General features: G+C 39.8%; 3 protein-coding genes across 3 annotated transcripts in view; 1 reads left to right on the forward strand and 2 right to left on the reverse strand.

The window, feature by feature from the left end:
• Positions 1–20934: 20934 nt before the first annotated feature.
• LOC139131550 (breast cancer type 2 susceptibility protein-like) lies at positions 20935–48144 on the reverse strand. Its single transcript, XM_070697644.1, has 18 exons — positions 46757–48144; positions 41338–45900; positions 40700–40777; positions 39898–40436; positions 39433–39549; positions 37547–37734; positions 36629–36757; positions 33718–33931; positions 32915–33088; positions 31473–31652; positions 30661–30817; positions 30279–30400; positions 29598–29717; positions 27989–28164; positions 27211–27417; positions 25800–25875; positions 25166–25348; positions 20935–23188 (listed from the first exon to the last, which is right to left on the reverse strand). The coding sequence occupies exons 1-18, from the start codon at positions 47595–47597 to the stop codon at positions 22463–22465; spliced, it is 8790 nt and encodes a 2929-aa protein (XP_070553745.1). The 5' UTR covers positions 47598–48144; the 3' UTR covers positions 20935–22462.
• On the reverse strand, positions 48144–56215 carry LOC139131551 (uncharacterized). Its single transcript, XM_070697645.1, has 5 exons — positions 56111–56215; positions 52192–52721; positions 51640–51878; positions 49718–49894; positions 48144–48786 (listed from the first exon to the last, which is right to left on the reverse strand). The coding sequence occupies exons 2-5, from the start codon at positions 52523–52525 to the stop codon at positions 48145–48147; spliced, it is 1392 nt and encodes a 463-aa protein (XP_070553746.1). The 5' UTR covers positions 52526–52721; positions 56111–56215; the 3' UTR covers position 48144.
• A 3927-nt stretch (positions 56216–60142) lies between these two features.
• Positions 60143–72089, forward strand: part of LOC139131552 (acid-sensing ion channel 5-like) — a 14509-nt gene continuing 2562 nt past the window's right edge. Inside the window, exons 1-7 of the mRNA XM_070697646.1 lie at positions 60143–60616; positions 67058–67322; positions 68063–68312; positions 69050–69172; positions 69633–69779; positions 70320–70524; positions 71742–71895. Coding sequence (XP_070553747.1) covers positions 67069–67322; positions 68063–68312; positions 69050–69172; positions 69633–69779; positions 70320–70524; positions 71742–71895 — 1133 coding nt within the window. The 5' untranslated portion in view covers positions 60143–60616; positions 67058–67068. The remainder of the gene's footprint in view (positions 60617–67057; positions 67323–68062; positions 68313–69049; positions 69173–69632; positions 69780–70319; positions 70525–71741; positions 71896–72089) is intronic.

Genomic DNA, 72089 nt, shown 5'->3' on the forward strand with positions numbered 1-72089 from the left:
TTGTAAACATACGCTAAAAAATTCGTTTAGTCATACCATTAACCTGGAAATTCGCCGGCTACTGACTGGAATCGGTGTCGTTGGATTTTCTGATTTCCCACGCTCCTAAATAGACAATTCTGTGTCATAAATTTTTATACGCTACATTGTCTGCGGGCGTCTTTGTAAGATTCCCCTTTAAAGAGTTGGGGGGTCCTCTATGACTGGTGTTCAAAGTCATAGTCGCCAATTAACTAGCCAATGAATGCTCTTCAATTTGTATCCCAATTATGTGCCCTCTCAACTGTACAATTATCGCCCCTCATAATTTGCATCGAATGTTTATTAATTAGCGCTTTCAAAACATTTCCCCAGGGGCCGTGAAATCTCTGCGCCCCTACCTCCATAACTGTTGCTTTCAGATGGCTTCGCAGGGACAACCGACTTCCGACGTTCTGCCCTATTATCCCGTATCGTTTTCATTCATTAATGTGCAAGATTTTTTTTTGATGATTATTTTTTTCAGATTAAATAAAAAAACGGGAGAGACAAATATTCAGAGGTGGAGAGATAAAACTCCTATCGTTTTATTCTTAAGTTTGACAGAAAACTAATGAAATATGAAAAAAGGATCTCTGTATTGATTCATGAAAGCATAACATTCTTCTTTCACACAAAGGACCTGCAAAGCCATTTACGGATAATTGTAAAAAATAATGAGTTATTATTGATGATACAGCCTGGGATCATCTCTCCTACGGTAATATCCAATATTATCAAATATTTTCCAACTCTATCGCGTGTACTGCGGGTGGTGTTATGGTGGTGTCATTGTCCCTTCCAGAGTTCACAGTCATATTTTTTGACTTTTTTGCACAATAACGGGCCTTCTCTTGCCCCCCCCTCTCTCTCTCTCTCTCTCTCTCTCTCTCTCTCTCTCTCTCTCTCTCTCTCTCTCTCTCTCTCTCTCTCTGAGAAAATAGTTTGAGTCTTTCTGTATTCGAGATGTCCAAAGTGCAAGCATGGAAGTTGACGACACTCTACGCTTGTAGAGGTACATATCAAGTATTTAAAGTATTTAAAAAGAGAGCCTCATTCCTATTTTTTCAAACTTGCATGCATTAGAGACTTGGTTTTCGTCCTCGATACTTTCGCGAAGGGAGCTGCTTTACTCATGTAGAAACCCAGTCGCATTACGTTTTCCGAAACAAATTGATGGAGAAAGGGCTCGGGGTATTCCAAAGATAAGGGACGGACCATTAGATCTTGGGAGGGGGGTGGTCAAAAACAGAAAAAAAAAATTTTCAGAGCAGAAAGTTAGGAAAAAAAAAATCTTCAAACTAGTTTGCAAAATAAAAAAAAAATAAATAAGAAGACAAAGGCGTAAAAAAAAAATCTGCAAAAGTCTTTAAAATTTTGAATTTTTTTTAGATTTTACCGACAGTAAGCAACTTTCTGTATTTTTAATACATCCTCCCGGCACATTTTTAATTTTAATTTATACATTTAGAGTGACTGTATCCCTTATACTGGAAGTTGTGATTATCTTATCTTTTCAGGACTTTTGTATTCTGATCACTTGAAAATTATGAAATTATAGAGCCTGTTTTCTACTTGTTTCCTGCGTACAAACCAAGCAGGTACACTAGGTAAAACATTGAAACTATGGTATGGTTGTCAAGACAGAAAGTTGTATTTGCCTTTTAAGATCAAGGTAAACAGATGCAGGCCACATCAGTTTCATTTTTTTCACAGCATTTTATTACAATGATGAATGCAAGAATGGGTGAACAAGTAGAAACACGTCAATAATGATAAAACAACATATCAAGTCATTATGTATTATTTTGCTTTTAAAAAAGGCATTTTCAATTCTTTTTTCTCAAAAAACAGCCTCAAATAACAACAGCAACACATGTTTTAACATTCAACAATACACTACGTAGAATGCCATCTATCCAACAAATCCCAACACAAAAACACATAAAAGGGTTGAACTTTGAAAGTTTCTCAATAGCAAATACTGAATAAATCTGCATGGTTAATCGTTTTTGTGTAGCAAATTTCAAAGAAATTGGACAAGCCCTTTCAGAGAATACAGATTTTTTGACCATGAATGGCATAAATTGCCCAAAAAGACAAATATTGAAATTTCAACACATCTATACACATCCAATCAATTTGGACATGCTGCTACAGAGAAATAGATGTTTTGATCAAAAAAGGGAACAATTGCTCTAAAACACCAAATATGCAAATTTCACTATATTATTTAGCTTATTTTAGCTTCTCAGCTTGTCAAAATCAATTGTAAATCATGAGATATGCATGATGTTTGGTGGGGTGAATGTAGGCATTTCACCACGCAGTAGAAAGGGAAGCCAGGAAACCAAAATAGTCAATTTTCAAAACTATAGGAAGCTACTGAGGAGCAAGAAGACCATGTTTCAGAGGAAGATGTGTAATCCGAAAAAAATGCTCCCCAAGTGCCACCAAATAACACCATTTTTATCTCTATTTTTCAAAAGCTCCAACAGCAGGAGGGGGGACACCCCCCTCCTGACCTCCCCCGCAAAAATACTCCCCAAGTGCCACCAAATAACACCATTTTAATCTCTATTTTCAAAAGCTCCAACGGCAGGAGGGGGACACCCCCTCCTGACAACCCCCCGCAAAAACACTCCCAAGTGCCACCAAATAACACCATTTTAATCTCTATTTTTCAAAAGCTCCAACAGCAGGAGGGGGGACACCCCCCTCCTGACCTCCCCGGCAAAAATACTCCCCAAGTGCCACCAAATAACACCATTTTAATCTCTATTTTTCAAAAGCTCCAACGGCAGGAGGGGGACACCCCCTCCTGACCACCCCCCCCCCGCAAAAATACTCCCCAAGTGCCACCAAATAACACCATTTTAATCTCTATTTTTCAAAAGCTCCAACAGCAGCAGGGGGACACCCCTCTCCTGACCTCTTCCCAGTGACCGCTTGTGGTGCTTGGCACCACATGTTTGCCCTCTTTATCTTCAGACAGCGACGAACGAAAAAAAAATTATAAATCTGAAAATTTACTCTGAAAAAAAAAATCTGCACAGCTAATCTCAATTGGAAAAAAAAAGTTTCAGAAATTTACAATAGTAAAAAAAAAATTTTCACAATTTCATTGTGACCACCCCCCCCCTCCCAAGGTCTAATGGTCCATCCCTAAGTGTTGTGTCATCTAAAGTCGGTCAGGGGTCAAGGTCAACAAGTGTGCGACATGAACCTGTTTCCTGGGTCCATTATTTTACCTCTAGCAGGTGCGATCTGTCGGCTGAAGTGCTCTTGCAGAAATTAGTTTCCGTTATAATCTGTTTGCCGGACGCAATAACACAGAATCCTGCTCCTCGTTTTGGATTGACAATGACACGAAATCACTCACAAATAAGCCCTCCTACAGTAAAACCTGCAATGTTTCAATTGTTTGACATACTTTAGTGCTTTTCTTTTCCATCCTTTTTTATGTTTGGGAGTCCTTATAAAGTATTGATGTGTATAACTTTACGACTCCACGCCCTAATGGCCACGACTGCAGGGTTTCGAGAGCATTAAGCCATGAACATTGTCTGCGAACAAGAATTTGAAGTTTACCGGCTGATGCACGCCCAGCTCCGCTGCATTCATGATCCCGACCGAGCCTATTACAAAAAAGGAGAGAAAACAAAGAGACTCGCCAAATGAGAATAAGCAATAAACATTTATGATGTGCTGAGTTTTCCAGCGCAGTGGGCGCGTAAAGACGTGCGCGCTGAATGACCCTAGCAAAACATAAAACACGTGCGCAAGTCTAAAGTGACGGGGCTGATCCATGGGCCAGTACAGGCGCTTGCACTTTTTAGTACAGTTCTGTCAAGTTAGACGAAATGGGAATATGAAGATGCTGCATTCTTTAAGGTAGTCGACGATTGGAAGCTGAAAGGTTTTAACTTTTGCTCGAACTTAAGAAGAAGTGTAAGCCACTCTAACTATCAGGGCGAAAGTCAGGGGTCAGCTTGCAGATTTTTGGTATCAGAGAAATAAATTATTGAAATTTCCTGAAGTTCAAAATGATCGGAAAATTACGTCATTCTGAAAAACTAAATATGTCAAAACTGTATCAAATTTTCGAGTTTTACAGGTGCAAAATTCACTTATTCTACAGCCTTCAGAACGAGTCCGCACAAACAGTCGCAAAGAGACTGTTGTCAAAATTTGAGAGTCCCGATATCTGTCTCCAGGATGTATTTTATCTGACGCATGGACAGTACTGTTCTCTGAGCAAGTACAAATTTATCAGATTTGTAAACCTTAAAAGGAGGAAAGTCTCTGTAGTTGGGTGTTATTTTTCTGGGTCAAATTTGTATCGTCTGACGAACGGGTCAGACATCTTTGTCTCACGGTGTATCGTGAAACTTGCTGAAAGCATGGTAGAAGAAAGTTTGCATAAATTCATCCTCGCTTACAGAAAGAACTTGAGTAAATGAAAGCGGTGACATATTTTCCAAGTCCCCATAAGCAACACCATGTTAATGACATAAAGGTTTCTATTGAAAGATCCAATCCTTAGCGTACAGTAAAGCGAGCTTCCGTCTAACTTTCGCCGTATCATAAATCGACAAGATTTCAGTTCACGGTCGACTACACCGTTTCCATCATTCTTCTGGAAACGAGTGGAGGTCTTCTTCTTATCCCTGACGTAAGTTGAAACATGGAGTTCTAGCATTGCCAACACAATACTTCGTGCGCTTCATTCGATGTTGCCATTTGCGAACGAACTCTAACCCAGACTTGATTACTTCGGTTGTCCACCTCAGCTTTGAACATGACAATAATACAGTCTACGTTTACTTGTTGAAAATTTGGGATTTCGATGCAACTGTGGAAGTAGGAAGAGAGATTGTATTAACAAACAAAACGAGATGAAAATAATTGGAAATGCATCGAAAGGTAATCCATCTTTCTCTAGACAAACACGAACAACAGCAGAAAAGAGAAGCCTTTTGCAAGCGGTGGAAGTATTTGTACTGGGATCTAAACCTTTAGAATCTAATACCTAATGTAATCGGTCAGTGATTATATTGTCGGTCATAGTAATGTCAAATGGATGTTATGTATGCGGAACGTTTTCCTTTTTCTGCCGAATCCTTGTTCTCCAAAATGAAGTAGGCACCGTCATGTATTATTGAGTCACGAAGCGAGCAGAGAAGGGGAAAAGTGGGGATTGCAAACTTTGCGGTTTTCCACTCGCCCGACTTACATCCGCTCGCAACGCGCGGCGGTGTCACACAGGTGAGAAGGAGTTTCTGATGTAGAATGGCGTGCGATAGATTAGTTGCCAGGAAACGCAAATGACGGAAATATTTGGCAAAGAGAAGTAGCCCCGGCAGCTGTCCAGACAATGTGATGTCGGTAATTTGCACAAAGTGCGTTCTCCATCTACAACAGTGTCGGCGATTGCCCAGGATGCGCGATAAAGTGTTGGACGGGCGAGTATTTGTACAGGGCAAGAGACGGGGGTTTGACTTATCTAAGTGCTTCCATCATCAGATTAGCGGTCCTAACGTCCAGAAAGAGTGATATTTCCAGTTTTGCGGTCGACATACCATCCGCATGATGGACGAAATTCTCTCTCATGTCATACAGTGAGATTTGTTTTCCCCAACTATTTCTAGTCAGTCGATTTATGCCCAAACTTCGACAGAGAGGAATTCAAACACAGTGTTCCATTGTCAATGAACTCACAATTTCACAGGGCGACCATATAAATTGTTTTCCACACCACTTTGGAGTGAGGATTGAAGGCCTACCATAAGTGTTGATAAAGAAAAGTAAGACTAAAAAATCACAATGCAAAGGCGAATGATGCGGCAATGATAAAACATGATATGAAACCAATCAGATAGACGGACAAAGACGGGCCGTTTGTAAGTGTAGCTTCAGAACTTAAGGCCAATTTGAATATATTTGGAAACTGATGGTGAAAGCAGAAACAAAATTGTACACAACGTGAGCATTGGCACAGAGTAGGATTATACTACATGCATGAAAGTGACGAAATCCGTTGTTTTGGGCGTCCTGCATGTACAGGTCACAGTTAAAGCAGTTTATCATGAAAACTTTAGGGCATCAAAGTAATTAACTAATGGTGGCGCTATTCGATTTCCTATTCGTTCTCAGGTTTCCGAACATTGCGCATAAGTGTCAGTTTTGACAAGTACTTGTCTGAAGTTCGATACGACATTGGCATTGTTCCAGATTATTTGGCCTGTTTTAACGTTCCATAGGAAGCTAACAATCCAACAGTTCTCACGATAGTGTCGTTGGTCACCTCCGCCCCCACCAACGATAAGTGCCTTGGGCACCTCTGCTGCCTTCCTGATGGGGTACACATCTATGCGCATACTATCCCCAGAGGAAGACATACACATTACCGAACAGGGACGGTCATCGAGTGTGGTACTGGCCAGTGGATGTGCCATGCTGAGCTCGCTATGTCTGCGTCGAAGAATTTCAAAATTAGAGATTTGTTTTGCTAAATCAGCGACTTGTATCAGCATGATGTACTGGAGTAAACGACGTTGGCGCGACTCGTTTATGCTGCTGGTAACGACCAACAATAAGGGAAAAGAAATTTAAAGTAAATACAATGCAATAAAATGAAACCAGAAAATAAAATAACATAATACAAGAAAATATATACATCTTTGGCTTCATGTGATTTGCCTATGTTATTTTGTCAGAATACTGGACTCCCCCCCAACACACACACAAAAATAAACTTTTACAAACACCGAAGGCTCATTTACAGTGACTTTCAAAAGTGAATCGCTGAAACAAAGTTAGATGTATTATTTTTCAAAATCAAACGCAACGTTTTCAAAGTTTCAACCGAGCTTCTGTTATCTTGTCGTGTAAATGTCGTGCTATGCAGGCTGTATACTGTTACAGTGAATTTTATTGTTTATTGTTCACCAAACATTAATTTGCAGTTTGATATCACTTTTCACCCGGTGTGTGGCAGAGAGAGAGAGAGAGAGAGAGAGAGAGAGAGAGAGAGAGAGAGAGAGAGAGAGAGAGAGAGAGAGAGAGAGAGAGAGAGAGAGAGAGAGAGAATGAATGTGTGTGTGTTTCGGGTAAGATAGCCTTTGCATCAACGTATGGTGAACGAAATACGATAAGAATTGAATATAAACTTTCATAGATTAATTCTCTTTGTTGACACGTGGCAAAAATGACCATACAAACCGTTTTAATGGTGAAATTATACGGGGGCAGAGTATCCGTTTATCACTGCACCCGTCATTCTCTGGCAAGGGCGCGCGTACACGTGGGGTGTGTGTGTATGGACGTGACACCTGGACCCACTTACAGATAGCGTGACAAATGATGAGACATTTACAAGATGTTAGACATGGGTGAATTTGAACTTGCATTTTCTGTCTTATCATTTCCCCCGCCCGCCCGAAAAATAGTCAGGGAAGCATTTTTTTTTCATTAAAATAAGCAAAAGTAACATGTTCTACACCGGAAAATGGACATCGATAGTCGGGAGAATTGGAAAGTGTCCGTAGTGTGTGGAGGATGCAGTGAAGCGCTGGTCAGACGTCAATGTACTTTTGCGTTGATTTTATGAAGGAGTGGTCTCTACCGTGCATATCGTAATAGGCCAATCCATCAAAATAAAAGTAGGTACCAGAGAACGGCAGAGTTTACCATTAAAGTAATGGCAATATTACAGTACCTTAGATTTGAATACAAAGGGAAGAAAACCATATTTTCTTTGTCATTTCTTGTTTAAAAAAAAATAGAACGAGAATATGAACAGACAAGACTTTTACTCTGCGAAGCTATAACTCCTTTCGACAAACTGAATGTCAAAGAAGATTGGTTCAATCCAGGCAACTTCTTATCTCCAGGTTTCCCGGCGAGGAGGAAACCCTGGTCCCAGCGTTGCAATTTAGGATACATTATCGCCAAGTCTGTCGCTAATAATGTCTACCGGGGCTTTGTGAGCGTAACAATGAAGTTGGCTGAACGGCACATAATGACCGCCTAATTGTGATTGATGTACGTATCCCAAATTTTGGAGAAAAAAAAAAGTTAGTTGGCCATAGGTTGACTTAGGCGCACCGATGACAGCAAAGTGGAATAAAAAGTAGTTATAATTGAGACACCTTTTATACCTCTTATCTATTTACTTTTTTCAATTCCCAACGTCGAATGTAAACCCCATCGTGATTGGATGGCCATTGTACGCTGATTTGAAACGGGCTAAAGCAGTTTACTCTTCGTCATCTCTTTGCAAGCAGGTCGCTAAGTGTGACGTGGTATATTAAAATCCATTAAGATATGTTCAATGGCGAGCAAATGAGGAAAAAAAGTTTCAATTGAGGTTTAGGGGGCCTGCGAATGGGAATCAAAATCTGTTACAAGCCGCACATAGTTGACAGTGGCGGAAAAAAAGCGTGGAATCGAGATTGGGTTTTGACATCAAGTTGACAGTGCGAAGCAGTTGTAGCAGGAATCCAAAGTGCCAATATTAAAGCTAAGACCACTTGTGGTCTGAGAAATAAGCACAGCGAAAATGTTACGCATTAACTCAACAAAAGATACTTGTCGCCGCTGTCGCTTTCGGGTGTGACTGTCACTTTAATTTGGCGTGATTTTGTCATTTCTGGTAAGTTTCTTCACGGGTTTGACAAAAGGAGGTGATTTACTCAATATCGTGGTCCAACTTTAAATACACGTTTCGGGTAAACGTAAACCGTCATATTGCGATCAGTCATTTTAATCTGGGCAGAAGAGTAGCGACATCATGACCAATAATTGGCCCCCATATATTATAAAAAATTTTAGTCATTTTCTCATATGGCATTTCACAAAAACCATAGAAGAGATAATACTAACATAGAAATCCCCAAAGTAATGACGTCACAAAATACACAGAAAGGCAGGAAATGGTAGGAAATGTTCACACATATGAATATGTCGTTTTCAGCCGAGGATTTTTTCCGGAAACTCTTGTGTAGCTCTCCCACAGAATCACTTGTCATTCTGTACAAACCTATGTACACAAGAGACCTGCAGAGGCGCTGTGCAGTAGTGGTGCTACTGGTCAAAAGCGTAAGGCTTTGTATTGAAACTTATTCCTTTTGATGAGTCGCTGCATGAACCCTGAAACTCAACTGTCCAGTAACAAGTAATAGTTTTGGAGGGGTCAGTCCTACTTCAACACGTATGCACTTTTTTGGCGAACAATCAGCCGACGTCAAGATCCTTATCGTCAGTATTGGAGATCAGTCGAAATCACACTACCAAATCGGCAGCATTCTAAATAATTTAGGCCAAAATTTGCCAAACGGTGATTTAGCTGAAATGGTCGGCCAAGAGTAAAAAGCAGATTTGCTCTAGTTTGAGAACTCATCGAAACTGCCTGTATATAATTTTGCTCTTATCATTTCATATATATATATATATATATATATATATATATATATATATATATATATATATATATATATATATATATATATATATATATATATTATTGCCTGAGTACATGGGTTTATGTGCCCGAGAGCAGGTGACAATTTGCCCGACGCCAGGAGGGCAAATTGTCTCCTGCTGCGAAGGCACATAAACCCATGTATTCAGGCAACAATATTTTTATTACCTGCCTCTTCACAGTTAATGCTATATAACATTTAATTACATGCAGGGCATTTTCAACAATTTTACCATTATCGACCTGCATCAAACATATATTAACGAAAATTAAAATAGCTTGCGCGAATGGATATTTTACATCTAGCGTTCAGCGTCAACATTGACGTCGATAACGTCGAAGGGCTGCACTGGACTGGGTAACCATGGAAACCGGTCAGTACATCGTTCACCGGCCCGCTAACTTCCCGGATGTTCCTATTCAAATCAATGCACTGATTCGCACTCATATTGAGGCATGTAATTAATATATATATATATATATATATATATATATATATATATATATATATATATATATATATATATATATATAGTATATGCGGAGATATATATATATATATATAGTATATGCGGATCGATCGATTGACAGGCAAACAGACAGGCATAATGTAGATAGATAGATAGATAGATAGATACACAGATAGATAGATAGATTGATAGATTGATAGATAGATAATATTTTCACTTTGATAAATGAGACCTTTTCGCGTGGGATCCAGCACCGACCAAAAGACAGTAGCGAGGCATAGACCGTGTGCTAATTTAAGGGCAGTATAGTGCATATTGCGCACCCTAAATAATAGAATGTGCTGATTAAAAAGGCAGTAATTGAGTATATTGCCCTATAAAATGCATTTGCGTAATCAAGAGATGTAATTAATGGCAAATCTGTGAATTTGTACAACAGCATCCTTGAAGTGTTGCAACTCACCCCAAGGCAAAACGGAGCGAATTTAAGGCATATACCTTGCGACCTATAGTAAAAAATTACTGCTATAAATCAGAATTATATATAATTCTGGTTTACCGAAGTTTTGTCACACTATGTATGGGACCGATACGACCGATAGTCAAAAGACGTAAGTCATGGCATGGCAGTCCTGACTCTGGTCAAGCATGCATTGCAGACAAATACCACAAAATGACTAAGCATACACTGAAATAAGTTAGACTGTTTGTTTGGGTAATACATGTGTCTTTAATAGGCTGGTTTTGAAGTGGACTCTCATCCAATTCAATAATTCATGCATTTATTTGTCTTGGACACATTGATAAACGTGCATACAAAAAGAAACTGGACTCACTGCCAAGGAATACTTTTAAATATCGGACATACCAAGACGTCTTAACTTTTCCCGGAAATCGAAATAGATGGGTTTCATTGTATTGTTTCATTGCTCACCAGTGACACCATGGCCTATTGCAACATTCACCTTCAGCATGGGGCATGATAGACTTGGTTCAAGTCTGTGATTTGTGAATTGTTTGAGTGGGGTGAACGCCATTATTTGTGTTCTGTTTTCATGCGAAACGCGTGAGTGGGGTGAAAGCTATGCAGGGTAGTTTCTTACTGAGTCACGGCAGAAACTAAATCACTACAGTGCGCAGACTCAAATGTAACGGGTTCATTCGCTAGGAAAACCTGGCCTGGGCTGAATTCCAAATAGGTTTGTATGAAATAATAGAGACACAAGAGAAACTAGTACAAATGAGCTTATTTTTTAGAAATTCACCGACTTGAACCAAGTCTAAGGGCATAAAAGATTTTTCTATTTGCATCTTCGAGTTAGCATCCTAGGATTACAGTGTACATTATTTATCTTTGGATTCTGAAAAGTTCAAACTATGGCCAAAGACAGACAGACAGATAGACAGACATACAGACAGACAGACAGACAGACAGACATACAGACAGACAGACAGACATACAGACAGACAGATAGATAGATAGATAAATAGATAGATAAATAGATAGATAGATAGACAGACAGACAGACAGACAGACAGACAGACAGACGGACGGACACACATAAAATACATACACTCAAACACACACATAGATAAATAGATAGATAGATAGATAGATAGATAGATAGATAGATAGATAGATACATGCACGCACGCACGCTCGCACGCACGCACACATACATACATACATACATACATACATACATACATACATACATACATACATACATACATACATACATACATACATACATACATACATATTTGCCGAAATCCTGATTATATTACAATTTTTCAAATATTGAAAACAGTGTTGACTTTGCCCGGCGATGCCGAGAGCATTTCAAAGCGTTCTCCATGGGATGGCGACTTGGTTTGTTCATGAAGATTGAATGTGGCATTTGAGGAACTCTTCTGAAACAGAATTTCACTCTCGTAAAGGCAATGTTTTATAGTTGTTAAGTGATTGTTAATGGGAAAGATTTGGTTGTAATTACGCGGCTGGGAATGAAAGTCGACAGGCAAAGACGTCAAATGAGGTTTTGGTTGTCGCGACGGCATGAAAGTGGAAAAAAGCCTCGTTAAGTGGTCATTCGCTGGTTTCTAAAGCTGCCTACACCACTGGTCACGGAAGTGACACGTGTGCCTATTCGTCGAGTTCTTCCATCCATCGGAAAAATACTAGCAACAAATACCGGCAAGACGACAGTCAAATTGAAAAACACCTGAAGGCAATAAGAGTTGAACCTATGCAATGGCCTCGGGATAGCGTTCGTTTCCGTAGGGCATCCGGGGGGTTTTTTTGACAAAGGTTCAGGGAATTTGAAAAGAGCGAGGGAATAAGTTACCCCTTGTTCCAGTAGCTGCAACTTCATATGTGCAGAGTTTGGCACCGGACAATTACCCTGGAAGTCAACTCCAACAGTCATTGTTCTTTCCTTAGCAGAGCACAATCAAATCTAAGCCCCGAAGACGCACTGAATGGAGAGAGAGAGAGGTGTACCTCTGAAGCGGGGGAAACTAACGCGGCAGCTATGGATATGAAATGTGAATTCGTTTCCTTTGAGACTGCGGTCAATGCACGCGCAAAAGCAACTATAGTATTTTGAATCTCACGGTAATTGCTGGCATTGGCTTTCTGCCGCAGGGACGACGTCGTCTAGAGTTTCTCTACCCTTTCTTGCAAAATTCACAAGCTTTCAGGTGGACGGTCAAATTTGATCGCAAATCAGTCCGTCAATTTTGCCGACAGAGCTCAGGGGCCTACTTGGTTATGTGGTTTGCCGAACGAAATCGACTTATTTTGTTTACATAGGAAATCTTTATGACAGAAGCGGTTTGGTTAACCACTCTCTACGTATTAAAATGACGATCGAATACACCATGAAGTCGATGGAAGTGTTCGAGACTCAGCAAAGAGGTCAACGCTGCTGAAGGGCACGCGGTCGAAAGTATATTAGATTTGAAAGGGTTTCTGAACAGGAGAGTAGAAACAAATCTTCATTGACCATATTTCGGGAACGCTTCTCCCCTTAATCCCTTTCGGTCTCTGAACACCATGGGAGCTGTGGTCGTGAGAAAGGGTCAAGTCACTGAAAGGAGATTTACAGTTTGCTGACAAAGCCATTTGCTGGCGATATCGCCTATCAGAATGGCGCTCAATCAGGCATCTTTCTTCTCGCTCACCGGCTTACAAACCACCGCTACCCAGTGGCTCATTCACTGAGTACTTGTCATGGTTCGTGTCAGATGTCAAAGAATATGGTTGATCGAGGTCATTGACGACATTTGACAGACGGGATAAGTCATCCGAAGATCGGTAAATTCGGTGCGTCCGTCATGATTAAACAAGGTTGACTTCTCAAACCCGTCACGGCATTCAAAGAAGGCGATGTTTAATTTACTCTATTACTCCGTTTATGTGCATTTTATTGCATCATGGCTGAATTGCCACGAATGGCGTTCAACTCAAGTGAAAAGTTCCCGGTTCGTTCTGGCCCTGAAGACGGTTACGATGTGGATTGCAGGCTTACCACCAGTTACACGGTCTTGTTTGCTTAGCACTCCCTGCAAGGGTTTGGAATACCACGTACCCGCGGTCCCCTTGTCAGTCTGTCAGCCTCTCCGTTCGTTCGCTTGCCTGTCTGTTCATCTACAATCCATCAAACATGAACCGCTCATCAATCCTTGCCAAACATTCATGCGTCTGTCAGCCCCCTCCTAAAGGACCGACCGAAGCTCCATCCAAAATCCATCAGTCCAAACCACCACCAACCTCTATCCAGTCGGAATATAGAACAAGTGGGCTCGAGATCAAAACGAAACCCCGCAAGGCGATGCAACATCAGTGTTGTCGATTTTCGGACCCGCACTTCACCTGAAAATCACCAACCTCAGAGTCACTCGTTGCATTTTTAAAATGACGCTTAGTTTAAAAAAATTGGCGGTTTTCCTCGGTATACAGCGCAGGAAAAAACCAAAGCAAAATATTCGCCATAAATTCACTCGTATTTCCCTCATATATAAAACCTTATAACACAAAACTTTAATTAAGCCCAAATTAATTTATCTATTCATTAACCCATCGCTCTATCAATCCGTCTGCTTGTTTAATGCATATTGGTTTGCGCTGCGTTGAACGCACATTGACGTTTAACAAGTGTATGTATGTATGTAAGTATGTATGTATGTATGTATGTATGTATGTATGTATGTATGTATGTATGTATGTATGTATGTATGTATGTATGTATGTATGTATGTATGTATGTATGTATGTATGTATGTATGTATGTATGTATGTATGTATGTATGTATGTAGTATATGTATGTATGTATGTATGTATGTATGTATGTATGTATGTATGTATGTATGTATGTATGTATGTATGTATGTATGTATGTGTGTGTGTTGTATGTATGTATGTATGTAGTTTGTATGTATGTATGTACATGTATGTATGTATGTATGTATGTATGTATGTATGTATGTATGTATGTATGTTCTGTATGTATGTATGTATGTATGTATGTATGTATGTATGTATGTATGTATGTATGTATGTATGTATGTATGTATGTATGTATGTATGTATGTATGTATGTATGTATGTATGTATGTATGTATGTATGTATGTATGTATGTATGTATGTATGTATGTATGTATGTAAGTTTGTATGTATGTATGTATGTATGTATGTATGTATGTATGTATGTATGTATGTATGTATGTATGTATGTATGTATGTATGTATGTATGTATGTATGTATGTATGTATGTATGTATGTATGTATGTATGTATGTATGTATGTATGTATGTATGTATGTATGTATGTATGTATGTATGTATGTATGTATGTATGTATGTATGTATGTATGTATGTGTGTATGTATGTATGTATGTGTATGTATGTATGTTGTATGTATGTATGTAAGTTTGTATGTATGTATGTACATGTATGTATGTTCATGTATGTATGTATGTATGTATGTATGTATGTATGTATGTACATGTATGTATATATATATATATATATATATATATATATATATATATATATATATATATATATATATATATATGATATTCTTAATGTCAATTGAACTGTAATGTGTACCCAGAAAGTTGTTCCTGTTCATTCAGTGTGTTCTTGTAAACTTCAACTTTTCTCGCAAATGCTGTATTTCTGTGTTTTGTCAGACATACGCAGGAAGACATACCTTTACTGGTCACGTGCACTTAGTTTGATGGTGACAAGATATATTTATATCAAATACGCTATACCTACAAAGTATGCTGAACAGGTCACCTTCTCACGCACTTGCATATGTAAGTCTCTTGTCCTATATGATTCAGAAAAACCTAATGTTGGTGACAATATTCCTCTTAATTTAAACTTACGTCATTGTAATTGCTGAGAGCACACTTATGAGGGCCATATCCTCAATTCATAAAACTTGAACGACACACACATCATAAATTTGCAGACTGCGCAATGTAGGCGAATCACAGCCCAAAATATCAATACTTCTTGAAATAATGGGTAGGATATACTGACCGTTTCTTTATTCAAAGGTCGTGTCTATTTCCATGTCTTGATCAAATACTTTAAACACACGAACATCGGCGTGACATTGCAGGGGAATTTCATGAAAACTTTTCGCATTTCTGATAGTCTCTCCGCCTGCAACTCTCCAGCTTCAGGTCGGCGAGTTTATGTCTTCCCCCGAACTTCTCAGATTCGCAATGGACAACGGACATATGGTGAGCGAGCAAGGTTTGACCGCCCCAGCTATTAAATGCGATTTTCAAAGTGCCGTTTAAATTATAAGAAAGTCGAGGAGGTCCAGCGACCATTGTAAATAATGTCATTTAATTTCTTTTATTATATTATCAGTGCCGATCACAAATGAGAGACACTTCTTGTATCAGGCATCGTAAACAGTTACGTTTCAATACAACAGTGTAGTCTTCTTCCCCAGCCCAAGACACTCGTAAAAAGACAATGCCAACAGTTATGTTCCAACTAAACTACTTAATAAGAGTTGACCATGGACCTTTTTGCGCTCGAGAGGACAGACAACACGATACACGTATCGTCTGAAAAGTGAGTTTACGGTTGATGGGCGCGTTTTTCTTACTAAACAAAGCTTGGTCGTAACTACAGAATCGAAAGTCCCGGACTTAGGAAGAAACTATTCAGACTTGACACACAACGTCGCTCTATATGCAACGGAACCCCCCTGTGACGTCATCACCAGTATGAATAAACCCTGCTGCAGTACACGAACCATTGTGATCGTGAAAAGGCGTTGTCTATTTAGTGAAGAACATCGCGTTTTGATAAGATGACATTTAGCTTTTCTTTACGTCGCTGACGTTTCGAATGCATTTAGCGCCCATCTGGCTGAACGTCTGTGTCTGCGTCCCCTAATAGAAATGAGCTTTGGTTGGGTGAATCAATTCTATCTGTGGAGACCAAAATCTGTGAAATGAACGCCTTATTTCAATGCATTCTCCATGCTGTAGACATCGGTGTAGAGACGTCCTTTGTGTAACGAGACAGCTTAATCTGTCTTTTAATTACACTGGGTTGATAAAGTGACCAGTCTTAATACCGCCGGGCATCCCCGTCGGAGTGTTACTGACCATTTCTATGGTTACCTTGGCAACAAGATCAGACTTTTCTCACAGGAAATAGGGAAGGAAGACGTAGCTCTGTACCTATCAGGCACCTATACATAATGGCGCAAGGCGGCGCGTATATACACGCTACTGTCATTGTTCATCGCACTTGACAGTGTTTGTCTCATTGGCCTTTACGACGTGTCTCGCAAACGCTTCAGTCTGACGTTGGAACAATTCTAAGCAAAGAAAGACGGCTTTTCGACGTGTTCTAATTGCTTCTCAATGACTTGGCTTGATCAATGGAAGTTGGACGTAACGTTTCTTTAATGAAATACACGGCGTGTTCATTTTTGCGGATTAAGTTTCTCCCGCTGCGTTTGATCGTGTCGGAGACATTGTCCGCATCCACTCGGCAACGGCCAAGTACTCGGGTACATTTTCCGTAGAATGACTTTTAGCATACAGTACACGTGTACGCGCAGTGCCGTGTCTGCTAGTTTCTTCGCAGTGGCATCGAGGCGTACGCGACCTTTTTTTTTTTTTGCTTTGTTCTGCTTTGTTCTCTTTGTACGGCGGAAATAATCGAAATAAAAAACTTTTTAAAAAATTGTCACCATCATCCGATGTCGTCATCATTCGTAACATTAAAAATTAAATGAAATTTCGACAAGGAGAGTATACGCCGTGAAATTTTGCACGAACATTGAATGCCACGCGGGAGACGTGAGTCGAGCCATCTTCAACGCCTATTGTCCTCCCCCATTGTCAGTGGTAAGTTGATAAGTTCAATTTAGGATACGAAAGAAGAGGCGTGCGGTGCGTGCCACGTGAGCAAATATTGAATCAATGCCATTTGAGTTGTCAAGTACACTTACGACTTCGAATTGGTATTAAGCATTAATGTACTTCCATCATCATTTATGGTTTTTTTCTCTCTCTCTTTCCCTCTCTCTCGAAGTTTGCAACAACAGCGGAATAAGGTTTCGGCACTCTTGTCGTTTATATGGTTGGGCGGTGCACAAACTTTCAGCCAGATAAGCCTTGCCGGGGTAAATACACCATTGTATAGCTGTTCATGTGAAGGGCACCGAGGTGAAATCTAGGTGTATAGTATCCTTAATCAAAAGCGAACCACTTTAGCCATTCAAAATGGTGTAACTCTTTTTAACACTTTGTAACTCTTTAACTTTTGTTGTTGACAAGTGAATTCTTGTCCGGACTTGAATTCAAATTTAAGCAATAATGTATTTTACACATGCACGCGCAGTGTTCATAAACTAAACAGTTGGTGTTTCAACATGATTTGGGAGGGTAGAACCAGAACTTGCAATTCTCAAAAAAAAAAATGAAAAAAAAAACCTTCAAAGTTACAGCTACTGGCCCTTTAACTAAAAAAGGCAATCCTCGCACGACGCAAGTTTTACTCCCTTCGGAAGCTCGTCAAAAGATGGCGCTTTCTCTCCCTCCAGTGACTTCATTGGTGCCGAGGCTTTCAATGTCTGATATAAAGAGCCAACTCGTAGAAATACAGAAATTTGAATGCACATTTCGTGCAAGCAAACTCACAGAAACAAATATATACATACTAGTCAACCCGGTGTCTTGCGAAGCAGCTATTGTCAACAATTAGGCTCAGTAGCATTGTAGAATGGCACGCTAATGATCACGTGACCCGTATCCCGTCTTCTTGAACGCTACCGTCATTAGCAAGGCGACCTAGATCGCCCAGTAAAGATGTTTTTTAAATGTTTTGCACGTTCTCTAGGGACGTTTGTATATTTCTTTACGCCCGTTGCATAGCAAGTTCGAACGGACTGGCGTTTGACTCAGCCAATTTTTCCCGGCTACTAACCATCGAACTACGCTGTGACTACCTCCATGGCTGTGACCGAGATTCTCTATCATCGTGTCTATATTTTACATTTGTTGAATGTTAGCGCTGTTTTCAGCGAGCTCGAAGACATCGTTCCATTGCAATTTACTACACCTTCACCCGCAATACATTCATTCATTTTCTTCGCACTCGTATGATGACGTTACAATCGGCATGACGTCACGATGCCAAAGCGACATTTTACGCGTCTTTTATAACGTTGCCCAGGCCATGACGTCACTTTCACAATAGTACAAAGCGTTAAGTTGATTTTTAGACCCGTTTTAATTACACTGCTATTGACACGCACCTGTGATGCCTCTCCTGGGTACGCACGTCGTGTTGGCCCCGCGTGATATATTGGTAATCCATCGGCCATCGGCTTTGATCGACTCCTGACACCCTTCCTCGTATTATTTGTTTTCACCGACGAACTCAAGTGGGTCGTTGCATCAATAGAATGGCCCGCATTGGAACACTGAAAGGGCCGTTGACCATGGGCGGTCATTATTTCACTTGTGTGAACATCCTTTATAGCACGGTCAATAAGCAAGATCATTATCACGCGCCGATGTTCATCTGTCTTCTTGTGTCAATGTTGACATAGAAACGCAAAGTTTGACTACACGTTGAGGGCAGCTGCACGCCCCGTGCTTTTGTGACCGTAGTGATTCGATGCAACGGTGCAGGGAACTTAGCTTCTGAATTCGCTTTTTACAACCTAAGACTTGACAAGCTTCAGGGATGCGCTCACATTCTCGTAGACTTTTAATTTCTCAGTTCTATTTTAGACTGAGAAGGAGCTCACCAGTTTCGGAGTTCAAGTTGAATGTGGCAACTTGTGATTTCAAGTTCAATACGTTGTGAATCCAGTTTACGTCATTGATAAGCCGCGAGATTCAGAATTCTGTCTTGACTACTTTACAACTTGTAGAGGTTCTATCGGTTTCATTCTGTTCTTTGCATTCGCAGGTGAAAGGAATGAAGAGTTGATTCAACTGTTGCGGATCTGAAGAATGAAGTAAATTGGTTTCAAACGTAGGCGACGGTCTCAACAGCAAGAATGACAGTGCACTTGTTTCTATGATATTGAATGGAAAATAAATTACACTTCGAAATGTCAGAGAATATATAAGTAAATAAAATAACTGAAATTAAGGGTCAACTTGCATGGCAGCAACGTAGGTATACTTTGTGACGAACACTGCACCGTGGCTTGGTGTTATTTCCCACATCAACGTTATCAGCATATATTTGCTTATCGGATCTGTATATCCCAATTCACAGAGCTAATATCTATACTGTAGACCATCGACGTTTCCGGTAGATACAGACAAATAAAAAGACTGGGCAAAGAGGCAAATATGCATTACCTCAAACAGCGTTTCATCCGAGATGCCACAATAAAGTTTTTTTGCTCCCCCCGCCCCCTCCCCTTTCCCAAAATTACATGAAGGGTTTGGAATTGCCGAGAGGACTTTAAAATGTATGATTTTCATAGAAATTGATCATTTCATGGTGGCCTGTTCAATTTCTTCAGTAAAAATGTACGGAGGAACTAAACAGCTACAGCAAAATGCTAATTATCTTGACGTTCTGCGATTGTTTTCCTGACGGTGATTACAGCTCATCGTGTTCACCCCAACAAAACATTACGAGGTAGTCATTCAAACTATTCAACAAAATACTTGCAGTTCACTCACTCGGGGGTGTCACAGTCTTCTGGAAGGGGATGCCATAAAACGTATTGAAACTGAAGAGGGTATGCACTGAACTGGTAGACTTGATGAAGACATTTAAGATGATCTCGCACGATTGTAGTCAGTAAAGTGTAGGTGGTATGATTGGATGTTTGCCATGGCAGATCCAAGTCCATCCTTTGGTGTTTGACAGGGAATAAGCCAATACATGAAATACTGTTTAGGTCAATCTCGTTGGTCAACGTTTTGGAAATACAGAAAAGTAAAATGATTTGTGAAAAATTCTCTTGAATAATTGTGCATGACTAAGCCATACCAAGGGAAACTGTTAAAATGAGAGGGGAGCATCTTCTGACTGTCTTGAACAAAAACACTGGCTTATCTTATCTTGTCACCTGGTCTGCATTTGTTTACCAACTGGCTTCATAAGAGGCATACCAAGTGGCTTCATTAACAAAGTCGACAACTTCAAAGGGTTGTTTCCTATCCAGTATGGGGGCTACAAGTATTGAGAGTAGGGTTTGAATCTCAGCAAGCATCGACATATGAAGTCACAAAAGATATATCTATAGAATCTCTTTTATTTAACATTTGTGAACTGTCACAGTGTTTCAATGCATTATACAATGGCAGTATTTTTTTCTTTGAGACCAAGCATTAACAACTTTGAAGCAACCAAGCTGAGATAAAACACAACATCTATATACAGAGATGTACAATGGAAATACGGCGGGTGGATTTCATCTGCAAACAATCAACTTGACAAGACATTAAAACCTTTATTCTCATTTTGTAAACAGACAAAAAATGCTAGCCTGTTTGAACTCAAAGAGTAACACGGGGTGCAATTGCCATGGCAACTGGTCATCATATGTACTCTTTCTGTTAGACTGGCCTTATGACAAAAACAATAATTTGACTTCAACGATGACTTTTTTGTCTTAATGCCAATGAATCCTACATCTTGGTCCACTTACCTGAGTAATGAATTGATCAAAATAGAATTTTGTAGCAAATTTTTGACTTAGTAAAGGCAGAGCCATTTTTTATGCCCGGGTCCTTTGTTTTTATGATATGAACACATACCTCTGACATTATTGTTGGTCATTTCACATTCTCATACAGCTCTCCTGACAACAATATTTTTTGAAATGCGGATGCAGTAATACAAGAGTTGATTAATTTTCAAAATCGTCAAGACTAAAATACAAAGCGCCCCCACCACTTCTTCACTATCCCATCATAACTACTCCCCAAATTCCCTGTAAACAGGTTCACACTCACCATGGAAATAACAATTGGTTTAGGATAAACCATCAGAATGACAAGGTTAATAAAGTTAACATGAAGTTGCTTTCAAAAAGTGAATGCCCAAAATGAACACAAAGAATTCCATTTTTGAAGCGTTCCTCATGCAAATAGACTTAAAACTTGTAATTACAAAGTTCCTGTAAGTCCATTGAGTTCACCGATGTGAAAGTCTATTTTCTCCTACTTTGAGATCTAGTCACTCTACGTGTTGGGATTGCATCTAGGAACAGCGACTCATCTAGCTGTGACAGGTGTAGAGCTAGCAAAGCATCCTGTTCCTCAGTGTTATTGGCCTCAATGTCACACTCCGTACTGTTTTCAACACAGCTTTTGTCATGATTGGTGTCCAATGTTCCTTGTTGTGCAGTATGCCCTGAAGGTGCACTCTCCTGTTCTCTGCCTGGAATCTGTTCCTGATGCATATCAATAGTCTTAGCATTACTGAGTGGCTGTCTCCCTTCAATGTCATCACACACCGTGACCACTGCATTCTCCGTTGCATTTTGCTCTGCAACAGCACGGCAGTCTTCCTGGTGTTTCAATTCCGTGTTACACGCTCCATCCTTTGGATCCATGTTTCTGCTGTTAGATCCATCCCCTGGTGATCTCTCTGAAACTTTCCCGTCTCGGTCACTGTTCCCATCTACCTCATCATCACCAACTTTCCCACTTACCGTGCACATTTCATTACATTTTCCAGCAGCGAGAGTATTCACCTCTTTGGCATTCTCATCATCGGCCTTTGTATTGTTTTTGGTATCATCAGTGATCTTAATTTCCGCTATGTCAGTGTTCGGAACACTGATATTGTCTTCATTGATGTTATTTTCAAAATCTGAATGGCTCCCTTTCTTATTCTTGGCATCTGTGATTCCAATACTGCCATCTTTCACATCAGACTTTGTGACATTATTACTCTTTTCATCATTCTTATTTTCTTTGATCATTTTGTCCTTACTGCCAGTCTGTCCTCTATTTAACGGAGTAGTAATCTGATGGGAGGTCTGAAACTTTTCCTGACAGCCTGTGGTAGCGGGCTGGGCAACGGACTGAGTGGTGGCGGTGACGGAAATTGGCTGAGATAGTCTGGAGTTGCCTTCATGGAATGAGAGGTGAAATCCTGGCTTCTGAGAGTCAGTAGCCTGGATTTCTTTCCTGGTTGGATTGGAGTTACGGCATTGTTTGCTTTGCTCTGTATGCTGCTTTGCCCGGCCAAGAGAGGTGCAACTGAATTTTGATTTGTGTTTGGTCCGGGCATCGATTTGTCATTTGGTTTTGAAGCGGACTTAGACCCTTGGTCCATACCAGTGGCAACTCTATTGAAAGTTCTACTGCTCATAGCAGTAATCGGAGTGTTCATTGTAGCAGTATTTGCTGCATGGCGTCTGCTGTGAGTCACCGATGCCTGGGGTGTGCCGCTGCTGTCCGCACACGCTGCTGAAATGGGTGTTTTCATCACCGGCTGGTTCCTCAGATGTCTGGTATCCGATGCAGAGGTCGATGACAGAGTTGCATGCCAGGTAGGTGTTGCACTGTTTCCTGCGATTCTTGATCGATGACTGACAGCCGGCGTTGTTCCCGGTGTCTTGAAGCCAAGTCTGCTGCTGTACCTGCCCGGTAGCGGTGTAACATTGCTGGTCCCTTTACCAAATATTGTGCTATCCATAACGTCTTGCATGTCTTCAATAAATGACTTTGGATCCTGGAAAAGTAAAAGTTACATTTTTTGTCTTCTTCCTTGAAAAAAAGATCTGTGACATGTTCTTTGCAAAGTACAGCCAAACCTGTTTTAGTGGTCACCCTTACAGAACTGTCACCTCTTTATAGTTCACCTTGAGGCAGTCACACATCATTTTACATGTTAAAGTCCTCTATAGAACAGCCTAACCACCTCTCTACATGTATGTACCTTATTGGCTGAATGACATTGCTGCTAAGTGGCACAAAACCTGTGTGAAATGGTCCGCATATCTAGCTTTGAATGACCTCTGTCAAAAACTGCATAGACTTGAAAGCAAGAAATGAGTCTCTTCTGGTTGATTTGATTCTGCACTGCAATTCTTTCAGGAGATAATGTGAGGTTATCCCACGATATCAGCGCTTGGTTAGGACGTATTGCCACGAGTGAGGGTGCGAGCCGCATCACACGAGTCGAAGACGAGTGTGATGCGGCTCGCACCCTCACGAGTGGCAATACGTCCCACCAAGTGCTGATATCATGGGATAACTGATTTATCATATGCCCATGACCATATATTTATGTAAAAGGTAATTAAAAATAAGAAATTTTATAAGTTTTTGTCAGTCTTTCGAAGGGACTATGTTTTTAATTCTGCCGCTGGTCTGAGCGCATTGATACATGTTTGTTTACAACAGCTGATCAAGTCGTCGATCGCATCGTGTCGAGCGTAATATAGTCTAAACAGGATTATTTCAGCGCAATTTACCGCAGTTCAGAAAAGGAATGGAGCCAATTTACTTATTCTGGTCACCGTGCCGGTGTTCTGATGGATAATTATTACACAGACAATATTGTAAGTTTGAATTCACTTTAATAACTCTTGCTGAAACATGGCTGACGTGAACAGGAACGACGAAGTAGCGCGAAATACAACAGATTGTCAACATCAACTTTTAATTTTCTACAACAACCTGTCCTGTAACTCTCTTTAGATCTGAAATAAAGGAACGTTAAATTCATATGTACTAGTATATGTTTCGTTTTATATCGGTAATTTTGATTGAAGTGAAAAAGATGGATTTGATTGTTAATGCAAGATGAACATCATAACACCAAAATCAGAAATAAACAACAATTGATGACGTATAACGTGCCGTATCAGACTGATGTTTTACGTTCCACGTCACGACGCGTCAGAGGAGACACCGATACGGTCATGGGTATATGATAAAAGAAAGTATCATGACTTTCAAGAGATTTATGATATTGAACTGTATTATTGCTGTTATCTTTTCCTAAATGCACACCACCTACTCCAAGATAAATGGCACGCGCACCCTATACAGAAATGCCCCCTGCATATAGTGGTCACTTTTCCTTGGTCCCATGTGTGACCACTATACACAGGTTTGACTGTTTATAGTGGTCATGTATTTCAGAACTGATCAATTTGCAGCCAAACACAGAGTTCACTCCAATCTTCCGACTTTCAAGGAGGTGATGAGAGTGACAAGCTGAGCAGCAAGGTTCTAGCGTGATTACAAAATCACAGGTGGTTTGTCAACATATTTGGCAAGAAGTGGAGTTCCAAATTATTTGAGTTGACGGTATTATCACATCCACACTTACATATTGTTGTTCAAATTTAGCAATAAAAAAATCTCATGACTAACTGCAAGGACCCTACCTGCCTCCCCCCCCCCTTTGAAATGCGATAGTCTAATAATGCCACTCAGGACAGTCGTCTAAACTACACAGTGGGTCTGAAAAGGCTGAATGCTGTAGGTATAATAATATACATGTTTCGAAAAAGAATATACTAAATGCGTTTTTTCAAGGATGACCTGCCTAATATCCCAACCTAAAATGAGATATTGTAAAAACACTGCACATCAGCGGCTTTAAGCTTAGAAAGATTTTTCAACAAAGATTCTAACACTACCATAAGCTGCTTTTCAACCAGATCGGAAAGACAAGATTTCATGAGAGGTTTTTTACCTTGATTTTGTTCTGTATCTCGGCTAGTGCAGCCTTCAAATGACTCTCTCTCGGTTTTTGTGTGAAGGCAGACAAATCACCAGTAAAGACACATGGCAGTCTTGATCTGTCATCGGCTCTCCATTGCAAGTTTGCCGCGGCAATGAAATTTCTCACCTTCAGCATTTCTTCAACGTGGTAATTCTGGAAGAGAGGGTTGGAACATTAGTACATTTAATATGGAGTGGCCCACTTTAGATTGCGTTTACAAAAATATTTTTTCTCCCCTACACATATAACAAGATATGCTTAGTCAGCTGGCACGAAATATTATCAAGTTTTATGAAGGCTTCACTTGGATGCACACAGTTGATAAAATTTGTGTATGATTACACTGCCAATGTACAGATTTTCTGTACCACATATTTTAGATGTGTAAAAATTTGTGAAAAATTTTGCAGAGGCCAAATCTGTCTAGTGCTATTTCATGGTACATACAGTGTTTTAAGAGTATAGTTTTCAGACAGCGATGTGAAAATGAAAGCAAGAGACTCATCAAAGCTTCTCTTAGGTATGACGCCTGCCCTGGGTCAAGATTATCGCAGGTATGATGCCTGTTCAAGTTTATCACATTTAGACAAGGCGTTCAACTCACCTGAACGCCACCCCAGAATTTGATAGCTATGATATTCTGATTTGCATCAGCAATATACACACTCTGCAGCCCACTTCTGTAGGGATTGAAAGAACAAAATATCAGTTTCTGGATTTGAAGAGTCAAGACATTCTATGTGAGTCAGCCGACATGTTCAACAATAAATGTATGAAGTAATTCTCTACAGAGTTTGAAAGAGTTAACATTTATGCTTGCACTGCATACATCTGAACAGAAAATCTAAGACATCCACACTTATATTATGCAAAATTCTGAGTAGAAATTCTCTAACCCTTGATTTATATCATAAATCTGTTTCTCATATGCATTTTTTTCTGAACATTTAAAAATTATTAGCCTATAATACAAACTTTGAAAGTGATAAAGAAAAAGTGGGATATCAATGTTTTATCATAATTAATTTTCAAAAGTTTTGTTTTGAATTTTAAGCAGGGTAAAGACCATCATGTTACCTCAAAGAAAGCTATTATGTTTCGACATGTGCACAGAAATACAGTCTATATGCAGTCAAACCTGTATATAGTGGTCATAAAAAGGGACCAGGAAAAAGTCACCACTATATGGAGATGGCTTTTCTATAGAGGGTGGTTGTGGCATTACTTTCAGTGTAGGTGTTACGTTGCATGTTGAATTTAGGAACAGATGACAGCATACATGGTAAAATTGAACATCAAAATCTCTGAAAGTCATGATACATGCATTAACTTCCTTAAAACAACTGATGCTGCTATAAAAATTGGAAATACAGACTCACTTCTTGATTTCAGTGTAAGAAATCTTTGACCGAAATTGCACAGAGTCAGATGTGCTGACCATTATACACAGGTTTTGTACCAAAGTGGAGCAATTACATTTGGCCACTGACCACAAAAGAGAGATGGCTGTTCTGTGGAGGGCCTTTACCATGCAAAAAAATAATACAGGTCTGCCACAAGGTGACCAATATAGGGAGGTAACCACTCTGTAAGGATGATCACTAAGACAGATTTGACTGTATATTCCTCAGTGATATTCCATCAAAGAGTTTTCATCGTCTTTTAATTAGTAAGACAACATATAAGACCGATTTAAACCATATCAATACACTGTCTGCAATTGAATTTCTGTTATCTTGCAAATTAATTCGCCGTTTGAATAAATCTGACATTGATTTGTGCCTCTACATCATTCAATACAAATGCTACTAAAAAGTTGTGAAGACTAACATGTCTTTGTGCATTGAAGCTTGGTTACTGTTAAGTTGGACCTTTTGTCCTTTCACCCTGAACTGAACTGAAAACATCAATTTCAAAGCCAAGTTCATGCTATCACAAGGTCCTCCCTAGAATGACTTTATCAAGGCTAACCTTAATTATCCAGACTACCTATTGTATCGATAGAGACTACTTACCCTGATAGTCCGGACACAAAGACTACCAATCCAACGACATCAACTTCATTGTACACAGGTTCAAAGTAGTGGCTGCTCATCTCACTGAAGTCAGTCACTACTCTGGGTTGATAGACATAGTCCATCAACTCAGTAGTTACTGCCAACTGTTTATACCTGGTGGTTCTCATGGACGATAGCTGTACCTCGCTGCCTCCATGTCTACTCCTGTGGAGAGTTCAGAGGTCAAATGTCAGGGAATGTTACAAGGGAGATGTACATCTGCATGATTTGTGACCTAGCTTATATCTACGGGCTTCCTCTGTATATCCATGTGGTTGCCTTCATGGGAAATTGTTCGGTGGGATGAGTTTGCGAGTCATACAAGAGATGAATACAACCTGTAATTTTGAAGATATGCTGATTTCGATATCATTGAAAGATAATTTTTCTAGTGTAAAACATGTCATTTCATGTTGTCAATATGCAAATGTTTTAGGAAACTCCTGAAAATTGATTTAAGTAATCTGATGAAATAACAGAACGTACATTTATGAAACTTCAAAAACACCACATTCAAATTATTTTTTTTACCACAATTACATTTTCTGTCAGACAGAATGAAAGCCAACTTGCATCAGAATATTCTCTGCGTCAAAACTATTAACGCATTACAAAAGTTAAAAGTGATCTACATTACCTACAAATACTAAATATTTCTAATATGGCTGTGAATTGAGTGAACTTTATTTAAAGCAAACTCAAATTCTGATGTTTTTATGTCAATATAAATGAATACCTGCTGGCTGATGTTGAAAGATTGTAGATTCTGAGTCTAGCGCCCTCACACAACAGGTTCATGACATCTTCTGAAGGTCTCCAAACAGTCAGGATACAGCTTGTGTTATGTTCACAGTCTGTGTAACCTGTCACTCGTACTTTGAAGATGCCTGTTACATTTCTGTTGGAGGGAAACTGAAAAGAAAAAATAAATACTCTGTAAGGTAAACAGTTGTTGTAAGACTAAGTCTCTTTCAAACATGTGATATTGATGAAAACAATTAATACTTTGAATCCTTACACTGCCAAGTTCATATGTCAGTATCAGGTCAAGTTGGTTGAAACCAGTGTGGCATCACATGTCCTTCAAGTTGGATTTTCACCCAAGGCCCGAGAAAGAAAAGGTTTACACATAATATGAAGTGGGGAATTTACAGTTCTAATATCCACCGAGACCCATGCACAACATACACGACACATGATAGTGATAATGTATGATTAATCCTTCAATACTTTATTGGCTTCTGTAATGTAAAAAAATGTTTTTTTCTCGGATTTAAATGAGACATGTATTCAAATATTTTTGATAACTCCAATAAAAAAATAAAAGCCCCTCAATACACACACACTATAAACATGATTTTTTACTTAACCTGCCATAAACTGCCATGCCAAGTAGGTGGTTATGCATGCAGGTTTTGGCTTGATACCTCTTTTTACTGACTTGGCAGATGGTGAAGAGACAAGCCTGACAGGAATATGGTTAACGATGGTTTATTTATGTATGATTCAATATAACTTGGTTGTTTATGCATTTGTCAATTACATACATACGTCAATCATACATCTATTTTTAACCTCTTCCCCACCACAGTTTGGCCTGAACCTGGTAACTATTGTTATTAATGGTGATTATGGACCTGTCTTACAGGAAATTCGGGGAGAACAGGTTAAAGAGGGGACAAAAACATATGCAAGCATGCAAGTTAGTCTGTGTTGAAAGTTTTGATGTGTGTGCTGAACACAGATACAGTGTGTGTAGATTGACAGCATAGGGACTTATCAAAGCCCCATCAGCGTATCTTCTTTTCATTTTTTCGATCAGATGATTTGAAATCAAATGTAACTTACGTAAAAAAGCTTATCAAAGTGACAGCGCAAACATTTTTCAAACATTGGCGACAAACGCATAACTTAGATTTCAACAGCTAAATATGTATAATTTTAGAGTTGCAACCCAAAGTATGGCTGCTGCAGATATACATGTGCGTGAACCTGAATTTAATTGACCAAATCCATTACAAAGGATTGAAAGTGACATTTTCAAAGTCAATATGGCTTAACCTGTTCACCCCCAATTCCCTGTAAACAGGTCCACACTGGCCATTGATAAACAATGGATACGGGCTAAACCATAGTGGTGAAAGGGTTAATAATGGAATCCAAAACATCTCTGGTAAGAAAAATGTAAAATGATACAGGTAATGGGGCTGTAACAAAGACAGACCTATGGACGGATTGGGAAAGCATGTTACGCTAATGACTGCTTTCACACCAGATATAATTTCTAGACCACATTACCTTCTTGACATCAAATATTGGTAACAATACTAATTTGGTGCTCTCACCTCTTCAGACTGGTCTGCCAAGGCTTTCTGAAGTTCAGCTTGCAATTCAAACTGTTTCTTCTCATTCAAGGACTGTCTGTAGGACTGTAAGCGGACAAACTGCCTCTCATTGAGATATGCCTGGAAGCAAGACGATGGAATTGGGTTGAGTGACTTTATGACAATCAAAGTGACATCAAGGTCACATGTATCAAAGCAGAGATGAGGGCGCTGTACTTCAATTGGAATTCATGGGGAAGATGAGACTCAGTTGAGAGAAAATGGAAATTTGTACATGTACAATAAACTATCTGCAATGTGTACTTGGTATAGATAGGAAGTAGTAGTTTAGCTGCAACTCTGCGAACTGTGTGGATTTAGTGAGAATTGTGGAAAAGCACATATCTGTGATACAAAAATGCTATGAAAAATACAGTAACAGTAATGTATTACGAAGTCCTGTGGCACATGCAGAGATGACATGATGACAGATAAAGACTAATGTGAAAAATCATGCATAATTAAATGAGACTTTATACAAGGGACAGGTTAAATTATTTTCAGTTTGCCACTCCCAATGACAACACTGTGTCTTTGTAAAATAGACAAACGTGTGACGATATATGAAATTCAAATGTATGAAACCAACACATTGTCACATTGGAAGTCACCCCCTGAAAGTGACACATGTCATTTACTTACCTCTATAGATGATGGATCTGTTGCACCCTGAATGGCTTCAAAGATCTCCTGTCCACTTTCTAATTTCTCAATTTCTTTGATGCTCAACTTTTGACCGCAGGGGCGACACCTTTTTCTCTTTCCTTGGTTGCAAAAAATCAAGAAAAGCAACAAAATGATGTAACAAAAATGTATTTCTGAGCAATGTGTGACATTTGTGAATTATGATACTATACATAAGGGCAAGCGGACGCCATTTATAATCTGATTAGTATTATATACGCCAGTTTTTGTGAACTAACTCATACATTACCAGTCAATGTGGTTAAGTATGGGATTATATTTCTATATTTGTAAGGCAGCATCCACACTACTCCTGGTCTACTCAGGACAAGTTACCCACCTGTAGTGTTGGCCTCCCGTTTTTCAAATTCATCCCGTAATTTGCTGTACAGCTGATCCAGCCTCTTTTGTTTTTCCCTCTCGAATATTTCAGCAGCTTTCTGTTCTGCCTTGGAGCTGCGCACTATGTTACTCCCATCACTCAGCTTTTCAACATACTAAATACACACAGAGGAAGAAAGATGCAGTCAACTGGCCCTGTGAGTGAATGCAACGACTGTATTGTTCCCAACAGGCAAACATGGGTACAAAGGCTACTTGTATGTCACGACCCCTATGTCTCTGTATGTAACACCAACTCCACCATTGTATTCAAATGGGGCTAGACTATACCATGGTGTGAATATAGGGGTGGCACCTTGTGGACTGTATGGAAATACGAGCCAGGTTAAGTTGTATTGCCACTTCAGTCACACACAGGATGTCAGTGTTTTTGCACAGGTACATAGTTAAAAAGTTTTGGAACTCTTGTACTATTTCTGTTTTCCCCTAATAATTGAAATATAATGGAAATGTCCAATGACACGAGTGTGCAACTCGGTCAAATTTACGTGGGTAATGGCCTTAGCAAAGACTCTACCATGATGTGAAAAGTTGTCAGACTAATTTATTCAATGACACAACCAACTAAAGTGTTTCTTTCAGTTAAAGAGTATTTGGAATTTTTTTCTACGGTGATCAGTGGACAGTTTTGCTGCAAAGTGGAAATCATGATACAGATGTTGGGTTATCAGTGAATGATCCAGTACGTGAACAAAGTACACAAAAAAGAAAGCCTTAACAAAAAAACCAATGCTACTATAGAAAGCCTACCTGCATTGGGTAAGACCTGACTACCACCACATCAACACAACCAACCAAACCACCATCTGCATACAGTGAGTTCAGCAGGACTGGATAGGGATGTGGTGTGCTCTGGTAACCAAGGCGGGCATCGTAACGAGCCCTGCGTGTAGAATTTGCACAGATCTTCAAAGCCAGGTTGCTTGGTGCCTAAACAAACATGTCAACCATAAGTAACAAGTTTATTGGAAAGTCTCTTTATCACATAATGCTGAATTTCTTGTATTATTATAAAATTACATGTGAAATGGAGTTCCCACAATTCTAGATTGTCTATTACAACCCTTAACACAATGTTTGGAATAGCAAAGTTGATAAGTCCAGAGTCTCTATCAGTATCCGGTGCAATGTTTCAATCTCCTTATTAGAAAAACAGCAAGGAACTTCAGACTGGTGGTTAAGAAGTGTGCCATGCACTCACAACAGTCAGCAGCATATTGCAACATTGTTCAACAGCCAAACATGACACATACATTGTCTGTATGTGCCTCGAAAGTGAAAGACTTTTGCTCAAAATTACCTAAACAAAACTTTCAACCATTCTCTTTTCAAATCAACGATAAAAATTGGGGATCATTGTGCAAAGTTTGGAATTACCCAAATATTTGAGATTCAAAATGGACACCATCCCTGTGTCAAAAAACTTAAGAGTAAGACGTTTAAAGTTTTTCTTTCTCCAAAAGCTTTAAAAAGATCCCCCGCAAGTGGTAGATCAGAAAAGAATTTGAAGAAATTTGAGTCTGAATATCTGTCCTCTGCATGCATTCAACTTTAAAATGATTATAATGACGATTCATTGATTTACATGGTACAGAGCAATTACAGTATAAATGTATTATTTATAATATTTCAGGTTAAATATCACTACAAATTAGTCTCCAAATGTGAATAGCGTAGTAGCTAGACATCGGTAAGTTAACCTACCACAGAATAAGGGAAGTGTAATTTGCCAAGTGCTAATTCAAAACATTATGCAGGGCAATCACATCCTCTCTGAATCACAGCTATCAACAAGGCAAAATGAGAGGCAAATATTGGCCACTTTGTCCCTTTTTAATTACACAGCTGTGAACAAAACTATGATACGTCATCAGTTCACTGACAGCATACAGTGGTAACCTCAGTGCAAATATTCTAATTTAAATACTGTAACAATACATCCAGTATGCACATACATCAGAAGAAGACTTCACTGTTACCCTAGGCTGACTTATCAATGCATGGGTAATTGTGAAATCAAGTTGCTATTATACACAAGGTATAACAGACCAGCTGCAAGCAATATCTACACTTCTCGCCTTGCCAGCTCTAAATTGCTCCCACAGAACACAGTTTTCCTCCACTCTAGTTCAAACTGATTCTGAAACTTCAAAGACGACAAGAAGAGAATCACTGATGTTGACAATTCTTACCTCCAATGGACTGCAAGCATCCTGAGAACCGATCACCTCTGCCCCATATATGCATAGTTTTGTTCCTATCTGTATTTTACCACATGATGCTAGCTTTGTCAGTGGTCTATCGATGATTGTCTTGATTCCGTACCAGCCATCGGTCAGTTCTAATGTCATGGCCATACTTCTGTCCTGTATTCAGAGAGAGTGAGATACCACAATGGTCATCGAACATTATAAAAATCCTTGTGAATATTTCACAAAATGGCGTGAGCTTTGTACAACAGCTCGGAGGTAATCATTTTGACAGGAAATCAAGAATGGCAATGTCCTTGTCAGTGCATGAGTCTGTTTATCACTGTCAGCCAGATTAACAGATCAAAACAGTATAATAAATGCGCATCTCAACGCACATATTCTAGATTGATTCACATTGCTTTTATAAGCTTTTGATAGCACTTCAACCTCAGCACTGCATCTGTACTAATATAGGATCAGAGGTGATTTGAAATCATGACTGACATATTACATGTAACTTTCCACCATATGAAATACAAAAGCCTATTAAAAGCACCAATAAGGTGGGGGCGGGGATGTGTCCTATGGTTTATATTACTAAGTCACGTGACTTTGTACATTATTAGAGGAACATACTACTGGAATTTAACAGAGTGAAGTTTCTACTGACAGGTTTTCACTTTAACACAAAATAAAATGGAATGAAAATTTCACAGTGAGTGTAGTTTTTCATGGAACAATCATGCCTCCCACGTCTATGACACGCTCAGTTCAGTACACTGTTAAAGAGTTTGTATGGTTACCTTGTTGCTTTGTTTTCTGTCATCATTCTGATCATCACTTGAAGGTTTATCTGAGTCTGTGTTCACTGATATCGCTGATACACACAACACAAGTCTTCTAGAAGGGGTGTCATCTCTCTCGAGTATCTTCTTGATGGCAGATCGGTGGCTGTGGTCTATCTCCCTGTCGTATCTGTACTTCAGTTGTAACATCACCATGTCGGGTGTCAAAAATCTGTGATGAAAATCAGGCCCAGAGAAAGAAGTTAGTTAACCAAACCAATGATCAGACATTAACTATTCTGTGAAGAATGCCATAAGACACTTTACATGTTTTCTGCTTACTGCCAATGCTTAGATTGTCTGCAAGTAAAGTATATGGTCGACATAAATTTTTAAGATCTACAAATGAGACAAAGATAGTTACATTCTTTTAATTTCAATCCTTTTACCCCCATTTCCCTGTATAAAGATCCATCTTTGCCACAGCAAACACTGGGATCGGGTCAAACCATGGTGGTAAAAGTGTTAACACAGGTACCCCACAGTGTTCCCATGAAGTCAACATTTACTAGAGATGTCTAAGGCTTCTGGATTGCATCCCAATTGTTGTACCCACTGCACAACACTGGTTGTTGTACGGACACACTAGAGGGTAAACCTACAAAGAACAGAATCATGTACTGTAGCACTGTCATCCTCTGACAGTGTTTTTATTGAGAGCAGTAAGCGTCAAGTAAATGTTACTGGGGTTCCCTTGTTGTTTTACCAGGGTTCCCTTGGTATATGTTATCAGGGTTCACAAGTCATTTATCGATGGTCCAAACCTTAGCAAAACCACTATCTGTGTTCTCTCATTGACTTCTAGGTGTACAGTGGCTCACAGTTGAGAAGCCATTTGATTTCATGGTCTGTGCAAAAATACTTCATTTTACAGCCTTGAGTTTCTGTTTGGTTACCAAAGCAGAAAGACATTCGGCATTGTGTATTGTTAAAACTGCTTTGTGATTTCATTGTATGAACGTAACATCAGCATTTAAGGCTATGGATGGAAGGAATTCTGATTCTGAAATTGTGAAATACTGTACTTGTAACATGATTCTGATTCGGAAGGAAGAATGACTTTACCCCTTTTCCTGCCAAGTCGGTGAAAATCCGCTTGAAATTCGGTGTAGCTAGAAGCTGAGCAGCCACGGCCGTTATCCTCCTAAGGCGGTGGAAATCGGGCTCTTTTTGGTACCCCCTTTCCTGCCTAGTCGACGGAACTACGTGTAGCAAACCCTTGCTCACGCTAGGGGTCGTTCGAGGACAGGTTTGGGCGAGGAACGGCGTTTGCTCTCGAAATGGGTTCACAGGGAGTCCAAGGACAGGGAAAGGTGCAGAAACCTGTCCGCCAGTCCCCCACACCCGAGGGGGGCTGGTTTTTTTTTACCGCTTTTTAGCGGACTTGGCAGGATAGCATGGTGACGTTTTCTGGCGGAGTTGGACGTACTTGGCTGCCTGGCACTATACAGATTGCTGCCGAACTTGACCAACTCGGCAATGCTAATCTAGAAGGCTACCTCTTGCAAACGACTTGGCAGATATGCCGATGGTGCGAGACGAAAGTCACTTATTCAGTTGTGCGTGACTGAAAATGAGAACGTATTTTTGACGGGACGGCTCGACTTGTTCCTCCCATGGAACGGATATGAACGACTCGGAAATACCATTACAAACTGGTGTCCGACGTACTAAGCTGGGCTTCAGCTCTGCAAGTTCAAGCCAGGCAACGTCCTTCACTGCCTTGGCCGTGCCATACAATGGACGTAGCTTTGGATTTTTTATTTATTCCACCGTCCGAAGTACTGGCTCTGGTTTGCAGGCAAACGTATCCTCTTGCCGATGCATTGTAACTACGTACGCTGTTGCGTACAGAGAATTCAAAAGGGCACATGAGGTCAATATGCTACATGTACGGGGATACCGTCTGCATTTAGCAGGGACTGCTTTTGTTATGCAAACCAGCTAGCAGTACAATATGGCTGCCAGCATGTGGACATGTCGATGGCTAGAACAATGGAAGCATATTGCGTTGCACCCGTGCATCGCAAAAGTGAACTGAAGACTTGGGGGTAGTGACTGGTTATCACTGGTTAGCTGCAGCCCAAGCCATGTCGGTACAAACCCGTACCTGACTGAGGACCACTCGATTCAGTCAGTAATGAACGGTAACACTCGTAAGCCAACTCCCAACTGAGCTGGCAAAACTACGTAAAGCTGTGCTTCAATGCTCAGCCATGTCGTTAATACAACGGCAAAAACGTAGTTTTTGTGCTACACTGCCAAGTCGTTGGAGGTACGTATTCAATTGACCCTACCCTGGGGAAACAGGACAGGTTTGACGGTGCTGCTGCACCCCTAGCACGACCCTCAGGGTCTCTGACTAACAGACGAGTGAGGTGATGTTTGTGCCTAGCGGACGTACGTAATACTGAAGGAGTTTATTTCCGAAAAAATAAACATGAAACGGCAATAAAATGACGCACTCCCAGGGGCAAACAAAGCCGTGACCTCAATTTTTTTCTGCAGCAACCCTTGAGCTCCTTCCCCTGTCTACGGGCATGTAGAAATTATCGAAGTCTAACACGTATAAGTACGGCTAAAACTACCCTGAAAATGGGCGATTTCTGCCAAAATGCCTGGCAGGATAACTGCAGGAGAGCCAATCTTTTGCAGGCACATATTATGGGGCGGTTTTCTACTGACTTGGGAGAATAACGGACAAGGGCGCTCGGCAGGAAAAGGGTTACATTTGCTCAACAAACTTAACCTGTTAACTTAAGCTGTTCACCCCTATTCCTCATAAACAGGCCAACGGTTATCATTGATAACAATGGCTTTGGGCAAAACCATTGTGGCAAAAGGGTTAAACATGTACTGATTTACACACCTTGAAGCAAAGATATTCGGGTAGGCAACCTCCATTGCAGCCAGTTTCCACACGATCCACTTGTAATGGTTAGAGACCCACTCCTCACTGATTAGCTCAGAATCCACGCCAGGTGTACTGTACAATGCACTGCAAAGCCAATCAACATGAATTCATCAGATATGTTTGGCTAATGCATTCTTGATATAAAAGGTCAATCAGTTGAAATTTCTTATTACACTTCAGGGTCTTCCTATGAAGGAAAACTTTTCATTAATTACACGAAAGTGTAGTCACCTACGTGATGAACTTCAGACCCCCCCCCCCCAAAACCTGATTATTTCTTGCATATATTTTTTTATGTTTTCGTAAATTATTTAGCATGTCCTTGTTATATCTGATACATACTGAAACTAACACTTTGATTCAATGTACACCCTTTGGTGCTGTCTTCATCATGTCATATACATGTAAAACTGTGTGGCTGTTTTTTCCAAGCTACTTCCCTTTCTGCTCTGAAGTCCAAAAACATACATGATCCTTTAGGAAAGAAAACCCCATAAATGAACTTGGTAACAAGTATGAAATACACAACTGACCACTTGCGTGAAAATTTTTGACATGTAATCCTGCATGATACACACATGACAGAAACACTTTCAGAATAGAAATCTTCTGCCAAGACTGTCACTCAATTGTCTTGGGTGGAAACGTGGTAAACGTTCCCCAAACACGTCACTGGTATTCGTATTGGTGTTATTGTGCCACCATATTAGGAAATCAGCAGAAATATTACTAAATTCCCAAGCAATTTACAATATTTTACCGAACAATTTTAAAAACGGTACTGCAACTAATCAAGAAATTTAGAAAACCAAAAAGACTAAATCTGATACAAATTCCTTCATGCATAAATCCAATTTTTGTAGTCTACCTTACCTCAAGAACTGCTCTTTGCCGATGGTTCCACTCCCATCGAGGTGGAGCACCCCACCATCTGTGAGAGTGACACCATCTTCACTGCAACACACACTCTCACTGTAGTGATCTCGGCCATGGAATCGATAGCTCTCTGCGTTGCTGCATTTCACACTGACAGTGTTTGGAGGCACACCAAAAGAATGAAGCTGAAAGCCAGAGAGTGTGGTTTAAACGTTTGAAACGAGTGAAAAAACAAACAAACAATTTGACATGATCCGTATTATCAATATAAATCTATCCACAAACATCCAAACATTGCATTACATGGTATTATATTATAGCTTTGTCAATACCAGTGAATTTTGTGACGTCATATCCATACATTATTACTGATAATGTATTCCATTATTCAGCATTGCGGCCCCACAGCGAGCAAGTTTTTTTTGGAAAACGAAAAAGGACTGCGCATTTAAAAGGAGGGAAAATATCGGATAAACCATGTAATACACAAAACTATAAATCTTGATGATCGTGCACAATATTGATAATAATGTCTTACTGTACGATTTATCACATTTTTTGAGTCCTCGCGCACGCATTTGTGTCTGTCTGGCTGGCGCTCAGCGTACGCTGGTTGTATCCTACGTTTGTTTACAACATGGTTCGCTTCGTTGCCGTATAGGTGAAACAGAACTCAGTACGTTTGCAAACTCCTAGACGATACTGGGTTTGACACATGGCATATTATGTATGTCAGTGGCCATGTAAACGATGCAAGCGTGAAAGGCTACTCGAACCAGCCGTAAACGAGCCACAACGGCAGCTTGCTGTCATCATGGATGTAAAAACCGGAGGTGTCTACTGACATACTACGGAGCCATTCAAAGTCTCGGTCCAAGGTCAGCTACTACCAACAATCATGACGACCGTGGACTCTCCGTTGATCTAACATCTCGGCCACCTAATTCTGATGCATTGACTGTAATCGGAGACAACTTTCATTCATCGTTTTTTCTCCATGTCTGTGATTTTACCTTGCCTTGTTCTCGATATCGCGACGGTACCGAAACCCTCCAGTATATGTTTGTCAACTGTACCTTTCAAGCACCCGTTTACGTCAAGTTCTGTCGTTCGCCGAAATAAAATAGCTCTTCTCAAGAAGCCATCGAAAATTAAATTTATAGACACAATTATTATTGAAATATAAACATTTGAATAACAATGTTGAACTCTGTTGATATCGTTAGCAATGAATGCTGTACTACTAGCGACATAATAATGATCGTATTGATCAGCTGATACCATGCAGCTCGCTGATCATACTGATGTCGATTCATGAACATTCCGTTTTCTCCATCTCTGGCATTTCACCGTGTCGACTTTTTGAATGGCATGATATTTAAAGGTGATGTTTCAAGTTGATATAGACGTAGGGATGCAGTTACTTTTCATTTCCTTCGAAAATACATCGTTTTTCAATTCAAAATGAACCGTGAAAGTGCTGGTCATTTTTTGTGCTGAACGTGCGTGTTCAGTGCAGTGCACTGTGCAGTGTGGATTCAGGGCCGATCATGCTGGACGACGCTCACTGGCTTCAAACTCAGTTTAAATTTCCTTTTTTATTCGTTTTCTACAACTACAAATTCACTGGCATTGCCAAAACTATAAAATAATAGCAATAATGCACCCCCTCCCGGCCCATAATGGACTCAAGCAAACTTTGCACTTCATAATGTACTCGGCTTCGCCTCGTACATTATGTCGTACAAAGTTTGCTTTCGTCCATTATGGGCCGGGAGGGGGTGCATTATTGCTTAAACATCTATTTCAAGTACTGAATTTCAACAGCACAGGTCACAAGGTCATCACGGAGTGTCATGGAAACCCCAACAGCATGTACTCACCTCCTCTTCAGTATAACTGGATGGTGCTTGACCTTTGACCAGCTGATGTAATGCAATCCTTGGCTGACGCAATCTTTTGCTGTACAAAGCACCCATGACTGGCCGGACTGCTGTCACCTGCCGGAGGCAATAAACACAGCCTTTTTTGACGCTGATTTTGAATGATTTCACATGCACACAGCCAATTCAACCTGGGATGTTCATATCTGACACACAACTATAGTAATTCACTGAGATAAAACTGAAACATAGAAATCATTATGTATTATCTAAACAAATGGGAAATGAGCAAATGTAGAACATATATCACTCTCTGACTTTTACAGAATTTAATTCAGAATGGTATCTGTCTGAATCCTTGGATACGATGAATACCTCTGCATTACGGTATTTTTCAAAATAGCCATGGTGTAAACACATGTTTCCCAAAGGAAACAACTGCTTAATATATATTTTGTTTCTCACCTTACAGTCACCTTTCTTTGCCTGCATGGCTTTAGCTGTCCAGGAAGAACACCTCGGTTGTTGTCGAAGACTTCGTCTTCTTGTCATGTCATGGTGTTGGTCTTTTCCCGATGAATCTGCGGATGCTGGCATGCTTTTTCTGCGACTGAGTCGGACTTCTGCATCTTCCTGCCCTCCGCCGTTGCCATCTTTTACGCCACTGTTCAAATCAGACCTGCTTTTCTTCTTGAGAGGGCAAAACCCTTGCTTGTTCTCTGACACACCTTTATCAGTTGCATCGGCAGCCCTTCTGGCATGGGTAGCATTATTGCGGAAGGGAGTCTTGAAACTCGACGCCTTTCCACTGATAAGCCTTTGGTTTCTTGACACAGTCGATGGTTTCCTTGTGGTGTAGTTGGAACCACTGGCATTCTGAGTTGTCGCTGACACTGTTGGATGGATGTCTGTCACAGACGCGTTGTCACAGGAGGTGATTAGAGGAGAAGACACCAGAGGTTGCATGGCACGTGTGAACTTCTGAGTCCTGTCATTGGCAAACCCTAGACACATGATAAAGGAATTAACAAAATGAAAGACATAAGGTGAATTCAGAAAAACTTTTCTCTGTTTGTTTTTTTTAGTTTTTTTATGTGAAATAGCTCATTTGAAAAAACATAACAGTAACAGTAATTTTTCATTGATGTGGTAATACTGTAGATGATTTAACCCTTTCACCACCATGGTTTTTCCTCAAACCCATTGTTATCAATTGTGAGTGTGGACCTGTTTACAGGGAATTAGGAGCGAACAGCTTAAAGTTTACCTGTTGGTGATGTGAGTAGAGCTTTCTTCTGCTTTGCCTGGTTGAAATCTCCAATGTTTGCCTTCTTTCTTGGTGGCTCTGAAAAAACAAAAACAAAACAAAAACATTCATACAGAGTGTGGTACTATTTCACATGAACTGTTAAAGTTGATAAAATGACACCATACTTTGGTTTTACTTGCTCTTGTAGAGTAAAAGCTTTCTTCTCAGCTTTTGAATTTTGATCCAATGGAACACATACTTTGTGAAACTTGCTGATAGCATGGCTTACTTTATTACAGCAGTGGCTTCATTTACTACATGTATTTAGCCATTCCAAAAACAATTCCAGTCATCAGTCTCTTTTGAGATGTAATGTTTCCACCCTACTTTTTTTCTGAACAGGTCACAAGTACAACTTGTAAATTCACAAAAATTCTGGAAAAGATTATACTTCTATCAATCTTTTAAGTTCCAGTTAGGAAAGAGAAACAAATGTACAAGTTGTTGATGGTCATTATCAGAAATTTCTTACTTTTTTGTAACAAATAACATTTCTAACTTCTCTGAACAGCTGGGAAATCTAACACACAATACTTAAGGCACATAAATAACAGTACAGTATATAATTTGTTAGCGTAAGCAGTAAACACCCTTACCTTCTATACCAGCACTTGGATATGTCCTTTTAATTGGTAATCTCTTCATTTCAACACCAGAGCTCTTGGATTTTTCACAGGACACTTCTGAAGATAGTTTGTCACTTGTACTAGGCCAGGTTCTCACTGTATGTTCAGTAGACAGTGATCCAGTCGTCGCTATTTGGCTTTTGGTTTTCTTGTCTCCTGATGTTTCTGTAGAATCTGACTGTTCTGTGTCTGCCAGCAACCGCCTGGCCTTTGCCATGGATTCTGCTGACACCTTCACTGGTTTACCCAAACCTGTTTGAAATCCACAAAAGCCTTCCGGTGGGTTCGGTGTTGTTTCAACATCTTCCTTGTTGATGAATTCTTTGGCTTTATCAAGGGCTGAACTAGAAACAGTAACTGCATTGCCCCCAGCAGTAGTGAACATACTCTCTTCTCTGCCATACACACAGGATTCTTTGTCGGCCATATCCTCAGCCAGAAGCCGCCTGGCTTTTTCCAAGGATTTTTCTGAAATGGAGACCTGAGCTCCCCTGGCAGTCTTAAAGCCAATCAAGGGTTCATTTGTGTTAGTCTTTGCACACAGTTCATTAAAGCCACCATTAGCGTCCACATCCTTGAGGAAGTTCTTTGCTTGGGCAAGTGCTTCCCGAGACACTGAAATCTTAGTGCCACTGGCCGTTTGAAATCCTCCGCCAGTGTGTCCTTTCTCACTTTCCGTGTTAAAATTGTCATCATCTGATGCGAGGAAATCTCTGGCTCTCTTCAGAGAAGCTTCTGATATCTGAACAGCGGAGCCACTTCCTGTTCTAAACCCAAGGAATGGTTCTTTAGTGTGCAGACCACTGGACATCATAGCATTGGCCTGAGGGTTAGTGCTTGTTGAAGTTGTTAGCCTGTTATTCACTACACTTCTTCCTCCCTCATTTACTTTAGATGGGACAAGGCTATTGTCGCTTTGAGCTGTGGACTTCTTTTTTACAGAGTTATCTCTGTCTGTCTTCGATTCGTTATTTTTTGAACACTCACTCATTTCAACTTCAGAAAACAAGCCCTTTGCTTTTTTCAGAGATTCTTCAGAAACTGTCACTTTCCTCCCTCCTGCAGTTTGGAATCCTGTGAACTCTGGTAAAGTATTTATATTCTTTTGAAAGACTGTGTATTCAGTATTGGCAGTTTCCTCTGCCAGCAGCAGTTTAGCTTTCTTTAGCGAGTCCTCGGACACAGTCACTTTGCTTCCGCCAGCTGTTTGGAAGCCAAGAAATGGTTTTGGGGGAGAAGGGCATGAATTTTCCTTTGTTGTCAATTCTCTTGGTTTGGCTGAAACGCAGTTACTATCACGGGTAATTGCAATACTAGTTTCAGGACCATCTTTCAAATCACCATCTCCACTCTCAGAGAACAACTTCCTAGCCTTAAATAGTGACTCTTCAGACACACTGACAGACTGCCCACTGGCTGTCTTGAATCCAACAACATCCACCGTTTTTGAAAGTCTTCCATCAGATGGATCATGCATTTCTGATGCAATTCTGGCATTCAGCACTGTAGGAACACCATCAGTGTCTGGTTGAGTAGCTTCTGCTGATTCTGCTATGGACACTCCTCGGTCACTACCTTCACGGTCCTCTGTATTGCTCTGCCCATCATGGACATTCACATCCACAGCATGACTTGTTACCATACCAACAGCTGTACATGCACCATCAAGCAGATGTGTGTCCTCCACAGCATCACTGTTACCGTGGTGACTATTTTCATCATCCTCAAACATCTTCTTTGCAAGTGCCAAAGACTCTTCAGACACTTGAACTGTGTTTCCGCTAGCCGTCTGAAAACCCTGAAATGTTATGAACCCGGCTTGCTTGCCTTCTTTCTCTGCTGACTGCACATCTGCCTTCACTGTCTCACTGTCAAGATCATCTCTACTTTCCTCTCCATTCCTATTAGCTTTGTCTAACTCTGTCACTTGGTGTTTACCAACTTCACAGTGTTTGTTATCATTTTCCCACATCTCACACTTTCCAAAGTTCAGGAAAACTTCATCATCTGTCGAAAAATCATGTTCTGCACATATTGCTTTGTCCAATATTCCTTCAGGGTCTGTTGCTGGCTTGGAGTCCTCAATTTTTGACTTCACTTGTTTTGCTACTGTAAGTAGCTGTTTATCATCTGTATTACACCGACTTGCATCATCAACAATCATCAATTGATGATCTCCTGTATCAGGTACTGCTGTTTGTTGAGCTGGTTCTTCCTCTACAGCAGTCTTAGTTTGAGATCTGTCATCACCACACTCACTGTTCTGGACTGCCATGGTATGTCCTTCACTTTGTGCATCTGGTGCCTGGCTCTGGCATCCGATCTCACCCACCTCTGATTTCATCTCATCAGGTGATTTTTCATCATCCAGTGTCATATCATCATCGTTCATGTTGATTAAGTCATCCTCTGTGATTCCAGCCATTTGCATTTCAAGTTGCTCTACGGCTTCAAGTTCTCTTCTAACTTGCGTAGCTGAGAAATCATCATCATTGAACGTCCCATTCAGATCTTCTGACTTCTCTTCACAATCTGCGTTTTTCAAGTCTATTTGTGTGTTCTCTCTTTCCTCCACACTGCCAGCGTGACATTTCTCTTTAGGATCCTCTGCATCATCTTTTGCATTCAATCCATGACTCTGTGTTTCAGTGTGTGTGCATGATGTCACTTCAGAATTCACAGTTTGTGGTGTTTCAAGTGCTTCAGTAACATCTCTAGTTGGAACCCGGACTCTACTTGGCGGTTTGAAGGGCCTGAAACCCTTAGGCATTCTTTGAAAGTCTCTTTGTGGTCTTGGGACAGGCCTGGCGGTCCTTGAAAGGGCAGAGTTTCCAGCCCCAGCATCTGCTTTCACCTGGGATTTCTCATTTTTTTCAATTTCACTCACTAACTGCTTCGCTTTCAGCATTGCTGCTGCTGAGATGTTGATGTCTTTCCCACTGGCCGAAACAAAGCCAGTGAAAGACTGCACATGGAGTTGGTCGTTCTCATCCTTTGCATTATCAATCTCAGTGATGCTTGAGTCAACTTGTTCAAGTATTGATTTAGCTTTGCGCATGGCAGTTTCTGAAACAGCAATGCTTTTACCACTGGCCGACGTAAAGCCAACAAAGTCTTTAGAATCTTTGGCTGGAACAAACCCGGAATCGCCTTCTCTGCCTAATTTTGTTTTCCCGTTCGGGGCACTGGGAACTGCGTTATCCTTTCCAACTACAGTTGTAAATCCTTTTGTACTATTGCTTTCATTTTGGATCACGTCACAGTTGACGTCTTCCAATATCGATTTTGCTTTTCTCATTGCAGTGTCTGACACTGAGATGGATTTCCCACTTGCAGACTTGAAACCTTCAAACACAGCATTTGCACTTGAAACAAGACAATCATCTACCTGTTGCAGTATTGACTGAGCCCTTTTCATGGCAGTGTCCGAGACAGTGATTTTCTTTCCACTTGCCGCTGTGAAGCCACCATAACTACTGTCAAGTTTAATGTCATTATATGGCATTTGCAATGGCAGAGTTGGCTTGATCATCCATTCTGATTCTTTTGAATCTGTTCTGTGGTCTCCCGCACTGGTCTGCCCTTGCACTAGGTTGTCTTTGTTTGACTTTATTGAACTTGGCACCGATTTCTCCAGTTCAACTTCTTCAACCAGCTTCCTAGCTTTTGACATTGCTGACTCTGACACTGTGATTTTCGCACCAGAAGCAGTGCAGAACCCTGCAAATTCACACTGATCCTGGTTTTGGGAAAGATCGTGGAATGCTGTATTCTTTTCTGGAATGGTGTATATTTGATTAGTACCTTTATCAGCAGTAAATACCTTTTCCTGGCTGTACATACCAGTTTGTTCATATGGAATACTGGTATCACACACTCCTTCATGGCTGTTCTGTGATTTTGCAATTTTGTTGCTCCTAGTATTTCCACAGCTGATCTCATTCTGACCCATAACATTGCCCATTTGAGTTGCTTTATTTTCAGACTTGTGATCAGACTGTATTGCACTTTGGGATGCGGTACTTTGGGCACTGTGCAATGTTTGAGTTGAAATCACAGCAGTCTGTGCAGCATGTGGTGATAATTGTCCGTGTGTATTCTTCAATGACAACCCATCAAGAGAGCCAATATTTTTCTGCTCATTTCTTTGAATAAAACTTTCTACGCCTGCAGGTTTCATGTCCACACAACTGATACTCCTCTCACTCAAACTGTTGTTCCCAGGGGTCATATTCGATGACACATCCCCAAAACTCTCACAACCTTGGTTCTTATTAACACCGTTGGGTACTGTATTGAGCACTGCAACTGTTTTGAGTTTCTTGGCTGCTGGCTGATAGAAGTTCCCAACTCTCCTACGACAACCAAGGCCAGGGTTTGTTCCGGTCTCTCTGCTGGTTCTTGGAGTTTCGTACTTACCAGCAGATCCAGACACTGGAGTGGCCGATGACTGAACTTTCTGAGTGACAGAATCTCTTGGTGTCTGCTGTGACTCCACAGATTTCATGTAAGCTGTGAAGGACATGAAAGCTCCTGTAGATGAAGAATATTGCATAAAATGTTACACAGAGAAACAGTCGCATATTATTTGACTGTTAATAATTACCACATTTTTATGACATTTAAGCCCTATAATCCATACATATTCCTGTATGAAACTTAACTTGCTACAGAAAACAATGCTTATGGGCAAAACCATTGTGCAGATATTTGTTTTGCCTTTCCTACATACAAAGCAATTGTGAATCATTTGATGTGGTGGGCAAGTGAGTGGATACAAGAAAAGACAACTACAAATTACAATTCCTGTACATGAGACAAAAATACCTTATTCTTCAAAAACTAAAATATATTTAGCAATAATGTACCCTGTCCCAGCCCATAATGAACGAAAGCAAACTTTGCACAACATAATGTATTCGGCTCTGCCTCGTACATTATGGAGTGCAAAGTTTGCTTGAATCCATTGTGGGCCAGGAGGGGTTACATGTACTGTAATTATTGCCATTATTTTATAGTTTTGGTGATGCCAGTGAATTCGTACTGTAGATGTAGAAAAGATCTCGGGCCACAATGCTGGATGATCAGATGCACTACATGTATCTGTAATAATCTGAGGGGGATGACGTCACAAAATTCACTGGCATTGACGAAGCTATGATATAAAAATTATTCATAAAACTTTGGGAGGAAAACCAATAGCAATGTATTATTTGATTAAAATCTAGGAAATATTACATGGAAGGATTAAGGTATCATATAATGTAAGCATAAAAGTCCTTAGGGAAACACATGCACTGTGTAATGTATTTCATGTATGTACACTTTAGTACCCTGGGCTGATATACAACAGATAACAAGCATAAATAACTTGCTCTTTCATACTCACCAGCGCTTCTCTTGGGTACTGTAGGAGTGCTACTGGTAATGGAAGATTGTTCTAGATCACTGCTGGTGTTGTTCTCACCAGGTTCAGCTGTTTTTCCATTCTCTGTAGTGTCTGAACATTTTTCAAGAGGTGTCATCTTAGAAAGTAAGGACTTCTGCTGCAAGTGGCTCCTTGAGGCACAACTCCTGCTGGAAGGGTAGTAGAACCTCCTGGCAGATTTTGATTTGCTCTTGAATACTGCAGTGAGTGAATCTGAGTCACTCTGTTGGGTACACACAATTGACGTATTGGACTCATTCTTGAGACATACAGTTTCTTGCTTGGCAGTGTTTGTAGAGTCTTGTTGGCACAACACTGATTTCACCTCAGAGCCACTCTCAGGAAGAGCTGTATCATGTCGGCTACAGGCCCTGTCAATAGCTCCACTGGCAATATCATCTTGGCCCTGTTGGACACATTCTTTCTCCATCTCAGAAATGGTAGTGTTTATAGTGGGGTCTACATGGCTGTTCAAAGTTTCTGGTGTAACGCTGACGGCAGTGACTGCAGCACCCTGCTGACAAATATTATCCTGAATGTCACAACTGGTCTCACTTGAGCCACATTTTCTTGAGCTGTCATCAATGTTACCCTGCGCCTTGTCCATGAATGTCTCATGGATGTTATTTTCAATATATTTGGCTTCAGCTGGACTGGTAACTTTCTTATTCACGGAAGCTTGTCCAATTCCCTGCTGATGCAATGTTGTAGATGCCTGTGTGTCCGCAGCATGCTTGGCAGAAGCCATATCTGTGGCAAGTACCAGAGCTTCGGCAAAAGTTGGTGACATCTGAGAGAACATATCTAAGTTTTCTATCGTAGTGTTGTGTAGATCACTACAAGTAGATTCCTGTCCTATTGCACTGACGGATACTTCATTGAAACGTTTGGAAGGCGTGTTCTTACTGTCTCTGCAGTTACCCTGTAATAAAAGTTTCTGAGTTTCACCTGCATTATCTGTTTCAGACGTGCACTTGGCAGTGGTTGTTTCATCAAATTTGGCAGTATTGGCAGTTACACTAGTACAGCTGTTCTTATCTCTTGCATCTTCAGAGTCAATTTTAGCAGCATTTGCTGTGCATTCATTATTCCTTCCATCGTCCACAGTGGTTAGGCAGCTCTCTCTACAACTTGAAACTTTATCATTGACCAGACTTCCCTCCTCAGATTTGTTCCTGAGATTCCTAATGTTGTCAGTTGTCGGGGGAGTGTCAAAGAGGAATGCCAGAGTTTCCGCAATGTTGGAATTATTGCATGGCGATGAATCAGGAACTGCTGTGGCTTTTGCAGCAAGTTTTACAGAGTCACTGCGTTGCGGAGAGGTGACATCAGGTGAGCCTTGTTTCACATCAATTGAGAGATTTCTGTTGACCAAGGGATGAGTCTACTTGCTCTGCATGCTGAGGGTACTTGCTAGCTGCCATGTTTTCTTGACAGGCTCCAATACTTAGTGTCTTGTTGTCAATGCACTCTGGCAAGTCGAGAGTGGGTGAGCTTGGTTTAGATTTTTCAGACTGGGGTGATCTAATTGTCATGTCACTGTCAAACTGAGGATTTTTGCTTGAAGTCTCTGACCTGGTATTGTTAATGACAGACTTATCACACATCATGTTATTGTTATTATTCAAATTATCTGGATCTGATGACATTTCAATATTGATATTTTGTCCGCCAGAAGCAATTTTTTTCTGACAATGCTCTGTTGTCTTATCCAAAACTCTATGTTGTTTGTTGGGCTCTGTGCGGAGTTCTTTGCTCACTTTCTTTGCTTCATGCATTCTGTCTGCATCAAGGATTACTTCATAAGCAATGTCACTAGATTCTGTATCCGGCATTCTGGCTAGGGGAGGGGACTCCTCTGACTGGATGTATCCCTCCAAGTTGAAAATTCCACGCACAGGTGCCACGTTGCCCACTTCAACCCTGCTGATGTTGTCTGGATCACATCTACCATCAGGCTGATCTGTTGTAAACAGCGCCCTTGCAGTTATCTGTGGAAGCACGAAGAGTGTGTGAATTAATAAGCAAAAACAATTATAACAGCTGCCTATTTTCATGGTGACTGATCTTGGAATAGCGCACTGCAGTGTATTAAATTATGTACAGGACCATGGGTACCTGAGACAGGTGTATGGCCACCCAAGCTAAATTCACTGCATTTCAGTTACATGTAAAACCTGCCCTAAAGAATAGTTTCAAGGTGCAAAAACCGGACAATAAAATGATGATTTCAACTTCCTGAAGCACAGTAAATTGTCCAGTTTATTGTGAGGTCAAAGTGCTGTCAGGTTTTTGAATAATAAAGCATTTCAAGACAAAATTGATTGACAAAATTTGGTGATTGAGTATCATGTATACACATGGTTTCCTGGTGTAACTGTGAAGTTGTCAAAAGCAGCCAGTTTCCAACACTGCATGGCCATGATATAACTTGAGGGATAAACTCTTTCACTAAATTTAAGAGTTTCTGAACAACAATACATTAAATGCTGGGTGTAATCATTGATTATCGATTTCCGAAGACAGGTACTGTTTGTACTGTTTTAGAGTATATGAAAAGGCTACACATAATATGTGACCTGAAATTTCTGCATACTTGTACACATACATGGCTTCTCACTTCCATGTTTGACATATCCGTAACTCTGAGTTATTGAAAATTTTGGAAGTTCATTGGCATCAGCTGTGTACTAGTGCTGTAGTTATGTGAATTTTTGTGCATCAATAAGAACACCACTGGGTCATTGCCACATAAAATACATGTACACTTAACTTGGGAATTGTAGTGTACATATCTGTGTACTGTACAGTACTCAAAACTTTTGTGAGGATGTATTTTCATTTGTTCTGCAATGCCCTGTTTATTGCTCTGAACATCATGTGCATCATACTCCCTAAGTAAAACATTTCTACTAGACTGACCTGTCCCTTCTTACATTCTCCATCTTCGAAGCTGATTTCGCTTTTTTCATCGGTGCTGAAGTCCAACTTTTTCTTTTCACTTGATGTGGCTGGCGGTGTCGCTAAGGAACTGCTCCATGATATGTTGGATATATCCATGTCAGCGCCCAGACTGACAGATAGTCTTTGAGGTGTTTTCTGTGCAAAATGATCAAAAATCAAAGTGAAATACTCACATTTTTTCCACATACTGAGTTACAATTACTTCCTGGGTTAGAATTCCAAATACAATCAAAGTACAACTATGTTATTATGTCATACAGAAGATGGTAGTTGGAACATTCCAGTGCTCTGACATCAACTTCGTACCCACCATTAAAATGGTGTGATATTCAAGTTACTGTGTACAGTGTTCATAATGACAATACAACATGAACACACATCATTTTAAATTGTTGTACAGTAATTACCACTATGCCAGGCAGTCATGTTTCTGCCAGATACACCACACAACACATTGCTCCTCCAGCAAAATTGAGAGTTGTAACCTTTGTCCCTTAAATAAACATGTCTTTCTGGAAACTTTGCATGAGTCTGGGGAGTTGTGGAACATTCTTTGCATCAGCCCTATATCTTCAGGCACTATTTTACAAGTGGTATAGCCACAAACTGATGACGTCAAATCGCCGTACACAGAACACAGACACCTTGTAATTGTGGCACTGTGTATTGTGTATGGCAATTTGACATCATCAGTTTGTGGCTATACCACTTGTAAAATGATGCCTATCTTCACATGTAAACCAAAAAATTTGCTTTTGTCACAGGCAATTCGTTTGCGTTGTGACACATCATATTAGCTTAGAGGGCACACTAGTTGTAACAACTACACTCCAGACATTTGTGACATATTTGGCAAATCAACAATGATGTGGAAGGTGTCATTTTAACCCTTTGAGTGCTGTAATTTTTTCCTACAAAAACTTTCGTGCAAACATTTTTAATTACCAATTTTTTACGAATTTTTCAGCAATTTTTTTGATAATTTTAGACGTAATAGACATTACATTTCATTGGCTGGAGATTTTAATCAAAATTTTGGCAGAAATCTGGAAAAAAATCTGGGTATATGTCATAACAGTGACAAAAATTGACTTTGGCGCTCAAAGGGTTAATGTTGGTATGGCTTTAGTTTGAAGTTGTTGCTTATTTACACTCTTTTTGGAGGACCCTTTCAGGCTGAAAAGGTCCTCCAAAAAGAGCATAAATTCAGCCAATCACATGTAATTGAAATAAGCAAAATTAATAATGCTAGAAATTTATTGTGTAAACATTAATTTGAACATATTAAAAATTGTTGCAATAGCCTTTCATTTATTCAAAAACCTTGTACATGTAAAATGAAAACTCAACACTAAAACCAATCAGTCTGCATTTGCTCTGTGAGATATCACCTTGGTTTCTACAGTGGTATTTGCAAAGAAATAACCTCCTAGAGAGTTTTATGTTTGATGACTTGAGGTAGCTTCATCTTAAATCAAACGCTGTGAACTTCTGAAAGCCTACATTTTGTAGAAACAAATCATTGACCAGAAATGTACTATTTGTTGAGTGATTGTCTGTTTCTAAAAACAAAGGACAAGGAATATTTTTGAACTTTACACAACTATACTCTGTATACTCCAATAATATTTATTCATTTCACAGTCCCATTGACCTTTATGTAGGTGTGTAGTCAAATTTTGCCATGGACAACAGATAGGAAATACCACACTTGAATTGAGAAAGGGCAAAGTAAAAACTGGATGGAAACTGTGAAAAGCGTGACCCATTTCATCGAACTCTCCTTTAAACATACATGTATAAGTCAAGCCTTGCAACATGGGGTAAACAATGATTGGTTGTGGGGGTGTGTCTTTTACGAAAGCATAATTTAATCATACCATAGTCGAAGCAGGCATGGTGTGAGACCTGACAGATCCGGTCCGAGTCAGAGTTTTTGGTGTTTTGAACAACCTCTTCATGAACATTGGTGTGTCGTCCTGAAGGTTGGGATTCCATGTTGGGAATGGGCTAAAATTTGGAGAGGGTTGACTTATGCTGCCCACTGCCGACATCTGTGATACGGCTGTCACTTGGTTTGGTGTGATGGCACTGCATGCTGGTGTTGCTGGACTAAGACCTGCAGACAAGATAGCAATTAGCATGTAAAAGGTCAAGCAAATGCCTGCCATGCTATCAAAATCAACAGACAAACTTTGTGGTGCACAGAATTCATCACATTGTCACCAGCACCAGGCTTAAGGCAGGACATTTATCCAAGACATTGATGAAACATAAAGACATTGTATTATCTGCTATATATGCTTGATGCTACAATGTGCATTGTGAATGTTGACAAAAATTTGTTTTATAGATTTTGAGATTGCTAGGAAAATTTTGGTTCAGTGTACACTCAAAAGGTCATTGAGATTGCACCACAAAATTTCACTTACCAAAATTTCTGTGAGTTCTCAAATACCCCCTAGGTGTTGTCCACTCATCCTGTTTCACAGTACTGTGCTGTTTCTTTCTGTTACTGACGACCACTTCATTATCTTCAGGGCTGAACAACAGAGGTGATGGTGCAAATAGATGTCTGCCCTTCCCTGGGTGAAGAGGTGTTATAAACGAACTCTCAGTCCTCTGCTCTTGTTTCTGAGGTGACAAAGCCGATTTCAGCCGTGGCAATGTAACGGTGTCATCTTTTGTGAAAGTCCCCTGGACGTCATCTTTCTTCTCTTTGTCTTTGTGAAGCCTGGCTTTGCGTTTGGATGAACCACTTCTCATCCACTGGACCCAAGATGTGAGATGCCTTATCGTCGATAAGTGACAACAGAGTAGGTTTTGTACTTGTAGAAATCTTCTCACCCCTGAAGTTTAATTCAAAATTGGCCTGATTTTTATTCACCGGGCATGCCTTTGTTGTGTATATGGATCCATCTGCAGATGTTGACTTCATATTTCTGTCCCAGCAATGTCACAGCTGACAGATAAGAAAATAAGATTAAAGAAATTGATTATTTCATGAATAGAAAAATAGCACTACTACGGTGTCGGTTTGCACAAAACAAGTCACCAAGAACAAGTCACCCAAACACAGACATTAAGCATTAAACCATAGACCCCCAGCACAGACTACACACTGCAGGCAAAAGCGCCTATCCATATATGTGATAGTGACTCACTGTGAAGTTGATGTTTTTTCTTACATAACACTCTCAGAAAAGTCATAATATCACCAGTTATTCTGCTCTGGTTGGATATGTGTACCAGTAAAAGAACAGCCAACTACGTCTTGGTCTTAGTGAATGTTAGTGTAATTTTGTGTTCATGTTTTGAAAGCGGTTAAGTTTGAAAGTAGAAATATTCTATGAATGGTAGATGCAACTGCCACCTAAAATTTAAAGTCTGCCCCTAATTTTGATGAATGGCGCACAAGTTGCCCCTTCCATGAATATGCAAAGAAAAGCCTCATGGCACAAAGTCCACTGTTTTTTTTCGCATGTCACATTGTGGACAAAATAAAGGGCTCCAGCCATGATTGATATGGTGACCATTCATTTCATCATAGACTGAGCAGATCCAGTCTGCAAACTCCAATCCAATTTTGTGAAGACCCATACATGACTAAACCTTGCAGTCTAATTTATTCAGTGAGACTGAGAGAGCATGAAGATTGGGGCACTTTTACCTCCGCATTATGTGTTAGCATAAAAAATATTCAATAACCTGTTACGTATGCTGCTCTGTGTACTCAGTAGAACTTGAGGTAGAATGTAGTCTGTGTATTTCAAAAAATTATCGGTTTGATCGCCAAGTGTAAACTGTCAATCTGGTCTGTACAGTATAGGGCAGCTGTAATTGCAAGCTTTATGCCTAATTACACACATCAAGATGGATTCTAAGACACTTTGCACCATACCACCTTGTCCCATAACATTTGGCACCAAAACCACTTCACATCAAACAAACTACAAAAACCTCTCTGCACCAGGAGTCATGTCGCCCTCAAAACAACCCCACTTCACCCCAAACTACCACCAACCAGTAAAGCTGAAAATAACAAGTCATCGTTGATGACACAGTCCCCACTTGTTAATGGGTGCTTTGATTACAGGTCCTCAGAGAGGATAGAGTCCTCTTCATTAGGTCTGTGATAAAAATACTTTTGAATAAATTCGCTTGATACATGTCTGAGTTGTAGTTCAGGACATGAAAAAATCATAATAAAATGGTCACATGGTGGCCATATTGGATCGAATCACAAAACAAATCAACGTGCATATGTATGACATAGGTCAATGTCCTTGTACCAACTTTGATTAAAATCGGTTGAAATATGCCTGAGTTATGGCTTTGTACATGAAAAAATCATAACAAAATGGCCGCACAGCAGCCATATTGGATCGTATCACAAAACAAATTTACATGCATATGTATGACAAATATTACCAATTTGGTCAATCTCCTTGTACCAACTTTGAATAAATTTGCTTGATACATGTCTGAGTTATGGTTCTGGACATGAAAAAACGTAATAAAATGGCCACACGGCGGCCATATTGGATTGTATCACAAAACAAGTCAATGTGCATGTGTATGACATAGGTCGATGTCCTTGTACCAAGTTTGAATAAAATTGGTTGAGATATGCCTGAGTTATGGCTCTGTACATGAAAAAATCGTAACAAAATGGCCGCATGGCGGCCATATTGGATCGTATCACAAAACAAATTGATGTGCATAGCTATGACATTGGTCAATGTCCTTGTATCAACTTTGAATAAAATCTGTAGAAACATGCCTGAGTAATGGCTCTGTACATGAAAAAATCGTAATAAAATGGCCGCCTGGCAGCCATATTGGATTGTACCACAAAACAAATTGACGTGCATATGTATGACATAAGTCAATGTCCTTGTACCAATTTTGAATAAAATCGGTTGAGATGGCTCTGTACATGAAAAAATAACAAAATGGCCGCACGGCAGCCATATTGGATCGTATCACAAAAAGAATTGACGTGCATATCTATGACATTGGTCAATGTCCTTGTACCAGCTTTGAATAAAATCAGTTGAAACATGCCTGAATTATGGCTCTGTACATGAAAAAATCGTAATAAAAATGGCCGCCTGGCAGCCATATTGGATCGTATCACAAAACAAATCGACGTGCATCTGTATGACATATGAAGTAATCCTTGTACCAAGTTTGAATGAAATCGCTTCAGGCATCTCTGAGATATCTGCGTGAACGGACGGACGGACGCACACATGCACGGATGGACGCACGCACACACGCACGGACATGACCAAACCTATAAGTCCCCCCGGACGGTGTCCATGGGGACTAATAAACTAATGCAATTGAAGTTCTCATCACCATTCTAACGTCCTGCTACCGAAGTCTTGAAAGTGTACACATTTCAAGAAGATGACATCATACAATTCCGCACACAGCACTTTTAGTAGTTTGTGTTTTCCTTTTTTTTACTCTACTGGCAGTACCGCTTATGGTTTTATTCAAGAATAAATAGTTCAAGGTAGCCAAAATGTCTTGACACAGTAACGCTTCCAAGTTTAAACACTACAGTATGATAAATTGTGGTTTCAGGACGAGTTGGTGGTACATGTATAATGATGGCACACAAAGTGGTTTTGGTACGACTCGAGATGGTACTTGGGGCAAAGTGGCATGGAACTTGGTAGTATTTGGGACGAGATGGTTTTGAGCTTGGTAGTACTTGGGACCATGGAGGTAGAAGGAGTCTCTCCTTCCACCTCCATGTTGGGACGAGGTGGTTTTGGCATTAAATGGGTTTGCGACGAAGTTGTGTGGATCAACCTGGCTTTGGTGGAACCGGACTTCTCGAGTTAATTAACGTCTGTTCATGCATAACTCTGAAACTCATTAACTGCGAACATAACTCTCAGTCTGAAACTCAGTACTGTAGCGAGCCCAGTTACTGAGGGCGCCCATTGGAGCAATGTAAACACACGTGAAATAGTTGTATGCAATCCTCGGTGTGTATGTCCCAAAATCTGCACGTTTTTAAAACCTATATCCTGTGATATAATTAGTGTGTACATGGATGCACTGCACTTTTACAGGCAGTGTCTCACATATCATACCATAGCTGCAGAACTGTAGCTCCAGGTATTGCCTGAGTATTTTGGCCGGACGACAAAACCCACATACCCACGCAAGACCTCGAGCTACAGCACTGCAGCTATCGGTAGTGACAGTACACTTTACTTGCTGCCCCGATCGACGATCCGGGGTCCCGACACCGAGCGAATGCTAGGTAAACATCTCAGAGAACGGATGAAACTTATTCAAGTTTGCCTTATCAAACAACGAAACGTTTACCTTTTCAAACACAGACGACGAGATGTCAACTGTTTTGATTTTGAACTGCAAATGACATAACGAGATCTTCCACCTCACCAATCTTCCGTAGTCGCCATTTTGTTTATCCCGCCATCGCTGAGGATCATGGGAGGTACTTTGGTCTTAACCATTCGCACGTAGGGAAGGTCAATTAAATCTGTTTTGAAAATCCTTGAAACTACATACTATAAAAATAAAAGAACTCGAAGTTATAGTTTACGTTATGGTTATTACACCTATTACTTATAAATTATAGGCAATACTTTAATTATTTTTCATTTTGTTATTGTTTCAGATACCCTCACCACTACCGACTGCCCCAATGGGAACTTGACGCGATGGTGATCATGCTTGCCCTGGGGCTGGGAGCAGCAGTGCTAACTTCTATACCGTCTGTTTATTTGCCTCTGATCCTCAAGCCTGGTACTTGAGCCAATGCGAAGTTGTTTATAGTTTACTAAATATACTTTCGCATTGCAATTATTTTTTTACTGTTAGGGCATTTTTGTTGTGCATAGTTTTTAGGTTTTTTGGTTCTCTTCATGTGGAAATGCTAAGCTTACTGAAGAATTTGTTCTGTCGACACCGTAAATATATAATATTTTATTCCTCTACAAGATGCTTCGCAGAAACCTGCTGAATGAAATAGTTTCCAATTTAATATTATGTGTATGAGCTTTGTGCGCTACCAAAATGATTGAGTCTTGCGAAGCGTCAGAGCCAAAACTGTTGAAGTGCCTTGACATGATGAAATTCGTAGCCAACATATCCTAAAAGAAAATGCATCATAGGGGCCTATAGGCCTACTTTCACAGTTTTCTTTGTAAATTGTGAACAAAAGTCAGTTCGCGAATCATTTTTATCAGCAAGATATCTCACTAAATGATTCTCCTGCCTGAAATCTTGCCGGTGGAAGATTTTGCTGCTTCGTAAAAAAAGAACAAAATGTCACTCACCGCCTATGTAGCTTTACCAAAGAAAAAAAAGATACGAGGAACAAGATGTTTTCCTCTTGCCTCATGAGAAGTAGTGTACTGACCAGGTTTTGCATCTTACTGTCATCGCACAATGTTTAATAGCGACACATAACTAAGAGGAACATCTCTTTAGTTACCAAGTGCGCAGCTCGGTCCACGTCTATTCTTGTACCATTGCACATCATTGACCAAAACAACAGGTGTTTGAATTTTAGTATTGAATTCTGTTACATTATTATGAGAATAGTCATTCATAAACTCTCTGTCTCTCTCTGTCTCCGTCTCTCTCTGTCTGTCTGTCTGTCTGTCTGTCTGTCTGTCTGTCTGTCTCTCTCTCTCTCTCTCTCTCTCTCTCTCTCTCTCTCTCTCTCTCTCTCTCTCTCTCTCTCTCTCTCTCTCTCTCTCTCTCTCTCTTCTCTCTCTCTCTCTCTCTCTCTCTCTCCAAGCACGAAGGCAAAGAAGAGACAAGGGAGAGGCTGCAGTTGTATCTATGGCGATGGGGTCTATAAGATTATCTGTCTCACAAGGAAAAGGTATTATGTAACTGCAATGCACATTTCTTTTGTGAGCCTCCACTGAAAAATTGCATGGATATACTAACGTGACACGATGAAACCAGGCATATATTTTCCGAAGTTCGGTCACAGTTCACATAGACCGGCTAGTGTATGCGTACCTCTTGACGATTGTTGCTATAAACATTTCCCCTGCATCCTAATACCCCCAAGAATGTATCACTATTGCCGCCACAGACTCGTTAGTATGTCTGTTGACTAAGGAAAATTACATTAGTATCACAATGATTAATATATCATTGATATCATTAATAAGGCATTTTTGTATTTTATCAGCGTTTAGCTTCCTTTCCGCTCTGCTATACTTAAAAAATTCATTGGAACAGTGATGGACTCTTGGCACAGCCGTCTAGAGAGTGTAAAATATATTTAATATGTATGTGCTCAACGGCCCATTTGAAAGAAAAGGTAATTGCCTCCAGTGTCTGGTCTGGTATTTAATCAACAAGAGGTCTAACAGTTGATTACGACCTCTAGGGTGTACACTGAATGTGTCAATACGTTAAACCACTTGAGAATGCATCGAACGTTCTCTGAAAGTTTGCAGACCGAACAATGTACGATCCATCAACATATGACCTCGAAAACACGATTTGCATGAAAGATACGTTTCACATTCAATCATTATCTTCTTTTGTACAGCACTCGCATGAGCTGGTTAGTCGTCATCAGTTTGCCTAGCAAGAGTAAAACAAATAACACTCTTTACCTAAGAATACCATCTTCTCGGCGAATTGCCCATGACGCAACACAACGGAAATGCTCCACATCTCAAGGCCTCTTTCTAATGAAAGGAATCCGATCATACGAACATTGTATATCGGGCTTTCCATACAAATATACAAGATAGTTCAGAAGGCAACTCCAGTGTTAGGGACCAAATATGCCGACTACGGTAGCAATAATTTCATGTGCACAATCTTATATTACTTTTGTTTTTTGTTTTGATTTGATTTTTTTGTTTTGTTTTGTTGATTTAGTTTTTATATTGTATTGCTTATAGGTGTTCAACTCTGATTAAAGTCGTCGCGATAAACTGGTAGGACAAGTGTGTGCACCTTTGCCATACTCTTGGAAACTCAAGTTGCATATTCGGCAAAAAGTCTGAACAATTAGTGGCGTATACTGTAATTCCGTAGAACTGCAAGTCTCAGGGATAATGAACTGTCTATGTCTAGGTCACCCGCCTGAATTATCATGTAACGGGCCGGAGGACTTTGATATTACTCACACACGTTCCGACTTCGAAGAAAACTCTGGAACAGACCATCACAGATGCTAGCAGTTACTCATTGGTCAGTAGACGTCAAACTGAACTGAAATCAACCAGTCCGATAAGACGTTAGATTGCGAGAGGACAAATCATGACAAAACGGAGCCTAGAAGTACGAGTAGGATTTCTCGATGTCTATATCTTACAGCTGTCCGTGATGCTGTCGCGTCTGACACTGTCCCTCGAATACATCTTCGTCTGAGCCTGAGCGAGCAAAGAATAAAACTCTTGAAACCTTTTCGGGCAAGTTACCTGCTTGACGAACGACTCCATTTTCCTCGATTATGCAGCGCAATAGAGTTGAACATATTACTTGGTACAATTCATATACCTTTCACAAAGTCTCCTGAAAGAAGAGGACAGCGAAACGTAACGGCTTTCATTATGACCAGTAATTTATAACTCTTTTCAGCAGCGGAATACACTTGTAGTAAGAAAATTTGGGGCGATTTATTCCCGTTTTGTCTGTCTTTCTTGTCTCGGTCGGCGAAGTTCATGGTGCAGTGGTGTCGCCACTGAAAGGATTCAGTTTAATCAAGCAATTGATACTGAAAGTTTCATCTTTGAACTCCCTTGACATGTTCCTATATTTACAAAATCTTTCGTACGCCAAAAATTCCCTTTGGAAACTTAGACTGCAACAAACATAAATGGGTCTTCCTACTCGAAAACAAGATTTGGAAAGCTTTGAGGGTCTTTTTTCGCAAACTAATTCTACCTTTTTTTCCAACTTTGTAGTCATCTGAAGAGACCTTGTTCATTTTCTTTAGAAATCCCTTGCTTCACGTCATGTTTACCCCATGAATAGTATGACCAGCATCTATACGTCACGTGTGATCATCATATGTGAAATGAAATTTTTACACAACTACAACAAGATGTACATTTCACGCATTTCAGGTAAAGAATATCTTTAGGTAGCTTTATATTCAAAGCATTGACAGAACATTCTCTACTGGTTAAGATTATATATTGCGTACAGACGAGTTTGTTTGAATCTCATGAAAAGCTCTTGCCGGGGAGTCTTGGGCTCACGTTTAGAGTACCAACTAGACTTATAAAATCATTTGTAATAGTTTCCCTTGTGTCTCTCCTATTTCACACAATTAGAAACCTATTTGGAATTTGGCAGCCCAGGTCAGGTTTTCCTTGCGATTGAACGCGTTGCCTTTGAGTCTGCGCAGTATTGAGTTATTTTCTGCCGGATTCGACGGAGAAACTCCCCTGTGTAGCGTTCGCCCCACTCATCGCGTTCACCCCACTCACGCGTTTCACATGAAAACAGAACACAAATCATCGCGATCACCCTACTCAAACATTCACAAATCACGGACTTGAACCATGTCTAGGTACAAACCATTCCAATGGGAGCACATGTAGGTAAACACCTGGACTGCCCCTCCTGCGATATAGTGACTCAAAAATGGTTGCACCCAGTGAAAGTTACTTCAAAAGAGGTCTTAAGTGCCCTTCATGAAGTCGAGTGACGCACATAGGAAAAATGCAACGTTAACTTTCGACATCCAAGTTAATATAGGATCATACGACCAGCCGCTCTTCCATCGAGTCACCGCGTAGTTCTTGGTCAGTTTTGGTCGATTTCAGAAATTCAGTGTTTCAAGTGGACACAAAAATTACCGCAAAGCCACCTGTCGTGCCGGTGAGTACACATTTTACAACTCAACCCAGACAGACACTGTGGTGTTCATTGCTGAAATGAAAAGCAGGCTTCCTTCAAAATGTCTCGGTTGCGATGTCTTTGTCTGATGAACCAGGAAAGGCCAAGAGCTGATGTGTGATCGTTGATGTGGGAACTATAGTCATCTCCACACCCAGGCTAAACAGAGACATTGCGTTAATTTCTTTATCGATATTTTACTGACAATGTTTTGCTGTTTGCATGCGGATTACTTCGCTGGACGAACGAAAGCTACCACTTATTTAATTTTTGCGCAAATTGAATCTATATTCCTTGTCAATGAATAGCCAACTAAGAGTGAGGTGAACAAATGACGATTGTAGCACAGACAGTATATAATGCATACTGCTGAGCATCTTTGTTCAGAAGACAAATAATTTTGATCGTCCGTCATTGATGCTGATATACCGTCAAGTCACTGTTTGCAAAAGTGATCAATGGAATAATGTATTGTTATTTAAATAAGGCGCTTTAAATACAATTCTTTGTTTGCCGTCCGCGTACTACTGATAGGTTTTTCAGAGAAAATTAAGAAAGCAAACACAGTGTTAACGCTATTGCAAATAAAAAAATATATTTCCAACAGAAATCAAAGAAAAATTGAGCTTATGTTAATATACTTGGGTTTTTTGTCTGTGTTTTTTCCCCTGGCTGGCTGGTAGGTTCTTCAAAAATCCAAGGACGGCAAACAAAGAATTTTCTTTAAATGGCTTAATGTCAGTTCGTGGTCTCAGTATAGACAGGGATATTCGGATCACAATGGTAACTCCTCGCATAGACGACAATCTATGATCCTAACTATAATACTGGTATAGACAGTATAACTAGTATACGGATGCATCCAAAGTTGCCGAAATGCTATATTGTTCAGTAACATAAAACTTGCATCTTGGGACCATTTCAGGTGGTATCACGTTCCAGTATATAAAGTGACCAAAAAAAATGTAGAGAAGGAAAGGTAGAAAGTGAAAATCATTATAACTTTTCATGAATTCCTTCATAAAGTCCTTACACCCATACTCGCTATTGTTTAGTGTGGAAAGTGAGTTCCACTCTTTTTACTAAAAGTCGGTGTAAACTTAACTTTTACACCAACTCTAACACTGAAATATTCCAACTTTCTACACTGCCCTCAAAATTCAACAGTAGGCATGTTACACAGTGACTATCGTTAATCGCCAATTCACAACAAATAAATTTTATGTGCAGTCGATTTGCATCAAAACGATTCTCAGTGATTTGTTCCACAGAGGGTGTTCTCCCGTTGAATAGGGAAGAAGAGCCAGCACACTTCTTAATCGATATTCGGCAAAACAAAGCTGCCACCGGTTACAAAATGTATTGACTCCGAACCACTTCACCAGCGTCTTCATTTTTATTCAAAGGTCACGCAAAGACCATGTGTATTGTGCTCCATGACAACAGCGGCTTACAAATATTTTGTTAAATCTGATTACGTCACGATCGTCAGTCGAACCGTCGGCTTCAGATGGTCGGCTGCATACCTGCAAACGATTACTGTAGCTGACGAATTGTAGAGTCGCAAGTCTTGTAACCGACTGTATAGTTTTATAAGAAGTGAATGTCATATCTACTGGTCGCTCGCATGCCTGTGTGACGGAGGCACGAAAAATAACTTATCTGAAACCTCAAAAAGAGTAAATACTCTGTGAATTGTACAGGAGTTAATTTTCTCTTATTTCCGAGGTACATCTAAACGAATTTGTCCATCAAATTTGCCAGTCAAACAGTGAAATTGTCATCGAATGTTATTGCAACGATATTTTTACAAAGCGCCGAAATCCAATTCTTGTAATACATGTCTCTATGATTGTCGCCAAATCGTTACACGACCTTAATTAATACTGACTGTATTCTGATCAAATATACCTAGGACTGAACACCGTTCTTTCGTTGACATTTCTGCCCGTGACCATAAAATGTCAGTAAATTCTATTGTAAGGCTTCCGTAATAGATCAAAGAATACGCTGAGCCAAGAACAGCAAATATTGAATCAAAAGGTGGAATTCAATAATACGGAAGGGTCTTTTGTGGACCGATATGATTCTATCGATTTCGTTTGTTAGCACAGTGTTCAGCGAATATTGAATCGATTTTGTACTTATTATGAGTAAATATTACGTTTTAAATAGTTTTATTTTCCTTAACTGTGTCAGTGTGTGCCTATAGCAACATCACCACTATCCCCCAGAGTATTTCAAAGAAAAACAGTGCAGGTATTTTATCGGCTCGATCTAAAAGTAAATTGACCCACCGATAACTCTTTTCAATGGAAAACAAAGGACTAACACCATGTAAATACTAAATGTCAATAAAAACTGATTCGAGAACCATGGATAGACGACTGCTCCTTTAATTGTCCATCCTCATGTCATCAAGTAACTACACTGTAAAAATAGCGGACGCTAGACGCGTCTTTACGCGTTCAAAATGTACGTGTCGGTGTTCAAATTTGAACGGCTAGTGTTCATATTGTTAACACTAGTGTTCATATTATTAACAATGGTGTTCTAAACCTGAACACGCAGTGTTAACAACCATCTCCTTCAAGTGTTCAAAAACTCAGCATCACAGAAATTTTACAATACTGTGAAACAATTACCAATCTTTTGGTTTTTTTTACTTTACAATGGCTATATTAAATTTACTACTGCCTCGCTGTCCGGCAAACATACACGGATTTTGGTGTAACGAATTTCCAGTAAATGAAAAAATATTTCCGGTCTAAAATTGCTGAAAGCATGTTTTTTCTAAACAAAAAAGTATACAAAATAATTTTGTACGTTTATTACGTGTTGAAATTTTGAAAATTTGAAAAGAAAATCAGAAAACCATCATGAACGTTTTAATTTTAACATCGGCGTGCAAGAGGGTTCTATTTCTAAACACTTGGTGTTCAAGTTTGGTGCTTTTCCTATCCCATGATGCATCAAAACGGAAGTTGCGACATTTTTCTTGTAAGCGCACCCTGAAGTCGTGATCGTGCTGAAGCAAGACCAGAAAGGGTAAGTTTTCTCTCCAAATAGTTAAAGGTATTAGATTTTGAAGCATCTGTATTAATATCCTTCGAAATTAATGTATTGTACTTTGAAATGCTTAACTACGTGAAGAAACCTTTTTTCTTTAGTGGCTGGTATACCAACAACAAGCTGTGAATACGCAGTGGTATTTTGGCCTGGCCTATCGATCGATCTCACTCGGGTCAAGGGTCATTGCAACACAACTGTAGCGATAACCCTTGACCTGAGCGCGATCGATACGCCTTGCATAGTACCGCTGCGTAATCACAGCTGACACATGTCTTTTAGTAGAGACAATCGCATGTAAAACATCAATTAAACACCGTAGAGTATGCAATGTATTGTTTCAGCGTATGAGAGTTTGGCTTTTTTATTTTAATCAGTTGATGACAAGAATAAGCCAATATTTTGTAACAGTATTGAAAAGAGGCACTGTATATGAAAGTCTCCCCTTTTCCTTAACCTAATCAGCTCCTTGTCTTTCATTTAAAGTCTCATCTCGCCATATTACCTATTGTTGCATTTTTTCAGGATGTAAAAAGTTGGATATAACTGAAAATCGAAGAGTTGTTACAGAAGCTGGCGGTACAGATAATGAAGAAGATTAGTGTACAGGTAGCTGTCTGGAAACAAGCTTGAGAACCTCAGTTCATCTCTAATGTAGATTTAAACTTCCGAGGGTCAGTAACTGAATTTTGATAAGTTTCTGAATTTTTTTCTGTAAGCTTTGGTAGCATACTATGATCAACTAAATGTTGCCGGAGGATAAGCTTTCACAGACGTGTAGTCTCCTTTATCAGATGCAAGGGTGGAATGAAAAATAATAGCTGAAAGCGACAGAAAATTCAGAGTAATAAAATGTCCACTCTGACAGAATTACTGAATTTTCTGAAATTTTCACTCTGAATTTTCTGTCACTTTCTGCTTCAATTTTTCATTCCCCCTTGCATCTGAAAAAGGAGACATCACGTCTTTGGAAGCTTATGCCCTTTTATCATTTAGTTGATCATAGCATGCTACCAAACCTAAGAGAATTTTGTATTGTAGCTCAACACGTCTCTTGTTCTTAGCAACTGGTTTTTAGCTTTGCCGTCAGCTAAATAGGTGGATGTGTAGCATTGCCCTCAAATTTGTACATCCCAAAGTTTTTCTTCAAAACAGCCTGTACGAATTCTTTAATATTTGGATTACAGGTCCCCGGGGATTACCCTAATCACATATGTTCAAATTATGATGAACTATGCAAATTTATATTTTTGATGCTAATTTTGCTATTTTTGGCAAAAATCTTCTTCTCTTTTACTGACGTCTTCAATATTTGGTAAACATGTCCCTAAGAATGACCCTAGTCAAATTTTTGCTAGTTGTGATGAAATATTCAAATTTGTATATTTCATGGCAATTTTCGTCATTTTTGGTCAAAACTACTAATTGAACAGCTTTGATATTTGAGACATAGATCTCTACTGATAGCCTTTTTCGGATTGTTCAAATTATCCAGAAATTTGGAACTTTGTATTTTTGAGAAATTAAAGACATTTCAGGCATTTTTAAGATATGAGGGATTACCAGGATGTGATATATATACGTTATGATGAAATCTACATTTTTTTTATTTTAAGGGTGAATTTTACAATTTTTGGTAAAAACATTTGCATAAAAATTAATAGCAAGTTACACCAGAATTTGAAAGGTCTTTACGAATATGTTTTTAATTTCTGAGAAGTAGATTTTTGAAATGTCACCGATTTATTTCATTGTTTATTTAAAGATATTGCAAACAAACAAACCTTTTTGTTTATGAAGGACTTTGTTGGACAAGGAAAAAGGTTTTACCCTGCCAAGGACCAATTTTCCCCACTTTCTGCATGTTGTGCCTTACTGTGACACTTTGACAACTTGACATGTTGTGTTTACTTAATGTGGACAACTATATACCATGTGCACTAGAGAAGCCTTGACTAACTTTTTTTTTTCAAAATTTACAATTGTCTATACAAGAGGAAATGTCTTTAAGAAACCATCTTACAACAATGAAGTATGCATTCCATACATATATGTGTTTTCAACACAATAAGTAAGCCAAATTTTGAGCTTTTTCAGATGATTTTTTGTACATTTTAAACAAGTATGAACCCTAAAACGTAATCCACAATATTTAAGTAAAACCTGTTTTGTCATTACTTTGTTCATATTTTTAAAACGATCTACAGTGTTCATGGGGATATTTATTGCTTATGCTTTTGATAGGAGGGTGTTAACACCGTTGGTAGTTTCCTATGACAAACTCTACATACAAATTGGCAATGATTATTTGCCCACTTTACAGTAAATTATTGTATTTACTCTAGAAATGTTTTGTGTATTTTTAGAATAAAATAATTTTACTGTATATCAGTGGTCTGTAATGTTATTTCAAGGCTTGAACACCCCCTGAACGCCCAAAATTAAAGGTGTTCAACAAGCGCGCATTATGTGTTCTAGCCTTTAACACACTTATCGTTGAACGGCGTCCATGCGTTCAAAAAGTGTTACAGCCCTTTGAACGCGTAAATGCGTTCAATTTTTTGAACACATTTCATGTGCAACGTGTGTTCAGATATGGAACACTGTGGTGTTCAATATAATGTCTGATGAACACGTAGCGTTCAAAATCTGCACACGTGTGTTAAAAAAATGAACGTTGGTTGAACACGTAGTGTTAAATTTCTGAACGTCTAGACGCGTTCAAAAAGTGTTACAAAAAGGCGTTTAATTGGTGTTCTATCCTTGAACACTTAACTTTACAGTGTACGTATACCGATTACGAACGGGAGGATTATCGCCCTGACGAAACGACTCAACAAAGCTTATAAAGTACAATTCGGATGCATTAATAAGTGAATATTTGACTTTACACAAATACATAAGTTCACGATTTTTGTTTACAGACTTTACCTTTCGGCACATCTAACAACACATTATTACACCAGGAAATGGGGTAAAATGAATAAACATGGAAACTCTGAAAACACAAGTGACGGAAGACAAGTCATGGGTTCATGATTACAAATTAAAGTGAATATATAGCGAACGTCATTTGAGGAGAAAATTAATACTTCAATATTTTTTATGTCAAGGACAGATCAGTGTAAATGTTATCTGACAATTGTATTACCATAACATAAAATCGTGTAAAATGAAGACACTCTCAATGAGCAATCTGTTCACCAATAGACAAGTTGACATTTTTACAACCATGCAATAATTTTGGTTTCTCAAGTTTTTCTCAAGTTTTTTTACGTACGTACGCGTACATACAGCGTTTTTATCAGATTTTACTAATTAATCTACTAATAAATTCTCTTCGCCTCTTGACAGTCCCACCAGCAATGGCCTGTGACGACGTGGACAAAGAATTCTTTACGGGCACGACGATACATGGTGTTGGCCGGATTGTAGAAAGATCTCGACTGGTATTCAAAATACTCTGGTTTTTCATCGTCCTCGTCGCATTCGGCTTCTGCGCCTGGCAAATCACGGACCGTTTCGTCCGCTTTTTCGAGTTCAATGTGAATACAGAAATCACTTTGAAATTTGAGTCGTCCATCGAATTTCCAGCCATAACAATCTGTAATTTCAACAGGTAATGCTTGCATAATTTCATAGCCACCGTGACTTCCCCCACCCCTTCTGATAAACTACGTAGAGAAAGCAAGAACCACAGTTAAAATCCACATGTGAATGAAATGTGCTATGAATAAATGGAAGAGCATACTTTCACGGCTACTAGATATTGTGAGAAGCTGCAGATGTACATCGAATGTACAGCAAGCTTCCATTTTAACGTGCCTCTTGGACAGATATTTGGATTCTCAAACCTTTTCAATTCTTTTCCGATTACCACTTGTTGGGGTCATTTTGAAGCCCTTGGTGTACGATTTTTTTTTTACCGTCTCAGATTTATGAAAATCGAAAATTTTATTTTTCTCCATAGAGTTAACACATGCAGGGATGGCGGCCATTTTGAATTTCAAATATCTGTAAATCTTGGGTAATTAGTCTTTCATGAACCCCGATTTTTATTCTTGATTTTGGAAGAGAATTGTTTCAGGATTCCTCGAGGAAAGTTTGAGCAAAAGTCGAAGTCTTTCACTTTCGAGGCGCATACTACCTTAACACGCTACAAGCTTGTGAAATTGCAAAAAAATTCTGTATACCTACACTGTTCAATACTTGAATGCATAAGACAATACGTTACCTATTTGTTTTATATGTTAGATTTCGCCATATACCTCAATTACAAACCAATCGTGTCCCATTGTGCTGAGACGTGTTTATGCAATACCTGCCATAAAGAATGTCACGTTTTGTTTGAATTCTTAGATATTACTCTTCAGCTATAACAGCCAGTGATCAGGCCATAGTAAACCAATTACTTTACGCCATGGATTATGACTACGACTACAGTGACTCCGAATATAGTTCTTTTGATTGGGATAACTGGTATTCCAATCTGTCCCTGGCAGCCGATTTTGATTACGCCAACTTTACCAGACGAGTTGGAATGCAATTGGATGATACAACGTTATTGTCGTGTGAGTGGCGGGGTAGATCATCTTCCTGTTCAGCTAGAGTAAGTCAAATTTTTCCGGCTATCTTATTCCACGTCTATCAGCGATAAACGACTCCTTATCGGTAACCGCTATGTCAGATTTATCAGATGGTTATAAAAATAGTGACTGTTGTTTTACCTTGGCTCGTTATATTTGTTAAATATTTGACCTGATAACATGAAGACAAAAATAGTTATATAAGCAACATAATACTGTGATGCACAACCACTTGTTGCAAGGGCTTAGCCGGCAAAGCTGATCGCAAAACCTCGTTGGTTGCAGAGGGCGCAAATCGACGCGTTGTATGCGCTGAAACCTGAACTCGTCCGACCATCCTTTTTTTTTTAAATTTGCTATGCGGCGGACCACCCAGGAATATATATTAGGCAGAGTGAACGACAGGTTGTGTGTTGATTACGTCATGAAAGTATGATGACATCACATATGACGTCTTGCATTTGTGTTGCATTATCCTGATCATGGCATACGCATAAGACTGATATTAGACTGGAGGAGCCTAGGGAGCTCCCTACGCTCCCCCTCAGGAGGGGAACGTAGGGAGAATCCTCGAGCGACGGATCTTCCAGTCTAGACTGAATTATGAGAGCATTCAAAGGGTTAAAAAGCTGGAGCACTCCCCAGGAAGACATTTCTTTGTATCTCCGCACTGGCGGTCACACTGGAACTAGATTACGCACTGCAGCAACGCTACGTCAATTCATTTCGTATGCTATATAGATCGTCGTTCTTTTTACAGAATTTCACGCACGTCTTCACGTCGTATGGAAACTGCTATACCTTTAATGGAGGGTCTCAATACTTGTCTCAGGACCAGCCAGGAGCCGGCAATGGTTTTAGATTGCTCATAAATATTAAACAGGTAATTGCGACATGGAAGCATTGGAGAATAACATCATGACACAGTGGGCCTCAACACCACTTCATCCAAATATACGGAATATCTTAGGCTCTTTCTGCGTGGTGACACAGTTACTGTACCCCCATTAAAATATATCATTGTCAAATAGTCTGTTTGCTTTGTTGATATCATAATATTATGGCGCTAGCAAATACCTCCAGACAAACAGACATCGCTGCGACATTAGCTCACGTGTGTGAACACGTGAGCTAAAAACGCCAAAAGATATAGCCAATGGGGCTTTAAATTACACAGTTCAATTACATCGGGTTGATAGCTACCATAGTGATGTCGATAAAACCCAAAAGTTTCGACAGCTACCGCTTGATTGCATTTAATAGCAGCAGGGACAAATAGATGTTTTAAATTAACTCGCATACCTAAATCTCACCTGATGAAATACTCTCTCTTGTATCATTAGGAGGAATACACTGAATCGGCGTCCGGAAATGTACAAGCGGGTGTAAAGTTTCTTGTTCATGATAAGAACACGCCACCTTTGATGGATTCGCAGGGTTCAGCGGTGGCTCCAGGAACCTACGCATTCGTTGCAGTTCAACAAGTTAGGGTAAGAATACCAGTAACCATGAACTTGGTTGTTTTGTCCGTAGTCTGACGTTTTTCGTTTTTGTTTTTAATTTTGCGATCATTCTCGATTGAATGAAGTTGGTCTCAATCAGTGTGTGTGTCTCTATACAAAACCGGGCCGAGATTCAAAAGCTTGACAAGTAATAGCAATGCGTCTTTGTGTCTTTCTGTGCGTCTCTCTGTCAGTCAGTCAATCTATCTATATCGGTCTGTCTGTCTAACTGTTTTTCTTTCTGTTTGTCTGTCTTTATATCCATCCATCCATCTAAAACTTATTATCTGTCTACCTTTCTGTCTCTCTGTCTTCTGCCTGTCTCTTGATCCATTATCATCATCATCATCATAATCGTCGCCGTCGTCGTCATCGTCGTTGTTACATACTATTGTAGCTACGATGGTCCCCTTAATGGTCAGCGACATCGTTATTTTCTCTCGGATCTGCGTAAAGTTATCTCACCTTAATACATCTCTTTTCGATAGATGAACCATAAGTAACGGTTCACAATTATTTCCTTTACAGACAGTTAGTTTGTCTAAGCCTTACGGAAGCTGTGTCAGCTCCTCCACGTTGCAGTATTACGACGAGTATTCGCTATCAGCCTGCCTTATAGAATGGAGATTGGAGTTAATCGTCCAGGAGTGCGGCTGTAAACCGTTCCGTTATCCTGGTCCAGCGAGGGATTGTACCGTAACGGAGAGCGCAACTTGTGCGAAGACCACCCTCGGTTAGTCGTTTGTGGCTTCACGGTGTGTTAGCCCTGTACTTCGTGATGTTCACGGATTGTGACGTGACGAAATTAGCGGCTAAATTTACAATAACACTATCTTTTTAACACTGTTCCATACTTTTTGTCTGACATAGCGTCTCTTGATCCATCATCAAAGACGCTACAAGGACACACTATCATTATTTGACCTCCCTGTCAATGTATACTCCCTACATATACTGATATATGATAGTGTCCTTGTCCTTGTCCTCTACATTACGTTTGGGTCAACAACAACAACACAACAGTTATGTTCGTTGAATTTGATTGGTCAACAACAACAACACGACTAATAAACACAAACAACAATACAAACAACGACAAAGTTGGCAGAGAGTTGCATCGGCTCAAATAATTATTATATAGTGTCCTTGTAGCGTTCCGTATAACGTCATCTACATTACGTTTGAACCAACAGCAACACAACAGTTATGTTCGGTGTATTTTATTAGTCAACAACAACCATACTAATAAACATAAACAACAATAAAAACAACAACAACAACCAGATGTCTGAGTACCCCGTGGTACAATATGCAATGTGATTGTTGACAAAATAATGCTCGTCCGGACTTAAATTTTTGACATATAACGGACCGTATTATCAGCATTGGTGAGATAAACACTGGGAATTTGGACATGGTTCTTGAAGAAGACCATAATTTATAGACAAAGCGAAAAATAACCTTAGCAGACGGTATACGCTTTCGTCGATTATCATGTTATTTCATATATACATGATAATGTGCCTTGTCCACATCACAGGTCTATATCCTCCATCTAGTTTACGCATATGAGTTGTAGGTCTTGGTTACATATTATTTTTTCATTTTACTGTAAACCCTTCAAAGGAAGAGCAACACAAATATACATAAAAGTTCAAACCAAAAAGGTTTTGAAACAAAACACTCAATACAAGACAAAAGAAAACACAACTTTAAAATAGTCTTAAGAACATATTATATAAATTATAATGTAGGTTTCGAAAGACAGTGTGACACGAATCCAACAGGTCAGTGACGCAGAACTCATCCGCCTACAACAAATAACAGACAGTCACAGTTCTATGGGGAATTATTGCATTATTTATGAGAGTTATTTACCTGATCATACTTATGCATCAATGGAAGATGACCCAATATTTCACACGAGTTGTAACCTCCTTTCATTTGTAGGGAGGATAAAAAATGGCGACTTCGGCCAATCGAGCTGTTACGTGCCTTGCAACATGACAAGCTATCCGACATCTGTATCGTACGCTCAGTACCCGAGTCAAAGCGTCGCACCAGAGATGGCGAGTTTTTACAATGTATCTGAATCTTATGGCAGGTAATTCATGCTTTCTTTTCGAATACAAGTTTCGTTCAAAGTGTCTCGTGAACGTGTTTATACTGTACCATATTTGAAAGGAATAAGTTCCTGCTCTTCTGACTGAAGAATGAACCCATCGTTTTGATCTTCAATTTAAACAATCATTTCTTCAAAAGAGCATAATTCTGTGTTGCCTACTGAAAGATCACGTT

The sequence above is a fragment of the Ptychodera flava genome, chromosome 4 (genome assembly GCF_041260155.1).
Source record: "Ptychodera flava strain L36383 chromosome 4, AS_Pfla_20210202, whole genome shotgun sequence".
NCBI classification, from domain to species: domain Eukaryota; kingdom Metazoa; phylum Hemichordata; class Enteropneusta; family Ptychoderidae; genus Ptychodera; species Ptychodera flava.

Coding starts and splice junctions, on each gene's coding strand:
- LOC139131550 (XM_070697644.1), bottom strand. CDS start 47,597: ATGTTCTCTCAGATGTCACCAACTTTTGCCGAAGCTCTGGTACTTGCC. Junction 28,165..29,597: donor TGGCAGACCAGTCTGAAGAG/GTGAGAGCACCA, acceptor TTTTCTTTTCAG/TTTCCCTCCAACAGAAATGT. Junction 25,876..27,210: donor TTTGTGTCCGGACTATCAGG/GTAAGTAGTCTC, acceptor CAATCCCTACAG/AAGTGGGCTGCAGAGTGTGT.
- LOC139131551 (XM_070697645.1), bottom strand. CDS start 52,525: ATGAGAAGTGGTTCATCCAAACGCAAAGCCAGGCTTCACAAAGACAAA. Junction 51,879..52,191: donor GAGAACTCACAGAAATTTTG/GTAAGTGAAATT, acceptor TCTTGTCTGCAG/GTCTTAGTCCAGCAACACCA. Junction 49,895..51,639: donor CCATGCCTGCTTCGACTATG/GTATGATTAAAT, acceptor CATTTTGCACAG/AAAACACCTCAAAGACTATC.